Here is a 72,089-nt window from a genome sequence, read left to right on the forward strand (position 1 = left end):
GGCTACAACTTCCCCTCCCTCAAAGAAAAATCCTAGTTCCAGCCCTGAATATTATTGGATCGATAAGAAAAAAAAAAATGAAAGAAAGGACCCCTAATGACTTCCTTTCTTAATTAATCTAAATGACCTATAGACCCTATTTACTTATTCATAGTGTTGTACTAAGAAAAAGATAATTATTTGGAGCGATTAAGAATCCAGAAAAACAGATACAACATACCCCTAATTACATTTTACACACGTTCCAGGTGCCGTCACATCGAAATCTAGTGAGAAGGGATCCTATTTGGACCCTTCACTCTCACTTGAAGGCAAAACCCTTTCCTTCCACTCCAAAAAACCTGTTGCATTCACGGCTATGAACTCTGAGCAAACCTCTCCTGGAACAAGAGTACTCTTTAACAAGACCCTCACGCATATTAATAGGGGATGGAACAAGCGACTCTCTGTATTTCGCGTAGAAAGCCCTGGTCTATATTTCTTTACTTTTTCTGCAGTGGGGGATTCGGATGATTGGAAGTAAGTGCAAATTAGTTTTTATGAGGCCCATGTCACAAATATTGCTATCCTATTAAACATGGGGGGTGGAATAATCAGAGTTAGTAGTAATAGTTGCTATTGTCTAGTATCCATTTACCTACTCATAATTCAATGTTCATACTTAATGGTTCCTTGCAATATTAATGAATTCAATTATAATGCAATAAACATATTAGTGGTCCCAGACGTGATAGTCTATTATCAAATAATGTGAAAAATACTTATCTTATGAATTATGATTGATTTAGTACATATGTTTATTAGACTGGTTCTTAAATTGGTCCAAAATGGGGAAAAATATATATAATTTTAGCCATAGTCAGAATTGTAGCAAATATGACCTGTCGGTATCTAAAAAAAAAGAAGATAAAACGACGTAATTCAATGGATAACACGCTCAGGAAAAATTATTTACTTGAACTCAATATGTGTAGGTTCACGTCTTGGTGATTCCTAGAGAAAGGCTATTCAGATGGTATAAATGTAATGCTAGAATGTTTCTTATCCTTTATCAGTGCAATTCTATCTGACCAATTAAAGGAACATTAAAAAATATATAAACGAAAATGAACGTGGTAATTTTGACAATTTGGTAAATGTTTGAGAGATGAGCAAATGAACTTTCATGACGTTTTATTCAATTAGCTATGAGAGGAAGGAAATTAAAGAAAAATACCAATCTGTACCTTGCAAAGGAATAGGAATTACTACTTTGTCGATCCACAAGTCTATTCGAGGTACAAAAAGGATCATTTATAACGCCCAAATAAATCCTGAGAGTTTCTCTCCGTAATTCATGATACACACACACGCAATGATTCATTTATATATAGAGGCTTCTCTCTCAAGAATGAAATCATAGTGATAACAGCCTATAAAAAAACCGATTGCTGACTTTTTTTTATACAACGTGCGTTTTTTCACTCAAAAATTTAAAAATAAATAAAAAAAATGCGCGCTATACGCAGTACATCGATACTTAATTAATTTTTTATAGTTACAAATAATCATTTTGGGGGAAAACTTTATTTGAACTTTTAAAAAGACTCTTTATTCCTTTGTCATGGAGTTATATGGAGTTTTTTTTTTCACGGGCGATTCACAGGTTATAAGCCAAGGAGGACCAGTTTTACAACAGACATTTATTGGTAGCCTCCCGTAGCCCCAGTAGGAGCCACTTCTTATTTCTTCATTTATTACCAAAAGGACACTATTTTTACACTATGTTTTTTAAAATAGTAAAAAAAAAACAAATTTAAACAATGATATATTATTTGTCATTATTTTGATAATAATCATGGACAAGGTAGTGTCCATGTTACGATCCACACCGGACGAGATAAAGTTGAGATTACACACTGAAAAAGAAAACAAAAAAAAAACACATTGCACTGGTTGTCAGAATATTTTTTTTTTACTCCTTGCTGTACCAAGTGCTTGCCCTCTAGGCCCACCGGAGCTCAACCCCATGGACTTATTTTGTGTGGGGGATAGTTGAATGACACACCAACAGATCCTCTTGCAACTCAAAATCCAAGCTGATGTCTCGGATACGGTAGGAATTTCGTAATCTGCCAAAAGAGTCCTTCATCAGGACCTTCTCCTGCTTCTGAGCTCAATACGAGGCCTTTATTGACGACAAAGGCGATTATATTGAATAATATTTCTTTTGATTCAGCTTTCATTTGGCATTGCATAAGTTTTTATTAAAATCAGAAGATTAGTTTATGAGAATATCCATTTAAAATAATAATTGTGGGTTAGTTGTTAAATAGAGATCGCACAATGTGTGTCCCTCCATTTTGAAAAAATATCAAATTTAGGAACCAGTTTAATGTAGCTGAAGTTAGGTCACAATCTATTTGAAAGGAAAGTTTTTTTGTGGTGCATTTTTATACAATAAAAACAAAAACCATTTTAGAGTATGCAGGAAAATGAATGTACAAAGAGTTCCTTCATGTGTAACAAGCCATTAGCCTTAATTTTGTTTTGTTTTTCTGAGATATACTCAATTATTTAGCCATGGATCTATATGTATAGAATTATTCACTATTTTAGAGATTGAATTAATCCACTAAAAATGATTATTATTGAGGAGAGTAAAAGAAAATCGATTGTAAGGCGTATTATTTCCATTAAGAGAACTACTTAGAAGATATCTATATAAAAGTTACTTCAAGTGAATTTTATTTGGAACTCCTAATCCACTATTATAATACGTAGATACTTTCTGATCTTGATGAACTCATTGATTTTTCATCATTATTTACAAGAAATTAGAAAGTGCATGAAATACGTAGACAAGGAGAAAAAAATTATTTGATCCCTTAGTAATTTTTGTAAGTGGGTACACTTACAAAGAAAAGAAAGGTCTATCACTATAATGGTAGGTTTATTTTAACAGTAACAGACATTATATGAACAAAAAAAAAAGTGTATGCAGGAAAAAAAAATGCTGATTATAGCCCAAAGAGATAAAATACAAAGAGTACTTTTGCTGAGCAAAAGCAACTACACTTTTTAAATCCGAACATTAATTTACCAAGACATTGAAACACATAATTACTTTTACATCAATCACTCCAGATCTTGTATCAAATCATTCTTTACTTCTATATTATCTAAAGAATTTCATAGTATAAATATAATCAAATGAAAAATACAGTAAGATTCGAACATATAAATATTTGAAGCACCCTTTTTATAGTTAATATACGTACTTATTTATTCAGCTGTAAGGTTTTGGTAAGCTGAATACTTTTTTTTTTGACGATGTCAACTTCATCTTTACATCATCAAGTAGGGTATTTTTTATCTCCATGGTATAACCCCAAGAACCGCAACCCCACCGTCAATCATGTGTGTGAAGGGGGCATTACGTCTCCTTGCCCTCAGGCTGGGTACTAAAAATGGGCTGTGTAATGTGTCTTACACCCCGACAATGACCTAAAAAATAAGGGCAACAAAGGATTGGCTGAAGAAGAAGCACATTAATGCCATTGAGGGCCCACACAGTCTTTGGACCTGGATTCCATATAAGATCTTTATCAGTGGATACACCTAGGAAATCGGCAAGGGATCAAATTCTTACATTCTCCACTCTATATAGATATATAAGCACTCGGTGGCCACCCGGGATCCCCTTTCATTTCGTTGATTTCAGGATATGTACATGCTGTTATCAACAAGTTTTACATTTGAGCGAATTGGTAAGAGAATCCCAAAACATGAGGCGTTTGATGTACCCTACTAGACATTTATCCTTTTATTGACTTTCAGTCAATATTGTTTTTGTGTCGACGTACCACCTATCTAAGATGTCATTTAGTATTCTTAGCAATTAAAGACCCACCCCACTGTTTGCTCAATGATCATAAATAAAATGTAATTAAAGAAAAATAAAATTTGTTTATTTGTGGGTCCTTTCCATACTCATTCTATCATAATGTAAAGTTTATAATTTCATTTTTTTAATTCATCCCTTGAGATATGTACAATATTCTACACTGGAATACCAAGATGGTTCTACTGGGAGGTGAAAATGAAAGGAGTGATTAAGAGATCTATTCATACTTGACTTTTTCATTCCGTCTACCACTCTATCTAAGTCTATTTACTCCAGTTGGATATCCTCATAATGATATCTCATAATGAAAATTGTGTGTATAATGGTCATATTAAAAAAAAAACAGAAACCAAAAATGAACGTGGTATCCCTGACAATTTGAATAATGTTTTGAAGGGGATCAGTTACAATCAGCTGTGAGAAGGGATGAGGGGAGAATTGAATCAATAAGGATATTGTCAATAATTACTCCGATGTCAATTCTAATCTGAGTCCAACAAGGACTTGGAGCTATAATTCTGAAACAAATCCTTCGGGTTACTCTCTCTTACACCGTTACACACACGAATGCTGAATCTGGTTTGGAATATAACTTACTTTAGTAAGAAAATAAGTTTATTACTTAGGAGTTAAATAAAAATGACAAGAGCTGAGGAAAAGAAAAATCATTCTTCAGATTACCTTTTACAGAAAATAAAAACCGATTTACTTCACTAATGATATCCACTAAACTTAATAAATTCACAAATATCAGGGGCCGCGGTGCAATAAGGGAATCATGGCCACCCTCCTTTTGAGAATTTAAAATTATTTATCAAATACAATTTTCCTCACCCCTATAACAAACTTTTAACTTATAGCCCCCTAATGTAAATTCCAAACTCTGCCCATGATGGTGCCCCTGAGAATTGGAAGAGTGTTTGGCAAGAAAGTAAATAATGTGTATTTTCAGAGCGACTGAGTAATGCATATACACACATTGAATTCAAGAGAATAATTTATCCAGAGTACGTTGTCCATTGAGCTACGTCGCTCCCCTCTTACTAGATTAGCTACAAGCGAGAAAGGAAATGAACAGAAATCCCCACTCCTTAACTAGTAATTACTTAGATAGACGTGGGGTCGCTAGCCCCTTTATGAACGGCCTTTACCTTCCCTAAAGATTTTGGCTTAATATATTTTTATCTATGACTAAGCACTGCTAAAAGATAAAAGCTAGTAACGCCCTTGATAGACAGGAATAACTCAGATGTCAATCCTCAATTCTACTCCGAGTCCAACAAGGACTTACTCATAAAACTCCCAACAAATACTCTGTTTTTCTAGAGCGCACGCACTGGAGTTTACTGATTACTTAGATGCCCCTCCCAGAGGCTACACCACAAGGGTCAAGTTGTTTCATTATATTAGTTTGTAAAACAAACGACAGAATACCATTTTGAGTCAAAATAATACAACACTCTGAATGGTAATATTATTTAATATAAAATATAGGTTTATGCTACATACATAGAGTGTACTGTGAATTTTTTTATCGGGATGCGCTATTAAAAAAACTATATTCTAAGGAACAAGCTACAAACTGTCAAATTGCACCACCTTGTGGATAATATATACAGAGTGTGGACTCAAAACTTGCAGTATCATGATTAAATTACGAAAAACGTGATTTATATAGAATCAATAGAACATATCGGATGACCAATTTCTGATATGTTTATATACTATATTTAGCTACATTTTTTAATCAATAATTCCTCCTTTACAACCAATAACAGCATCAACACGGCGGTGAACATATTGGCAACTCATGACGAGGAAGGTCGTGTCCATGGCGTACCCCACTGTCATGATGGCAGCTCGGAGTAAATCCAAATTTGGTTGAGAGGTGCGGAAGACATTCTTCTCCAAGACAGTGCAAAGTCAAGGGGTTGAGGTCAGGGCTGGGAGAGGGCGGGACGGAGGCAGGGCAGAAGTCAGCCATATTATTGCTGCATAAGTTTTGGCTCTTCTTGGCTGTATGGGGCTGCAATGGAGTTCCTGTTATTAAAGGCATTCTGAATGAAGACGGTCTATGGTGTGCCTTGCATGTGTTGCCTGTTTTGCTGTTGCTCCGGTATTTTCTCACTTAGAGACATGGAATAAAAACAAAACTTGTTTATTTTTGTTGCAAATATCGTTTGGTTGCCCAACGAAACCTTTTGATTAAAAATAACGTAGATATAATCTTAATTAAACGCTAATATAAGTTTTGAGTCCACACTTTGCACTTTTTAGTTTTACTCATGTTCATGTACTCATGTTAGGGAGCGGGGATCAAATTGTCGCCTACTTTAAACCTTTATAACTTGAAGACGACATTATCAAATAAAAAACCGATTATCAAATAGGAAAGCTATTCTCGTGAGCTGACGATACGTAGTTCAGTTAGCATCATGCCGTCATCATATGAGGAGATAAAGAGCTATAAGTGGAACGAGGAGCTTTCGGGGTCCGCCGTAGTCATGGCATTGGTTAATAATGGAGGTGAAATCTCCAATTCAACGATTGCTTCAACCTTAGGAGTGAATTTACGGACTGTTCAGGGTATCCATAAGAAGCTACAGGGCACCTGGGATGTTGATGCCACCATAAAGAGGGCGCCGACAGGAAGGTCAGGGACACCGACTTTGTCGACAAGGTGAAGAAGATGGTTGATGAGGACCCTACCAGGTCCATGATGGCCGGAGACAGGCCCTGGGTGTGGCAACTGGACTCAACACCCTACCATGTGTCCAAAATCTCCATGCAGTGGTTAACCGAGAACTGTTAAGACGTCGTAACCAAGGATTTGTGGCTTCCTAACTCTCCCGACCTTAATCCTTTGGACTATTTTGTCCGGGCCTATGTCGAGAGACATACCAACAGACATCCCCATAGCACCAAGGCCAGCCTGATGGACTCCATCAAGGAGGTATTCGGCAACATGGACAACGAGATGGTCAAAAGAGCCTGCGGTCGGTTCAGAGGCCGTATTTAGGCCGTTATTGATGCCAACGGTGATTATATCGAATGAATGACTACTCTATACCTATATGCTCGTCATAGTTTTGATTTTCTATAAAAAAGTTAAAAAATGTATATTTTGTGGTTTTTTGTAGACAATTTGATCCCCGCTCCCTTTATTTAAGGCTTTTTAGTCCCCCCCCCTGACATATTGATCAGATGGAGTTGTGTCTTCAATTTGAGGGGTCCCTTTAGAACTGGTACTGAGTATTGTAATACAATTCGTATATGTGGTGCATTAACATAAAAACAATCTAAAACAAAAATCAAGATAAATAAAAGTTCTATATTCTTTCACATTTCTGGAATACATTGAGATTTCCAAAAAGGTATGCAAGGCTTTAAAACTTCCATTTGATTTATAACACTTAATTTCCCTCCAATATGGCCCTCTTAAATAAAATAAATATCAATTTTAAGTTATTTTATGTGATAATTAATGTTTACTTCTGGAAGTGTTATTTACAGAACCTCCAAAGGATTCATAAGAATAATTTTTTAGAACTCACAAAAGTAATGTTTTAACAATAGTGTGCAAGTCCAGATAAATAATGATTATTATTTGAACTGACCCGCCATTTTAAATTAAGTATTGACTATAGGTATGTGAGACGTTCAAACGACATTTGTTGACGTCTTTTTACCCCTCTAGCTTTTAAACTCTAAGTGACGTGTTTACATACATTGATGAAATGTATCATCTCATCATCGAAGACGAGCAAAATAAGTATTAAATAATAAACAAAATTACGTACATTGTTAGAGACACACTTGTTTGTAAGTCAAAAATTACTTTTTTTCTTCGGCAAACACATAATATTTATTATCTAATATACAAGGAGTGCTTATATCCTACATACATATTACTAGTGTTGTTCCATATATCCAGGATCGATACAGTGTGCGTAGGTAAATCAGTGACGTCTAAAGGATTATATTTTGGGAAGGCATCATTTTGTGAGAAATTTTTTTCATAAAATTCATACATATTTACAAAGAATTACATTTCCTGGAAACACTCCCAGCTGTTGACAAAAAATTATTTCTATTTGTTAAAAAGTTTCCAAAAATTAACTTTCAAATCTTTTGGAAACAAATTACAAAATTCAAAACTATTCATAGAAAATTAAATTCTTTGTAATAAAATTAAATTTCAAATATTAAATTTTATGCCCTGCTGCATAATTTGCCGCCCAAATGACTTTTTTTTAAGTCTGACCCCCAAAAAAATTACTTTATTTTCCTGTAAAGTATTTTTATCCAAGAAAAATTCTAGAAAAAAACCAAAAATCCTTAACTAGGGGTGGGGGCTACAGCCCCTCCCGTCCACCCCCTGCATACACCCCTGCAAATCATACCGTTTTTGATAGTCAGATTTAAATTCACTTCCTCCAGAAAAACTAGAACATAGTATCAAGATATTTTTAATATAATTATACCTTATAATATCAACAACTATTTCTCATTGGACAGATGAGCCCCCTCCTTCTCAATGGATGCTTTCAGGGCATCAATATAGCTTTGGGGACTTTGTAGGTCTTGTTCTCCACGAGGCCACATAGTCCAGTGGTGAGCAGTTCGGTGATGAGTGGAAGACAAGTTTGGACACCAGAAATCGGTGAAGACATAAAAATAGGCTCCCCTCTTTTTAACTGCATTCCTGATAACCCCTTTGCTGAAGTTGAGGTCCTTGGCCATCCTCCTCTTATTTCTTGTTGGCGAGGGTTCAATTTCAAAGAAAACATTAGGATGAAGTCTTCAACGACCATCTTTTTGTGTCCTCTACTTCTTGTCTTCGTGGCGAGGCTCTCGCCACTGTTATTGAGCCTCCTGACTGTTATGTATTATGTTATAAAGCTGAGATAAATGCTTTTAAATAAAATATGTACAGTACTTAGGATAAGGATAATAGTTGAAAAGTGAATGGACAGTTGAAATATACTAATCTATTAATTATTGACTATTTTAATAAAATTACTGAAATATAAATATTCTGAGGACAAAAAAAAAATATTTTGAAATGTTTGAAACTGTGGAGTTATGAAAGTTTTTTCCAAAAAAAAAAATTCTTTTAAACAGCTGTTAATTTTTGAAATTTTGTCCTAAAAATTTAATTTTCCTAATTTTTTTCTTAAAAATTTTATATTTCAAATTTTTCCCAACAAATTTAATATGTCAAATTCAATTTTTGAAATTTTTTTTCCAATTTTTTAATCAAAAGCCAACAAAAAAAAACTTACAGAATTCCCTAGCCATAACTAAAAATCAATTGCACTTGACGACATTTTATATATATATTTAGTCGAAAATGTGGAAATATCGAGTCCTATTTTGGTACAGGAACCCGTCAAATATATATTTATCGTGACAACACTAATACATACACACATTCATAAGAGGGATCCACGACAACAACAGCTAATGCAATCATAAAGGAAAAAGTATCAAATGATATTTGTTTATATATTTTATATTTTCTTATTCTGTAGTATAGTGAGTGAGGTGTGTGTAATATTAGCTCAAGACACATATTATGTACATTGTATAGGTTTTAGAGAAAGCAAGTCTCTATTGGACTCTCCTTTAAATCCCTTTATCTTTTATATATATATATATATATATTTACTATAGAAAACGAGGAATTATGTCAACCCAATTAGTAACAAAATGACATTATTTATATACCTATATATGGTGCTTCGTAAATATATTCATAGTTATAATTTCATTCCTACTAAATTCATTCCCTGTAAAATTTGTCCCCCAACATTTCACTCCTATTTTGAAAAGGGATATTTCGGAATATCACAAAATTTATGTGTCTAAACTAGTTAATGGTTTTATGAAACGCTCTACAGGAAGGGGGCCCAGGAACTTGCTCATTGCTTACGTAGTTTTGAATTTTGACTTGAGAAAAGAAAGAGGAAAAGGGATGATGATTGTTGATTGATATTCAGGTGTAGGGTAGTGATACACGATTCCACTCCAAATTACTATTAAAGATGTATAATATATATAAAACATAATTCTTTAATATATGTCAACTATCCATCACTAGTCATCTCCAGTCCCGACTATCAACCCCTCCTTGTACAGCATTACATTACTAACTAGTTCAGAGAAACCGGCTTGACATTGTCTGTAAGGAAAACCAAAATATTACTCCGTCAGGATTCCTGGTTCTAATCTTGGGTTTGATGTTTGATACGAGGCTTGTTATGTAGGTTAAGACGACAGGAAGAGTAAATATATTTTAATCACTTAACAACAATACTATTGAGAAGCCTTGCTTTTGAGACAGTTGATATTCTTTTTGAGAAAACCGTACAGAAAAATATCCGTTTTTGGATTAAAAAAAGGAAAAACAGCTGATGGTATTGTTCTTTTTTCTATTTGTTTGTTCTTTAATAGATCGTCGCGGTTATGAACATACATATATCTCTGAATAATGAATTCTCGCCTGATTTTGGTGCATTTAAAAAAGAATATAATATATGTTAAAATATGATTAATCAATTCCTGCACTAATTCATTATATTTGCAGGATTACATTATATCTCAACAATGGACCTCTTACTTATACAAGTGGCCATAGTCGTGGAAACTCTGGAACAAACTCCCTCGTCGTCCCTCTAAATGTAGAGGATCGTGTTTGGTTGGAGCTAACGAATGGGCGAATAGAGGAGGGGTCCGTATCCTTTTCAGGATTTCGTATTGGGGATATAACTCGTGGGGATATGAGTAGGCATCAGGGTCACGAAGAAGTTTCCCCCATAAAGTCCACTCGACGGAATGATGAAGTGACTCCAAGGATACCGTGGAGAAGGAATCCGTATTATTACTATATGTATCATGGTAGAAATTAGGTTTTCTCATTTCCCGGGATATTTATCCTGGAAAAAATTGTTCTGGATTCCGTTAGTCTTTAAATAATAAATACTGTCAAATTGAAGAAGTATTTCTTTTTTTATATTTTAACAATAACTAATAAATTATAAACTAGTCTTACCCCATTTTCTTTATTATTATTATTGACAGTAATTAGCAGGAGTAGGTGCAAGACTTTGGCTTGATTTTTAGTCCTTATTTATTTTGTTTCAAGCGTCGAACGTGAAATATATGATGTACTAGTTAAAAAAAAAAAAAAAAAATAGAACTGTTGTTCTTGAAGTAATGTTCCACATTTGAAACATTTTGGTACTTCCTTGGACATCATATATTATCGATGCTTGCAAAGAAAAAATTAAACACACTTTAAACCAAGTGATTTCTATATATGTCTTTAACGCTTAATTTAATTAATTATATATTTATATATTATCACGGAGACGTTATTTTAAAGATAGTCAATGAAAAAATTAAAAAGATTTTATTTATATTAAAATTATAAAGTTAAACGATCTACTATAAACTCTAATTGCATTTTGGTAAATTTATATTATAAAACCTCCTTCTAACTCGGAAAAGTCCAGATGCTTCCGCTTCACTTCACATTGTCTCAGCCAATTATATTCTTCCCTACGCTTGACGTACCAAATTTATTTGCTTAATACTAAAAGGTTGCGATAGATGCTTTTCAACTATCCTCTGTCGCTGTTTCCAATTTATAAATAGAAAACGAAAGTAAGATGGCTTTGCCAACTTATACAGGACACCCCCTTCTTCAACTATCATGAAGATTGAAGATATTTAGTAAGATTCACTTGCTCATCCTTTTCCTAATTCCCTTTTTGAATTCGCTTGTAATACAAGTCTCCCTTTTTTTTTATTACGATCATTAGTTGTTTGGATTTTTAACTTTTTTGCTGCATTTTGGAATCGACACCATACCTTTAAAAAAAACTATGAGACACGGGGAATCGATCTTTTTTTATGAAAAAAAAAATCAACTCATTATGAAAAATCAGACTTGCTCTCCAGAGCCCAGGAATCTGGTCTGATCACAATTAAACATAGCCTTACATAAGTAACTCAAAACTCTGAACAACTTTTATTTTGATGTCAAAGTTCTGTATTTGTTTTTCTTTTTTAAATAGATGTACTTTTATCACACATACCTACACAAATACATTTGAGCCAAATAGTGTTCGTACCCTTGCAATATTTTCCATATCCATATCGGAAATCTTTAACAATTGTTTTTATTATTCTTTTTAGTAATGTTTTTGATAATAATTACTATTTATTGACTACAAATATCAACTTTTTGCATAACATTTTTTGCTTGTTTCAAAAGTATTCATGCATCTCCAAAAAGGTCAAAATAGCAATCACATTTTCTGTTGTTGTTTTTTTTTATCATGGTAAAGTTTGGAAAGATTATGAGACTTCTATAAAGTACTAGAGAGATCAATAATTTCCTTGAACTATCTCCTGAGGTATAAAAGTTTGATGAACCAATTTCTTGATTCAGACTTATTCAATACTCAACATGACCCATGCCAAGGAATACAGAGAGGGCTGTAGTCAATTGCCATAATCAGCGTGACATCTACAAAGACATTTCCATCAAGTTGTACATCCCAAAATCCTCTGTTCAAAGCATCATCAACAAATTCAAAAGAAAGTCAAGAATCTTACTGGACATGGTAGGAAGTCCAAGCTGAGCTCAATACAAGTGAGATATGCTGTCTGAGAGGTAGCCAAGAATCCAACAACAACTTTCAAATCCATCCACCAGGGGTTGAAAGCAACATGAACTTTGGTTGGACGATCAACTGTACAGAGGGTTTTGCACAAGAATGGGTTGCGGGGTATGTTTGCCAAGAAAGACTCCACTCCTCAAGATTAGGCACTTAAAGGCCAGATTGAAGGGAGCCAATGACCACAAAGATGAAGAATTCAACTTCTGGCGCACTGTGTTGGGGTCACATAAGATAAAGGGGGAGTTGTTTGGCCACAACCAGCATCTGCACATTTGGTGACTGAAGGGCCAAGTCTACACCAAAGACACTATTCCAACAGTGAAATATGGTAGTGGAATCATCATGATTTGGGCTTATTTTGCTGCCAATGGAACTGGAGAACTTCACAAAATTGATGGCACCATGAAAAAGGAAGACTACATCGAGATTCTTGAAATGCATCTACATCAACTTAAGCAAATATGCTTAAGATGGAAGGCCTTGGTTGTTCCAGCAAGACAATTAACCAGTGCACATATCCAAAAAAGTTCAAAAAGGAATCAATAGGCATAAGGTTAGGGTCCTATACTTACCAGTCAAAATCTTGACCTTAACCCTTTCAAGAATCTATGGACTACATTGAAAAAACTAGTATGGAAAAGACATCCAACAAATGTCGATGACCTTTTGAGATTCTGATCAAGAATAGTGGTCCAAAAACGATCCCAATGTTTGTCTCAATTTGTTGGGACTTATCCATAACGTATTCAATACTAGAAGAAAACCAGAGAACATTTTACAAATTATTAAGTTATTTTGCTCTTTGAGTATAAATAATTATGAAACGCCAAAAATAATATTTTGTTAATTTACTCCGAATAATGGATAAATTATCATAATTTTTTAAGTTAAGAGTAGTTTTTGATTGACTAGGGATATTCTAAATGAGTTTGTAGGTCCAACATGTAAATCTAATTATGCTTTCTTGGAATTTTTGTGAGAGTACGAATAGTTTTGGGCCCAACTGTCAATTATTTTGATACTCATTGTAGGATATATATTCAATTCAAGCTTATTATTCTTGAGACACAGTCCGACCCCAATTTTTTTATTTATTTAACCCTAAAAACATTTTTATTTTTGTAAAAATTGGTTTGTTTCGTTTGCATCAAGATTTCATCATTGTTGAATTATATTTTAGTTGATTTAAAAGACTGACTCTTGAGAGTGACAGATAAGTCCGCATAATTTCTTTATTCTTACTAGAAAATGTAATATTTGAACAATTCCACCCCCCCTAATATATATGTATATATATATAATCTTGCAGATTCATCAATTTGATCTCGGTTTAGTAATTTGAAGAAGATGATCGTTTAAAAAAAGAGGGATTTTTTTGGAAAACAAACTTGACAAGCCTTGGTAGTGAATCAACTTTATCTTGGATTTTTACCTAACCAGGGAGGCAAACTTTGTAGCACACTCTTTTTAAGAAGTACATAAGTCATAACAGAGACATTCATTTATTCGTCTAAGTGTGAGTACCCTGTGTATGAAGCATCCCCTGGCTACAAAAAATTAACAACATTTATATTCTCAGTTCCCTCTCTTTTTTTCTGAATGTATCATATAAAATATCGATATTAATAGAATACAAGGTTATACCATAACGCGTGCATGACTGATGTTTGACTTCCACCACGCTTTTAATATTGACGTCATAGTAGATTAGTGGTAGTGTGTTTTGTCTAAATCTGTTTTTCTTCCCCTGCAGTTGGTACTATATATCAAAATGAAAATTCTAGCAATCGTGACGTCATATACTATGAGTGGTTGTGTGTTTTGTCAAAATCTGCCTATCTTGCCCAGCGGTCGGTACAATACATCAGATTGAAAATTATAGCAAGTCCGATTACATGATGGTCTAACCTTATATTCCTATTAACCTTTATCAGACCCAAATCCAACACTTAAGATTGTTATGAAATAGTTTAATTTATATTTACTCTAAAACCCTGAAACTTGGATTTCGGGAAGAAACCTTTGCAAATTCATAAGGAAATAAATTATTTCCTTGTTAAGAAAAATAGTAAAACGTCATACTTTTGGTGGCCGAATTTATCTACATGACCCATTCAGACCAAATTTGCAAGGACTTAGTTAAAGTTAAAATGGTCAGTTTCGGGTACTCGAACTTTTTAAGGGTTACTTAAAAAATATCTAAGGGATTTTTGGATCTTAAAAAGCTAATAATTCTAATTAATCCTAGTTTAAAAAAATATGTTATCTACTATATAATGACATTGGGTTGCTCTTTGTTTCAGAATCAGTAATTGGATCCTATATTATTTATGTCCGGACTTTGGGTAAAATTCGAGAGAAGAATCTGTATTTCTTTTTTTTTGTTCCGGATCTGGATCTGAAAGTTTAGGTACCCGATATTTATTTAAAAAGTTTAAGTCTAAAGATATGAACCGACCCGAATCACAGGAAATGTAGATCCGTCCCACCATCACCTAAGTATAAACTAATAAGGATTTCAATTATTAATATTCTATCGATCCATTACTAAGAAAGGAGTCGGAAATTATAATTTGTTTGTGATACTCTGTGAGTCGTAATTTATGTAACGTAGACAAATAACTAATGATTATGGAAGAAAGACTAATAAAATATTCAAACCCTCGCATTTCCTTATGTACACTTACATATATATATAATAATAATATTCATGTTGGTTAAATACATCTTTTCATCAGGAAATACATACTTTTGTATACTATAAGAAACTTTTGATAATAACTACATTAAATCCTATAAACATTATTTATATCAAAGTAATTTGTATTTATTAATAGAAAAGGAAAAAAACTTTTTCTAATTTTTTTCTTTTGTGGTTATTTCTTATCCTCAAACCCTTGAAACTAAAAGCCTTAGTTCGTTTTGATAACATGCAATGATATATGTATTTATAAGAATTATTATGTTGATAAGAAAATCCAAATATGGGCAATGTCTTTCTACATTGGAGGGAGTTGTTTCATGATATATGTATCATAGGTAGAAGTGTATAAAATATGAAAAAGAACCCGCACTTTTTGTAGTTGCAACCATTTTAAATCCAGACAACTTTTACCCCTGTTGCTCTGCTTTGCTCATTTCTTCCGTCTTATTTGTAGTATAATAGAACTCGAAACTTCTCCAACCTGATCTCAATTCTAGGAGTGTCAAATCTTTTGTGAGCTTCTTTAGATTCAGATCAATGTTGTCTTTAGGATGTTCCACTTCTTGGACTAAAGGGGGTTTATAACAATAGGTTTTTTGAACGTTTTGGACAGAATTAGGGTTAATAGCCGTAATTTTTCAAATTGGTTTGGAGATCTCTTACAGTTTTGCCCTTCTAACCTTTTCATTCTACCACGGAGTTGACTCCTTTCTTCATTTTTTAGAAGACATCTTCGACTTTCTACATAACAAACTGGACATTATTCATTATGCTCTCTTTTCTTACCTCCAACATCAAGGACACAACTCTTTCCATAAAAATCTTACATGCCGTAATTTGACGAATACATTCGAATTTATTTGCAGATAGGTTTTTAGCTACCGACTGCTCCATGTAAGGTTGTCCCTCCTTTATATGTTACATTTATACAAGTTATTGATCTCTCATACACAATTACCTTTGTTTTTTATTTACAAGCCCTGTTATCACTACTGTTTTATTCTTGAATAGATAATATCAAAGTATAAATTAGTCATTAGTGATAAAAGACGGAGAGGAACAGTCAGGGGTTGAGTTGATCGGGAGTTGTGAGTCGGAGTAGAATTGACATTGGAGTAATTCCTGCCCAAGTAGTGGTTGAATACAGAGTGGGATTTGTGTTTATTTCTCTTGATGTATGTAAATAATATTATCCACGGTTATATTAAAAGAAAATACATAATATTAAAGTAATCACTCTGAGAATTTGAAGAATATTTTATAGGAGACCACCTTAGCTGTCATGACGATATATTCGATCAACTGTGAGTATCTATGACATGAAGGATATAAACAAAACCAAAACTCTTTATTTTGCAATGATATCAAGGGTGATTCAAGACGAGGGGTTTTTGGATTGTAGAAATAAAACACATAAAATATTATATTTTGGTCAAAACTTTATTATGAACCGAAAAAACAATCCTTTACAATTATTTCTAGAAAATAATCCCCTTCATATGTTTGGCACAACTGGTCTTTAAATGGTCCATTCTTTCGCGCCAATTTTCGATGACGCGTTCGAGCATTGTGACCAGAATCTCACAAATAACTCGCTCAATATTTGCTTCCAATGCTTCAATCGTCGCTGGTTTATCCACATAGACTTTTACTTTTACGTAGCCCTAAAGAAAAAAGTCCAAAGGTGTGATATCAGACGATCTTGGTGGCCAATTCACCAGGCCAAAACGTGAAATTAATTGCTCCCCAAAATGATGTCCCAATAAGTCCATTATTACGCGTGCTGTGTGACAAGTGCTACCGTCTTGTTGGAACCAAATATCGTGAAGCCCATGTGCTTCAATTTGAGGTACCAAAAAGTATGTTACCATGGCGCGATAACGTTCGTCGTTGACGGTAACGTGTTGGCCGTCAGCGTTACGTACGTGCTGTATGTAGTCTATAAGTTGCTGCCCCTTCAAATTTTTCGATTATTCTGCAAATTGTGGATTCTGAAGGTCGATTATGTGGACCATAAGTTGGGCGTAATTTGCGAAAAACTTCTTTCACAGAACGCTGATTTTCATAGTACAATTGAAAAATTTGTACACTTTGTTGGTGCGTATATCTTTCCATGAAGAATTGTAAAACAATACTGAGTAAAAATGACCTATGAATTTGACAGAACTCGCGCGCGCCTGTCAAAAAATCCCTACTGGAAAAAACCGCTTGTTTTGAATAACCCTTTATATAAGAATGACTCCGATGTCGACCCTTGATTTTACTCCGAGTTCAACAAGGTTATTCCAACACTGAATATGAGAATAATAATAGCAGCTTTAGAAAATAAGAATAAAACATATATTTAAGTGGCAACTTCACAAAGCTAATTTATTTTCATCTATGTTGATTTCTTTCTTCTCCCAACTGCTTCCAGTAGATCTAATAAAACGTATTGACAGCCACAATGCTACACAAGCTCATAAAAAAAATCTATGTCAGCTGATTTGTCGTCTCTCAATATTACAAACATGTATTTCTTCTTTTATTAGAGTATGAGCCACAAATATCCATCACGGGCCTGAGAGTGGCATTTCAGGCCACTTAATGTCTAAGTGCGGTCCCCTACTCATTCTTACTTTAAGTAGTATTTTCTTTAAAAAAAATCGCTATGGGGAAAAAAAAGTTTTAGAACAAAAGAGTGAAAAACATTTCTTTTAAGGACTTATTTTCTAAAAAAAGAAGGTAATTCGATCAAATTTTGCAGCAGATGAATTTTTTTTTATTTTATGAAAGATAAAAATTATGCGTACGGTCTTGTATATTTTTGCCAGAGCGGCCTTATTTTTAAGTAGTTTACCTTTGAAAAATTAGATTTCCCTAAATTTGAAATAAATATGTATTTAATAGTTTTGTTTTATAAAACTATTTTTATGAAATTTAATATAATAGGTTCCGTGGCACATTAATATATTCCAAATGGAAATGCCACTCAATATATTAAAAGGTTGGACATCCTTGCTCTAAGCTTAGGGCTGATTGGATCAAAGAAATCAAAACGTAAAAAATGGCCAGACTGTTCATATTTGTGTATTTATTTATCAGTTAATTAACTGATAACAATTAAGCAACTTTTTTTTATAGGCACAATTGTTGAACTCAGGATGAGTTCTGTCTAAATTGGATTGATTTTCTTTGATAAATATAATATCTGTAACAATAATTGGCAACTTTAGTCCATTAATTAAAATAATACAAATTTATTTATGTCAATGTACAATACATATAATTTACAAATGAACAAACACTTTGATAGGAAAATGATTGGATAATACATAGCATACAACATAACTTAGAAAAACAAAGCAGTTGATGTCATTTAGTTTCCCTCACTTCTATTGTAAGGATATTTCATTCAATTATAGGTATACAGGGTTTGGCAGTAAAACGTGGACTCGAGAGGTAACTTTAGAAATACTTTTTCATTTTCAGAATTTAAAATTATCACTTTAACAAATCTTGTACGCAAGGCCTTTGCAAACGTGCTCACTCAAACTTGCCCCCTTTGAATTCATCCTTGATCTTCCAGAGTGGGTTTATCTCCCTATTTTGCAAGACTTATTATTTAATAATGATATCATTTATCGGGGTGCGCAATCAAAAATTATTTCATAAAGCAAAGTTTGTTTGTCTGAATATACGATAAAAAGTCACGGGGTGCACTGTATATAGTGCTTCCTGATGTATATCATAAAAGAAATTATAATATAGTTGTATTAATGAAATATTGTAGACGTGTGCATTTATAACAAAAGCATTGTTTCTATTTTTTTTTTTTCTTATTGGTCACTTATGATTTATGTGCATTTTCAGTATGTATTTAGATTTTTATGAACCCTGCTATGTTAAAATAAATTTTATTTGCTTTTATTAGCGCTCTTAAGAATAAAGCACTCATCGGCCACTCCAACATATTTAAAAAATCAAACTCAAATTATAATTCATCCATTCTTGAGAACAGAACACGTCAAATGAATTGATGTAAGCATTGAATAGTTACATGTGAGTGTTCTCATGAAAAACGGAGAGTAACGTTGAATGATTTCTTGTGGATTTATCTTCTATATTATTAAATAAAAATTTGACTTTTAGTCGTGGCCTAATTACTTCAGGCAATGCCTGTAATATGGCTTATAATAAACAAAGAAACAAAAACAGTGATAGAGAATAATGAACTTTTGGCCTGAGTTCGTAGAAAGGAAAAGAAAAAAGGAAGAACACTGTACTCCATATAGATTTTCTTGGATTATTCTACTTTTCTCGCCACCAATAGATCCCCCACCCCCAAAAAAAGAAGTACAAATCTAGCCATATTATAGTGTTTTCAATAACTACTATTTTGATTTAATTCAAATATCACTTTTTATCATTTGGCATTCGCATCAAGTAGTATTCGATATGTCTAACGTCTTTTTTAAATTTAAAGTCATTTAACAATTTTTAATCAAGAACTAAGAGCATTATCTCCTTCGGTAATGTAAAAAATGCTATATTTTTAAATATACGTGTTTAATTTAGAAAGAAGATACAATTATAATCTTTAAAAATATAATTATATTAATCAGTTCTAAGTATCCCATGAATAATTATAAGCACTTATTTATTAGCCAAAAGTTTTTTCAACTTTTTGATCCTTAGCCGGTATTATACATATTTATAAATAGCATCCTTAAATGTCATTGATTCGATTAATTATAGATATCCCTGACCTTTTTACAAAGTATACGTCCCGGGTGTTCCATTGACATCGGAATACTTACAAATTCAATAATTAAGGAAAGTTGAGTAACTGAAATTTATTAAAAATTTGATATATTAAAGCATAAGCAATTAGTTATAAAACAAAACAAACTTGAGTTCTCTAGCTTACGTACAAGTCCAGAAAAGGTCCTTGAAAGTGATCGACGAATTTTCATTTGCGCACTCCATGCAGTTGGGCGTCTCCAGGACCAACGACTACCCAGTCAGCAAGTCTGAAACGTTGGAGAGGAAGAAGTGCTCTGTCAAAAAGGTCAAACTGGATTCGGAGGAGTTAAATAAAATAACACAGGCAAATCTCCTCAAGTGCATGAGGGCTCTCATTGAGATCTCGGGATTTCAAACCAGACTCACCAGAGATCTAACAAAAAGTGGATGAAAAGAGCCCTGTATAGGTGGAGAGGCCAAATTTGACACAGCAAAAAAATAACCCCATTTCCTCTGTAGCAAGACTATTTCTTGTTCTTTTTTTTTTAATCACACTTTTGGCCCCCTACAGCTCAAGGTCCTCGACTACACCTACTGGGGAAAAGGCCTGGACTATCTGTCCTCCTAACAACGAGGCCCTCAATGCCACCGCCAGCAAGCACTGGGACGCCATGACACATTACTACATCAGCAGCGGTTGCCAGACATTACACCGCGGACTGGAAGCCATCATTGCCCCTTGGGGTGACTACATGAATGATTAAAGGAGCTCAAATATACATATATTTTTAGTATCAATTTGGTGACATTCTATTGTTAACTAATAAATTATATCTTGTTGTAGTAAAAATTCAAAGTGTTCAGATTTTAATAGACTACACGGTATAGTTATTAGTAAACTTAGTACTTTTACATAGATTACATTCCTGTAGTAATCCAAAACTCACATTTGCATTCTTGGATAATTATCCTCAGTGTTGATATTTGCATCTGTATAATTGCATTATTACACAATTTTGGTACGTCAACATAAAAAAAAATCTTTAAAAAATAATCTAAAAAAGGAAAAATCCCAAAAAAATAAATATCCTCAGGCCAATATTTTATAGAAATTTTTGAGTCCTTTATAGGCTTTGTATTCAAATTTGTGGGATGAGTTAAGATACTCTAGTTTTTAGCTGTAGTTAAGGACCTTTATTTGATTTAAAATACTTATACTAGCCCTGAAATGGCCTTTTTTAATCAAATCTATCAATTTCTCATTCTTGTGGTTACTTAATGTGTAATTTACGGGTTTCTCCAAAGGGTTAACAAGAACAATGATTTTTATTTGGGGGTGGGGAGGCAGCCCTGTTGGATTTTTATACAATTTCTATAGGATGTTTTTGTTTTTATATTAATGATAAGTTTTACGAATATTACCATTTTTGTAAAGGGACTAAATTTGAACGAATTACTTTATTTTAAATAAAAGAGGAAATATTTTAATCCCTATAACTATAAAAACTCTTCAACAGTGGGGAAGCAATGGCCCTTGGCCCCTATGGTTCCAGGGCCACTGAGTCTTGGACCGGAGTCCATATTCTGAATATTTGCAACTTCTCTATATCTTTAATCAAAGATTCAAAAGCTATTTTTACTGATCGCAAGGAAAGCATTAACCTATGGATTTGAAATGAGCTCAAAAGAAATATGAAGATTAAAAACTGAATCAATGAAAATATTAAAGAGCTTGAACTAGTGAGCATTGACTTGGAGTATAAGCAGGGTCATAAAATCTGGGGAGGGGCATCTAACATCCATTTTTTTGTTCGAGGATTGTTCATAGTCATGAATAGAGTCAAAGTAAATTTTTGAAGAAAAGGAACACAGTTTAGTTATTAGATAAGGATCAATGGTAGGGGGCATGTGCTCTTTTTGTATTTATGCTTTAATAGGTCGAATGGAGTTAACATCTCCCTCTAAAGAAAAATCCCGCTGCCCCCAAAAACACAAACGCCCCTGGAATGTTGTTGATTTTTTTCATACTAAGCTCTATCATTAATAAAACAATTTTGTTGACGCTTTACATTTTGCAACTGTCCTTGGACTCCCCTATGTAAATCTACTTTCATATGAGTAACTCATTTTCATAAGCAAATATTAGACATCCATTAAAATACATTTTATTCCAACGATTACTAAGATGAAGTCTAAAAGTAATACGTAAAAACGTGTTACTTTTTAGTATTTTGAATATTCTGTTTCTATTGGTGTTGGATTCGAGTATTACTCGAAATCGAAAAAAAACTCAATCATACTTTTTTTGAAGATTACTTGATTAGTTAAATTTTTAGTTTGACTCAAAGAAAATAAAAATAATAAGTAAGGCATGAACCATTCCAGTTTCCATTAGTTTGGTGGTCACCTACCTGTCGATGACAAAAAATTTGCATATGCTCAGCGTGAGCCTTCAATGTATTTCTATCTCTATGGCTGCTACGTTCTTTATTTTAATGTTTTTATGATTGGGAAAATTCATATTATATATAAATACAGAGAAATAGAGATGAAGTCATAACGGAGTGAGTTTCATATATATATCGATTTCCTGCATATATTCTACATACAAAAATAATTACATGATATTTGTTGCGTCTGCAAGAAGACATGAAGGGCCATCATTGAACTACTACTACTACTGAAAGAAGAGAACTTACAAAGTAATCATCTTCAATTTATAAATCCCACTACATCCACTTGAGCAAAAGAGATCTTATTCCCATCAAACAAACAAGTGATTAATGAATAACTTTGAGACAATTGCCTCGAAGAAGATGAACAACTAACATTATAAGTTTGAGTCTTGAGGATATGTCACGGCCTTATCTCCCTAATAAAAGTATAATATACACTGTATTTTGTTGTCAACTGTCGATAATTCTGCCTTCTTTGATCCTAATCAGTTTTCTAAACGTTGATTGGTTGAATTTGAATAAGCTGTTAACTTTTATTGAATAATAATTATATAGATGGGAAGAAATGACATTAAAAACTTAATTATTCAAACGGCGATTACGAATTGAGCAGTAAACTTTTTTCCATCCTTTATTCCTTTCATAGAATTTAATATTCCCTTTCTTCAGTTTTCTGGGAGCCCTAAACAGCTTGATGTAATCATCACAAACTTTTTCCCTACATCTGATGAATTTAGATTGTTGTAAACTTTTTAATGACACTCTAAATGCCTTCGTGGATTGTTTTGATGTGGGTATTTTAAAGTCCTTGGTAAAGCTAAATACAGGGTGTCCACGATAAATTGGAACTATCTTAAAATTCAACCTGCTTGAAAAAGATGGAAGTGTATTTGTTAATATGAAAAAGTTAGAACTGATATTAAACAATAAATGCATTCAACATGTCCTCCCTCAGCAGCCACCATCTTCTCCATCCTGCCCCTAAAGGATTTGCATGCCCTGATGACTTCCGCGGAATCGACAGCATTCCACTTCCTCGTAATGGAGCCTGGGAACTTTGTGGTGAAGACCGCAGGGACCTCTTCTCTCTCCTTGGCAAGCCACCTGTCATTCTGGACGTTGTAGCTTCTGTCGACAGTCCAGTTCTTCTCGTCGGAGAAGAAGATGATTCTTCCTCCATGGCTCTTCAGGTCATTGGAGGAGACACTTAACATTGGTGAGCCTGGTGGCCTTCATGGATGCCGTGAGGATGTTGTGTTTGGCCATTCCGTATGACCTGTCCCCGAGGCCCTCATTCAGAGCCTTGGAGACCAGCTGCTTGCTCACTCCACGGTTCTTGGCCAACCTGGACAAGGAAGTCCCCGGGGAAGCCTTGATGGACTTCCGGAGGCCTTCAAGGAAGCGGGGAGTGCGGATTCGGTCACTTCTCATGTTATGGGCCTTACGGCAGACCTTCCCCTCAACCTCCTAGGCATTGAAGACCTGGTACACCGTGGTCTTGGGGTAGTTAAGAAGCTTGTAGATAGCAGAGGGCTTGTGTCCCGCACGAGCCAATTCGAGGATGGTGTCTCTCCTTGCTTGTTCCATGATGACTATTGTTTGTTGTCAAAACAATTGTGGTGGAAGTTATAGTGTATTGTTCACGCAACCTTTTATATTAGTAGGATTTAACTCCGAATATCCACATTATGCCTCTGAATGAAGTTTAAAGTAGTTCCAATTTATCGTGGACACCCAATACTAGCGTTGCCAAAGATATGGTTTTTGTTTGAAACTTCCAAAAGTAACAAAAGAGTCTCAGCGGAAACGAAGGCTTTAGAGTATGCTTTACTTAACTCTAAAGCTTTAATAGCAAACGTAATAACAAATAATAATGAGTTAGATCCTGTTAGCTGAGAGCAATTTTTATAGCAGCATGTACAATAATATATGCTGATCTTTCAACTAAAGTTTTGTCTCTGGGTAATAATGCGTGGACTTTGGCTGGAGAAGAATTTAAGTACCTTCCGTCAACTTCAAGACACTCTTTAAAGGCTTTCAAAATTATTTTAAGACAAACTTCTTTTTTTTTGTATTTTCATCAACTATCTTAGTTTTATTGTGAATCCCGTCTTTTTATATTTCCGATAGTTCCGATATTTTATTAGTTTAACATACATACTTTTTGTAAATGTTAGTAACATTGCGATGTAATCTTACACCAAAGCTTTAATTTTAAGCTAAAATGTTTATTAATGTATATATTTTATGTAACTGCTTCGGTATTTTAGTGTAAGAACGAAATAAATGACCCATTATTGCCATGCATTCAAAAATTTACATTCTGTTGACAACAATGAAACATAAGATACTAGAAAAATAATTTTTTAAACATATAGCCAGACCAAATTTTAAAAAGAGACTATTATAAAATATAAAAAGATCAGGAATTTTAAAAATAAATATCAATAATACCATTAATTGTAGGTGAAGTAAAAAAAATTAAATTTTCATTTGAGCATTCGTGTAAAGATTGACAATATGTGAATTTTGATCGAGGTTATTACCTTTTATAGACAATATATAGCGTTTTTGTAGTAATCCCATCAACTTTTTCATAATTCAAAGTAGAAAGGAAGTCCTTTTTGTCCAGTCGTTGATTGAATAAGTTACTAACCATTTTACAACGTCTCCGTAGGTTATAGATAAACATTGACACTCCCACAAAATGTGATCAGAAGTTTCTTTTAGACATTGACAGAAGATTTAAATTCCCCGTTCGTCATTAAAATAGTGGCAGCAACCTCGAGAGGCCCAGATAGTATTCTCGAAGATAATTCTATAGTTAAAAAGATACTAGGTAACTACACCTATTTTTGGACTTATTTCTGTTTCTTTTGAATGAAAGGTGTTGTGATACAATAAACCTTATGTAGAAAGGGACATATTCAATTTCTCCACTTTCCATTTACAAAGTGTTGAACTTTTGGTTTGAAAATCCTAGAACGGTCTTAAGACCATTATGATTTTTTAGCGGACTGAAATAATTCAGTACACAGAAGAAGTTAAATCTGGACTGGCCTCAAAGAAAAATTCGGTCCGTCTTATAACAAAATCAGCCTGGATCGATCTGATTTAAAATTGGGTTTAGACCGATTCTATAGATAAATTTTTGAATATGTTATGTGTCTTTCAAAATGTAAAAAATCGGTGTACAAACTTCATATGCAGTTAACTGTGTTGAATAAAACAAACTTGTACAACATCAGGCAGGAAGGGGGGGGGGAATCGGTTCATAGATTGAGACCAAATAAAATCGGTCTATTTATAGAGACTCTGAAACAACCAGTAAACAATTAAATTTCGTCCTACCGTCTGAGATTGTAGTCTGGACCGGTTAACAGATAATGTTCGGTCCTTGATGACGTCACGCAACTATATATATCAGTTCTACTAATGAAAGTCCAAAGGATTGGTCCCCAGATCTGATAGGACCGGTTCCACGACTGGATGGACTGAACCGAATAAATAAAGATGACTCAACACTAGTGAGAACTACTATCAATGATACCACATAACAAATATCCTCCAAATCCGTTTCCTTATGAAAAAGTCTAGATAAATGACCCATATACTGGTGTATATATTGTACATCTCGATAATTAGAATCCACGTCAACGACCTCTGACTTCCAATTGATTTCAATAAAAGCACCTTTCTCAATAAATACACACACACGTAGCTATAAGAGTTAGAAAAAGTGCCTGTCTAATGATTTATTGAAGAGATAATAACAAGAATTATAATATCTATAATATAAGTAACGAAGATGAACGAAAATATGATCAATATTTAAAAAAAAAACACTTGTGAGTTCTGCGTCCTACTTTAGGAGAGAGATTTTATTTTTTCCAATATTTTAAGATAAGAAAATTATGTGAGAGGCGTTTTTAAAACAAATTCTCTGAACTAACTAACTAGCTACCTATATAAAACGGATATGATGATTTAATATATTTAGAGTTGTCTAAAATATCACCTACCAGTATTGTTTAATAAACAGAAACTGAGAAAAAATACAGTTACCCATACAATTTCATTACATTAACTGCGAGTACCTATAAAAGGAAGGAAATAAACACTAATCTCACTACGTATCTAGCAAGGCAGGGATGTCGGGTGGGCTGGAGGGGCTGTAGTCCTGCCACACTAAGAAATTTTTGCTTTTTTTTTTAAATTCAATATTAAAAATATAATTTTTACATTTTTTTTACAAAAAATTTAATTTTTGTGAATAGTTTTGGATTTTTGAACTCTTTTCGAAAAAATATAATATTTAGAATTTCTTTCAAAATATGAAATTACATTTGTAAATTTTTTTTCCAATTTTTTGTGAATAACTTTAGAATTGTGAAATTTTTTCCACAAAAATTTAATATTTGAAATTTAATTTTTAAATTCTTTTTTCAAAAATTTAACTTTTTGCGAATAGCTATTGATTTTTGAATTTTTTTTTTAAAAAGTATATAATATTTGAAATTTATTTTTAAAAAGTTTAATTTTGAAATTTTTTTCCAAAAAATTTAATACTTGAACATAAATTTTTGAATTTTTTAGTGAATAACTATGGAATTTTGAAAAAAATTTACAGAAAATTTAATATCTGGAATTAAATTTTTAAATTCTTTTTCAAAATTAAATTTTTTGTGTAGCTATGGATTTTTGAAAAAAAATATTACTTGATATTTTTTTCGTAAAAATTGTTATTTTTGGATTTTTTTTTCAAAAAGTGTCGTCACACTTACAAATATCTTTTTTAAATTGTATTTTCATTATCAATTTCGTACCAACATACCTTAAACATCTAAAATGTCTTACCAACCAAATGTTAGAAATTGAAAAAATAGGCGTAAAAATAATTATATTCCCTATTGTGTGATATTTGACTTCATCAATTAGTTACTACATTCTGATGCTTTATATATATTTATATCTCATTTGTAAACCCGACAGCTCGTAGCCCGATCCACCTATACTTAATAAGAATTATGTAATAATAAAATTAAAAAAACCTAAATAATTACAAGAGACTCAACGTTATTAAATATTTATTTCGAAAAAAAAAAAAACACCTTTCTAAGGGTATGAAACATCACACTAAAAAAACATGCAAAATATATAAGCGAATTAAAAAGAAGGTAAAATTGTAGGGGGGAGGGAGGGGGGAGGCTTAGAGGTATAATTAAATCTATTTAAATGGAGGGAGATAAATATATAATAAGAGAGAGATATTGAAATAGAAAGAACGAGAAATTAAACCTTCTTTAATAAACTTCATAAAAATTAAAAAAAAAAAAAAAAGTCTCAATATATATAAATATATGCTACACATCCTCTCACATATATATTATATATCTTTTTGAAAACTTGGGTGTGCAAATCTTTGGTGAACAACCAGAAGCAACTTCTTTCATTTACATAAACTTTGGAATAACAATATCAGTTAAATAATAATATAGGTATATATATCAATAATTAATATATGTACAATTTTACTATAATACAAGAGGGATTATTATATATATATATAATAATAATAAGTAAGATATCTTCTAAATAGTATTAATTACTTAGGGGGGAAGGGTGTCGAACTAAGAAGAGAAACATTTAAAAAAAAATGAGAATAAAGGCACTAGAAAAATAATATTAATGTTCATAATTAAAGATTTTCTTTCTTAACAAAATAGTTCCCTTTGTTTTTTGGTAGTATTTTTTTCTTTAAAAAGTATATAAAATTTACCGGGATATATAGGTATATATAAAAAACCAATGGTTCCTCTTCAAACACGCAAAATATTTAGAGTGATCAACTACACAAAGGACATCATCACGTGACGCGGGCGGGCATATATATAATCTTCTTTTCTTATTTTACTAGGGGTTGTAATAATAAAGGAAAGACGATTAAGCTCATTCGGAAGGTATCTTTCGGATTCGGATTTGAGTGTGTATATGTAATATATATATCTACACACACAGAGATATTATAAGTAACAAACAAACATAACAAGGGTTGGAGAAGGAGGGATTCGAATAGGTTGGGTGCAATTCTTTATTCTATTATTCCAATTGCTTAAGGAATTCATGGGTTTTGAAATATTCTGGAATGGGTTCATCGTAGCGAGCTATGATTTTGTAAATTTGTTTTTTCCAACTGGGCTCAACGTCTTTTCCTATGGATATGGAATTGAAAAATTCTCTGAGAGTCACTTCAATTGCGGGTAAAAAGTGTCCAGGGACCTATAAGTGAAAAACAATGGTTTAGTACGATGAATGAATGCTATTGGTTCTTTTAAATAATACTTGTAAACATAATATATAATAACTTAAGGATGGGGGAACAGAAAGTAGGAGAATACTAATGGATATTGTAGTTGTTCATAGAGGGAGACGCATGCGGGTGTTTTTTAAAGTGATTTTTGTGATATAATATTAATAATGTAGGCTACATAAGTAAGTATGAGTGAAAAGGGTGTCGTCCAATGGACTTTTTTAAAGGATATCATCATCATGCAAGTTAATTAATTAGAATTACCATCAAAAATAAAAGAGAAATCAAAATAACCAAAAAATGTACATATATTCAAAAAAAAAAAAAAAAGAACTAACGTTATTCATTCTAGTTGATCAAGAAATGTTTGAGATTTGAAGTATTCTGGAACATAATCATCTAATCTAGCGATAACTTTGTAGATTTGTTTTTTCCAAGATGGGTCCGAATCTTTGCCAATTTGAATGGCTTTGAAAAATTCGCATAGAGTTTGCTCCACAACCCAGCGAAACCGAGCTGGTACCTGCGAAAAAACACCCCTTTTCATTTTCTATAATTTATATGGATATAAAAATGCAATGAAAGAGAGGAAGAGAGAGAGACATTTTTAGATTCATCTCCTCTCATAAGTAGTACATTTATGTAGATATATATATATAACTATTTCAACATCAGATATTTATTTAGGGAGGTGGTTGTTGAGAGGGGGGTCTGAGGAACTGGGAGATTTCACATCTTTATTATATCAATAAGTATAATAATAGCAACACAAGATCTGAATAGATAATAGTGAGAGATTAATCCGTCATTCAACTCTACTTTTTTATGCGTTTATCTATTTTTGGAGCTATTCTCCATCATATATAGATTTATACATACATATTTATATAGAGATGACATAATATGTGGCGAGCACAACACAAAAACAAAAATGTGCAAGTGATTTATTTACATCACAGAGTCAAACCTAATCTAACGGGCATCTCTTTTAAGCGTGTCACTAAGCACCCATATCCAATTTACAAATTTAGAATTCTTACAAAATAAGAAACTTGGTTTGTGGGGTCACAAAGGAGACACTTTTTCGGTTTCCAGGGTCTGACACTTACTACAGGGTTGAGTTTATATATATACAGCCAAATATTCTTATACATATAACATCCGGTCAATTAGAGGGCTTTGTATTCAAATTTAAGAGGGATGAGTTGAGATAATATATCAAATAATGTTAAATATACTTATGAAACCTTATTTGATCAATAAAGCCTTTTATCTAGATAAAATCTATCAATTTGCAATTTACGGCATCTCCAAAGGATTAATGGTCATAAAAATTAAGCAAATTTAGATAAAATTTTGAGTCTAATTTATTGATAGGATTGGACGATAATAATTTGTCATAGAATAATAAATATGTACTCAATTTTGAGTCTATATCATACTAGATTTTTTTTGTTTTAACGGGTCACATATATATTAGAATTACGTAGGTTCACAAAAGAAAAAAAAAGAGGATATATGCCTTACCTCAATATGATTATTTCGATTATAGTGCAAATTAATAACACGATATAATTCGGACTCTATCGTCACATGGAGGTCTTCAGAGTTCTTTATGCCTTCACTAAGGGCTTGGCGCGCGTACTTCTCCATTTGAATATAAAAAAATTCCCTTAAGAAAGAAAAAAAAAAAAAACTTTATTAGCTAACAATAATTGCAGGTGTAAAAGATAAAGAGGTAAATAAAGAAAGGACATCTGTTAAGAAAAGTAAGCATATGAAGAAGTAATCTTTATCTTTCGGCTATGTACATTGTATTTTAGGGTGGATCGTCTTCTGGAGGGGATTCATCAAATTTTTTGAATTTCAATAACGGGTTATACGGAGGAGTTGTGTATTAGTATAAAGAGCATTCTTATAAAATATGAGCTCGAAGGAGTGGGGTTCAGAGGTTCTTTCCCTAACCATATAAATTATAAAACGTGGATTTTTGCATATAATTAATTTTTATTATGAAGATGACCAATCCCATTCATTTGATCGTCAAGACAAGATCACCGCCCCAACGATTTTTATGAGGAGTAAGTATTTATTAGATAATGTGATGATTAATAATTATCAACCTTGAAAAAATTAAATAAATGATTGTTTAGCACTATTTTTTAAATGTTCCTTTAATTGCTCAGAGTGAGTTACTCTGATTAAGTAACAGTATACATTAGAGTATTACAATCACTCCATCGACCTAAGAATGGTCTTTGAAGTTCATATACATTTCCTTCCCTAGGAACAACGGAGACGCGAACCTACGCACATTGAATTCAAGAGAATAATTTCTCCAGAGCAAGTTGTCCACTGAGCCATCATTTTTTTCCTCTTGATTAGTGTTGTGTCAGTCCTTGTCACGTCCAATCCTAAAACTTATAAAGTTCGAACCTTGATGACGTGACTAAACTTTATTTCTTCTTTTTTTAAATCAGTTCTAGTACCGACAGTCCAATTGATAGGGCCGGTTCTAAGACTGGACCAAATAAATAAGGACGGACACAACACTACTCTTGATCCATAAATATTTAACATAAAATTTGATTTGTTGGGGACCCACTTATTGACCCATTTGATCATTATTTTAGGGTTAAAATATCATTAGATATCCTTAAAAGAGGGCGTATAAATAAAGCTGAACTGGAGAACTTACAAAATATGTAAGTTCAATCCTTTTAAAATTTGGCATGTAATGGTCTTTTAGACTATTACACACATTTCTACATATACCCCTCTCGGATTGATAAAATGTTCATTTTCGACTCACTCTAATGTATTTTGTACACAATGTACCTATCCACCTAGGTATGTACATACATATATAAACAAGCAGCACATCACAAGAAAGAAAGGAACGAAAAAAAAACACACAACGTAATTTATCGATTACTTGTGGTCCATCTGCTTTAATTTCCTTTTAATGGTTGTAATATTGATCTAAGACACACACAAAATTATTTTTATTATTATCATTATTACAGGAGTCTCTCCAATTTTGTGTGTTGTGTATATACTATAATATAAAGGGCATCAAACATCTGCTTGTCTCTTCTTCTCCCTTGGAAAGAAAAGCATTTTTACAAGTGTCAAAATCATATTTCTTCTTCTACTTCTCTAGTCAAAGGGGGAATGTACATTTATAGTACACACATATAAACCCCCTTCTTATGTGCTTCTACTTATATATATATAAAGGCCAGCTGTCTATCCCTTGGTAACCGAACGGGGAGAGAGAGAACTATGGAAAAATACAACAAGAGAACAGGCAGATGGGAGGAGGAGAGCCTTTCATTATTTTTTAAGATGAAAGGGATGCAGCAGCACCTATGTGCACATAAAATAAGCAGAGTAGCTGCATCCCTAATGCAGTAACAGCTTGACTTACGAAATTTAATGCATTTCATCTCCTTTGTAAGTCAAAGCAATTTATAAAACATTTTAAGTTTAAAGCGCATATCGCGCCCACTTGCCAGCTCTCCCCAGCTCACATATCAATGGACATTTGTGCTCATTATCCAGCATGTATCTCAGACAACACTCGTACAAATTTTGGGGTATACCTGTATTTCAAGGCACACGGGTAGTAGGGCAACTTTACATATAACAGATCAGATAATGATCGAATATAGCAAATTAATTGCTCAAATATATTAGAATTTCAATATAATCCTTCCATCTCCTACGTTTATTTCTCTAGGTATTAATTATTCTATACATGGTTTTACCCACCCTTCACCCTAATTGTTCGTTCATATTTTCTTACCTAAAGTTGGAGAACCATTTGACTAGTTGTGCAGTGTTATTCTTGTTGAATTTGATGTCTGGGAAGTACATTTTAAGAATAGCGGATGAGGGATAGCGAACCCAGAAAAACATTAATTTGGCTTTGCGTAAATGCATGGGAGTTAGTGTGGCGCTGTGTCCTCCGTCCAGAGAGAACCCTATACGTACATATAAAGAAAATAAATAATTACACATTGTTTTTTGTATGAGTAGTAAAGCATTTTCTTTGTTTCATAAAGACGGTTTTACGAGTCTCATTATCATTAGTTGGCGTTTCATAGAGAGCAATTCCTTCGTTTTATTAATTATAGAGGCACCACGATATGAAGGTGTATTTATAATATATGAACAAACAGTAATGATCATAAAGAAGCAATATTTTAACCTTTCTTTTCAAGAATATAATATACATACATTTTGAATGAATGAATTGAGAATGTGCCTTTAAGAAATCAACAAACTTTTCCTGCCTTTGAGGGGATCTTTTGTAATTGGTTATTTATGAACAATTGTAGCAGGGGATTTTGACATGTCTTACAAAGTAAAGACATGTTACAAAGACACAAGTCTTTGTTGTTCACAGCTGCTTATTAAGGACTTGCATATATAGGTATATATTTTCTTTAAAAAATAAATATATAAGTATACAACAACCTTCAATGATTTCTCAATTTCAAGGAAAAGAAGGAGAAATAATAATAAAAATAAAATAAATGTTATAGTCAACCACCATAGAAAATCAAATGACCGTGGAGATTTTTTTTTTTTTTTTTTTTTTGAAAAATCATAGAGCATAAAAGGAGTCTTCGTATAATATGATAAAGAAAATAAATAGCTAAAAAGAAAGTGAAACTGCTGAAGTGTCTTCTTACCCGAAAGAAATGGAAGTGATGAAGGAACTCTATCAAATTCATCAGAGTCAACATCAAAGTGCCGTAGGTCTGGAGAGGATCCATTGCCGCCCATAGTATTGACTATAGATGAGGGTGAGTCCCGATCATGACGCTTGCTGGAATCCGGGCTCCCAGGAGAGGAAGAGTCACGAAGGAGTGTATTGTGAAAACGATGAAAATCTGTCAAACTAGGATTGGGGATAGCAACAGATGTGGGAAGTCCTGGGAAAATTGGAGTGTCGCTCATGGGTGTTGGAGGAAAGAGTGGAGGAGTATTGTTCGAGGCAGAGGAATTGTGATGAGGATGATTATTACTAGCAGTTGTTCCTTCTCCATTGTTGTTAAGTACTCGTGACACTGTTCTTGGGGTGATGCGTGTATCCGTCACTTTGTGCCTTTTGGGCTTCTTTGGAGTCACTACGAGGCTGAGTGCCTCGTCTTGTTCAGGAAGATTCTCAATATCATTGTCATTGCTGCAACTGCTGTTGTTACTACTGATATTGTTATTGCTCTTGGAACTATTGGATCGACTACTTTTATTGCTATTATCCACAAGGGAAGGGGCTGGTCGAAGAGAGGGTGGAAGGGGTAGTCCAGAGAGGGATGATGTAGTAATTGTAGTATTGATAAGAGGCATGCTAGCAATACTCATGGGATTTCCATTGTTCCGTGATACAGCTCGATCTCTCACTTGAGGAGCTCTTCCAGAGGGTGTAGAGCTCTTGGTTGTTACAGGAATGTTATTATTAATAGCATGAATAATTGGAGGAGGTGGTAATGATGGTGGAATTAAAGGTAGATCCGTTGATGGGAAATTAAACTTTGAAGGGCCGTCATCCAAAGAAATAGGGGGATGAGGTAAGCCCAGTGGAGGAGGAGGTGGAAATATCTTAGGCCCAAGAGGTGTTCTCCGAGCATGCAGAAAACGACCAACGATAGACTCGATGATAACTGCCAAACTAGCAGTGATCTCTGATTTGAGAATTTCAGCTAGTCCCTGGAGTTCAGGAGATATTTCCGCTAATTTGTTGGCAATATTGTTATTTTTGTGGATGGTTTCATTCAGAATGTCTTTGGTAATTGTTTCTTTGGTGATTTTATCTTGTTGCTCTTGAATGAAGCGTCGAGCCATTTCCATATATTGAAATTGAAGAGCAGGAGGTCCAAAAGGAGTACTTGGATGGGAAGGAATGGGCGGAGGTGGGGGAGGAATGGATGTTGATGTGTTGGGAAGAGTTGGATAGCCAGAAGAGGGACGATCAATAGGATCTGCATTTTCATCATTATTTTTGCTTAATTTCTCTCTAACTCGTGATAGATGCTCCACTAGGGGATTCCGCTCCATTTTCTCCTTTTTCGACTCGGGAGGAGATACCTCTTCCTCTTCTTCAACGTTCATTTGAGTGGATTCATCGGGCTGCTGATCATGCAAGTCTCCTTTTGTGGAGAAATCCACTTGCACGGGTTGATAGAGCTTTCTTTTGTTTGAACCCGGAGTGAATCGCATAGAGGAAACAATGTTTTCAAGGCGTGCAGATTTTTCTTTCCCAGCAGATGAGCTGGATAGTCCAGCATCTGAGGATGTGGATCTTGGAGATGCACCGGAGTCTTCTTCATTACGAACAAGATCCATGGGTTGATCCATAGTCTCTTCCTCATCCGAAACGGGCTTTGACACCCGCATGGCACTCATTTCTTGCCTTACTTTGAGGAAGTGGGAGACGAGGGCATCCTTGAGATGATCTGTGTTGTTGTTGTTGTTGTTATTATTGGTTGTGGCATTAGAGCGAAAGTCATGATGACCAAGGAGACTAAGACCAGGCTCCATGTTGCTCTTGCTGTGTTGTTGTTGATGTCGGAGTAAAAGTGTTTTTGTGGTATAGGCAGCGGCCGCTAAGGCTAATTTTCCGTGAAGTAAATCTCTTAGTCCGAAGAAGCTGTCGTGTGCATGACCCAAGTTTTTGAAATACACTAACTTTGCCGCAGAAGAGGACTGATGATGATGTGAAGACCAACTATTTTGTCTATTAAATTTATCTTGGATGTCTGATTCACGAGGAAGAAGATTCCCTATTGATGATTCTTCCTCCGTCTTAGAAGAACAATTTCCCGTCCTGCGCTCCTCCGCGGATGATATTGTATTTTCTTTAGCGCGCTCTTTTTCCACGACGTTCTCTTCCTCTTTCCCCTCTATGTCTTCTTTTTCTTCTTGTGCTGCCCCTGCCTCTACTCCAGCTTCGTCTTCGTGTTCTTCATCATCTCCCCCTACTATTTCCCCCCTACATCTTCTTCCATTCCCGTCGACGCCATTTTCTTTTAACCCGCTATTATCTCTTCCGTTCAACCTCCTCTCTTCTTCCTCACTTATTATTACATCTTCTCCCCCTTGTTGTACTTGTAATAATTCCTCCTCTTCTTTGAGAGGCGTCGACGACCTGGGGTGATGAGCATGATGTGGTCGCATCATCAGTGCACTCTTCACTACGTCTGCCTGAGGGAATCGAGGAAAGGGAAAACTACTGCTACTTGAGCATGGGGGGCCTGAGTGAGGTGGGCCCATAAGTCTTGGGGGTTGCGGAAGATTACTCAGGGGACGACCAGGATGGATAGAACCTATAAATATAAATAATAGAGTATTAAGAATTATATATAATATCATAATTTTCTCGTCAAATACTCATACATTAATCTATATTATGGATATCAAATCTCCTGTAGAGTACTTCTAAAGTCATCATAATTCACATATTATATATTAATATATGTATACTCATATTTGACATAAGTGCATAGTTTAATTATTGCTATCGTTTGAAATGGGTCTCCCCCCCCCCCTTCCTTCTCCTTTTCGTGACCCATCAACAGGTTCTCTTTCTATACAAACGATTATGTGTAGAGCAGTATTGTTTAATTATATATAATATATGTATGTAATTTTTGCCTTTGAATGACCTTGGAATGAGCGTTTGTTGCTGATACTTGTATTGTATCTATGAGATATAATAAATCAACCTACATATTTGATAATTTGGCCTATTTTTAAGACTTTAAATGATGACTCCGAAAATCAACAATCACTTGGGATTTGGATATTTGGGTGGGAAAATTGCCGGATTTTTGACTAATCATTATAATAGACATCTTTTCCCTATTTTTACCATTTTAAATGACCCTAAAAAGTTACTCGTAACAGTAGAAAATCCCTTAGGATTGAGATATAAAAATATATGCTCATATATTATGATTTTTTTGATAGATCAATTCGGTGGCCAAAGAGCCGGATCATTCAACTACTTATAGATCTATATTTCCTATATGTAGGACTTTAAATACAACATAAAGGCTACTCTTAACAGTCAACAATCATTTGGGATTGAGATATAAAAAGATAACATTTCCTAATGTTTGATTTGGTAGAAAAGAGCCGGATAATTGCACTACTTATTTTAATAATTATCTTTGTCGTATTTGTAAGACTTTAAATTAACCTAAAAGGCTAATCCAGCAGCCAAACATCACTTAGGATTGAGATATAAAAATATGTAATGCTTTCCCTGAGAGATCAATTCGGGGGCAAAATAGCCGGGTGATTGCTCTACGTATGATTATGCTATTTTTAAGACTTTAAATGAATCTAAAAGGCTACTCCCAATTACAGTCAACAATTTAATTGGGATTGAGATATTTAAAAATAGATGTTAATATATATGTAATGCTTTCCTGGAGATCGATTGGGTGGCAAAAGAGCCGGATTGAAGAATCCTCTTGGTCCTCCCGGAACTGATGGAGCAGAGGAAATTGGAAGATTGAGTTTGTCTTTGAGACTATTGAGTCCGAAATGAATGGGCCTATAGAAAGGATTTCCTAGAGGGAAGTGACTGGGTGTGGATGAATTATGATGGTTATGAAGATTATTCCCTCCAGATGCTCCAAAAGGAGCAAAAGGAAAATGACCATTTCCATGAAAGAGATGATGGGGATGTGGATTATTATGGTTGGAGGAGTTGGATCCTCCGTGATTTAGATTATGATGATGGTTTAGATTTGAGTGATTTCCTTGATGACTATTGTGATGATGTCGAAAATGTGGAGTCGAGCGGAAGCTAAAGCCTGGTATGGATGAATAAGAGTTTCTAGGCTCTCCTGCATCTACTCTTTGACGAACTCTTCTTCTTGCACGGAGATATGGCCTTGGAGGGGCCTCGTTACTCATCCTAATTAATATTTCTTTGTTTGATTTAGGGAAGTAAGAAGGAAAAGTTAGGCTCATTTATTTATGAAGTAAAAGAAGAAATTATTCTATAGAAGTCTAACATTTTTGAAGAAAGAAGGGAGGCCTTACTCTACTCCTTCTCTTTTTCCTTTTTAAGAGGGGGACTTCAGCCACTCTGCTTCAAGAATTTTCAAGGAGCGACTTCTTTTCTTTCTTGAAACAAATCTTTATGACCTTCCTTTCTTCTTCTCTCGTCAGCGCCGACAAGAAGGAGGAGCTAGCTATACAACTACTTGAAATTATCAAGAAGAAGAAGAATAACAATTTCTTCTTCTTTTCTTAAGAAATATTATTTTCACGCACAGAACCTATCACTCACACATTTTCACAAGTTTTAAATTCTATTAATTTATCAACTACACTTTTCATTGTTTGTTTTTGAGCTATTCCTTGATAAATATATATATATATATATTTATAAATATCTAAGAAGATCTTCTTATGTTATGGAATGTAGGTATTAGATCAAGTCCACGACGCTCTCACTGGTAAAAGACGAATGACTCTAGTTGTTGTTTTTCAGTGGTATCTTTCTCAAATATATGTATATTTCATTTTAATATTAGTTAGAAAGGGGGCAGCAAGTAATTTTTTTTTTTTTTGTTTTTTTGGGCTATATACCATGTAAGAGCAAAAACAAAAAGCAAAAAAGAAAAAATAAGAGAGCTCTCCGACGGCATTCAACAACTGACCGGAATCTCTCGAGAAAGAAAGAGAGAGCCGCAATTTTAATATAACTAAAAATACTTAGGAGAAAGTCTTTATATATTATATAATAACTACTCTCAAACCCAGGGCTTTTCTTATGTACATACTTATTTATTAATGAATTAGTTATTTTCCCGAATCTTAATTATATATTTATTTCATAACTTAACAAACTTTATATATATATATATATATGTTACAGATCCCCTCTGATTAATGTCAAAAGGCCATCTTTATAAGGTGAGGATGATGAAGAGGTGATAAGGATGAAGGAAGGGTGTTGTGCCTCCTTATTCCTGCTAACGTTCTCTCTTTCTCTCTTGGTTTCTTTCTCCCTAAGGATCTTCATCATATTACAAAGAAGAAGGAGCGGAGTTTAAAGAAAGATTCTCTCCGTTCATGCTCTCTTTCTTTTCTCCTCTTTTTGGTAGTCTCAGACAACCGATTAAATTATTTTTGTTCTTCTTATAGTCAGTTCGAGTTGAGGAATGGGTCACAAAACAACCCCATTTATTGCTGTCTATATGTAATTGTTGTATACTTTGTACCATTTGTACGGTTCTAGGGAAATTGCTCTTGGGGAAAAATTGCATTGGGAAAATTTCCCGTATTTAACTAACAAAACTTTTTTTATTTAATGGTATGACTAACGAACAGGTTAAGTCAGTCCCCTCCAAATACTTCAAAATGAACCCAGGGCAAACGTTTTTAGCCGGCTTGGTGTCATTGCCATAGCCTGAATCAACCCATGTGTCCAGGGTTCATTTTGAAGTATTTGGAGGGGCCGAAATGTATTGTGTAGTGTTGGAAGAGGTTTTTAACGGCCCTACTGTAGTCTTAATCAATCCATGGGCTCGAGGTTATTTTGGAGTTGGAGTATTTTGAAGGGGCCTATATTGTTTGTGGTACATCGGATGTGGTATTTAATCTTCTTGGTGTCTTTGACGGAGTCTTAAAAGACCCATGAGCTCGGGGTTCATTTTTAAGTATTTGGAAGGCCCCTTACATGCTTTGTGAAGTAGGAGTGGTGTTTTTTTTTAACTACCTTGGTGGCCCTGCTATTGTAAAAAACAAGTTTGGGGATGATGTATTCTGAGTTTGTTCGTAAATGATTGGAAATTTTCCCAATAGAAATGTTAAACTCTGACAATTTTCTCTAGGGAGATTTTCTCAAATGGCAATTTTATCAAGAGTAATTTTCCACTGTCAATTTTTACTTCTCATAAAAAGTGTTTCCTAGAAAGAAAACATTAAAATGGTTCTAAAATGATTTAATTTTTATTAAATAAAGATTCAACATTTTATATAGTATATAATAGTATTTTTACCATTTGTGTACAAGTTGTAATTTATGAAGGCTGTGACACCATATCCTTTTTCCCCCAAATGGCAATAAAACAAATTTTTTAAATAAAAAAAAAAGTTTTATTTTTGTTTCATAATGATGGTAGACATTTAAAGTCTTGTTTTGCACAGTTTTGCATATCACATTAGATAGGCGACGTTCCCCATCGTCCATACCCTGAACTTTTGCATTTTAATACCGAATGATTATTTCCTTTTATATTTTTTCGCCTCCAAAAATTACATTTTTTCTGAGTAGCTGTAGATTTTTGAAATTTTTTCTGCCAAAATCTATTGATTTTGAAAAAAAAATCCAAAAATTTAATATTTGAAATTTAATTCTAAAAAAAAATTTTTTTTCCTAAAAAAGGAGTTTTTTTTAATAGCTATGGATTTTTGAAATTTTTAAATACTTTTTTATAAAAAAAAAAAATCAAGACCCCCCAAAAAAAATAACAATAATAATAATATTTTCCTGCGGACGCCCCTGATTAATAGTTGATAATTGAAATAACTGACATTGTAGTTGAATAGGGGATTTTAAGATGTGTATATTTGTAAATCCTTTGTGCAAGTTGTAACGTGTATAATGAGATTGTACAAGTTACAATTTCTACTCCTTTGATTATAACATGAGTTATTTTAATTACTCACTATTAACCAATTACTATTAATCATTTCATTTTCATCGATTAAAATTACTTATTTATTTTGAATTTAGGTGTAATATAACTGTGGACATTTGACCTTCATTCTTTGCCGCAGAATATGTCTTTTCAATTAGTATTTTTCACAAAAAAATACATCATTAATAAATCGAACGTCAAAGGAATATTCGATTATTGAATTAAAGCATTGTCCATGACTTCACCTTCAATTTGTAAAAGTTAACTTGTACGGGTCCTAATAAATGGACTTTTCTTTTCTTATTAGATCAATTCAAAAAGGAGCTATATCTTTGAAATATTGTAGTGGCCTTATCTCAAACTGATAAATCGTATTTGAAGGGAGTCTTTACTTTAAATTAATGTTCAGTATTGTTTTAATCATTTGATATATTTCATACTTTTTTGGCAATGAGCCTATGAAAAAAAACACACATATTTTTAAATTTAAACAAGAATGTCTCGAGTTTTAAATGTCATACAGACAATATAAAAATTGGGGATGGAATTTTTTGACATTAGGCTTTGTATTCATATTATTCATCCCTATTTTTAGTACTAACTGCTTAAAAAAGCTTTGAATCTTACAAATAGTGTAAAATACCAAAAACTTTATGACATTTTTATGAAAAAATATAGTCATAGTTGGATTCTGGATGTCAAATTCTATTGAGTTCAACTCATTTCGATCTAGGTATATTTTGAACAGTGTGCTAGATAAATAATTGATTGAGGGAGAAGTACCCATCATCTCTTGCTCATTATTTTGTAGTTTAATACAAGCCTGCCTTTCTTCCTCTCCCTGTTGTTATAGACCTATGATGTTATATGCATTAGGTGTACAAGTTTCGATTTTGTACTAGTTGTAACTTGTATGAGTAAATTGTATAAGTTGTGATTTGAAATTTGGTTGAAATTGAAATTGGGGAAATTTTGAGGCAGTGGTTCCTCTGAGGAATTCCCCCACTGGTTAAAAACCGCTACTGTACATAATATGAATACCATATTTGCTTGAAAAAATAAGGTATGAACACATTTATTTTAGTGAGGGACTTTTTTCAATAAAATTTTCCATAATATTCATGAAATTATTTTTTTTTTTTAAAGAAAATAAAGCTTTATTTTTGAATGACCTTTTACAGGAAAAGATCTAGTCTTTTTTAATAATCAGTGTAGATATATCATTTAATTTTTTTAAAGTAATATTGCTTTCTATTTCTAAGAAGCAATTAACTGATTCTCATAAATTGCACTATTAAAACTTTTGGCTAAATGGTAATTAGTTTAATTGTATAAATTATTCAGTCACCCCATTTTTGACAACATTTATTGTCAACGGAAAACGCACATCCGTAACCTTAAATTTTCTAAAACTGGTATAATTATTCTTTCAAACTTGAGGAGAGAAAATTGAAGTATAAAGTATAGACCCAAGTTTTTTTGCCCCTGATTGACAGAGGATTTATTGGGAGTTATGAATATTGATTTAAATCGTGTGTATATTTTAGCTGGCCCGTTTTTTGGAATTGGTAATCTTAAGAAATCTTTTGCTTAGCAGTTGTCATTATTATATATTTTTTGAGTAGTGAACTTCCTTTCCTAATAGATTTAATTAAATTCAAAACGTCATGACAACTAAATGTTCTCTTCTTTTCTTTTTAAATTTTTTGACGCAAATTTATTCCCGTAAAATGCACAATATAAATTAAAAGAAATACTTGAATCATCCATGCTTCAACTAATAAAAATTGAATTTGTAATTTTTTTAGGAAAAATCCAGAAATTTGTAATTTTTTTAAAAATCCAAAAATTGAAATTTTCAAAAAAAATTTGAAAAATTAAATATTTTGGAATTTTTTTCTCCAAAATTTGCGCCTATTAACAATAAAAAAAATTCAATTATTAAATTTTTGGGGAAAAATTTTAAATATAAAATTTTGGGGAAATATAAAATTTTTGGTAAAAAATTTTAAATATTAATTTTTTGGTAAAAAATTCAAAAATCCTTTGATATTCACAGAAAATAAAAAATTTTGAAAAAAAGTTTTAAAAATTAAATTTCAAATCTAGAAATTTTTTAAATTTCTAATATTAAATTTTCTAATAAATAGCAAAAATTCTTTATGGGGGGGGGCTATAGCTTACTCCCTACGGACGGCCCTGTTGTATCAATGGATGTTATGTTGCTACACCTGATATCATTATTCAACAGTTGATTTGATATCTGCATGAGTAAGTAAGAAATAAATGTACTCCTTTCCAGTAGAATGGAGAGAGATCCTTTTTCATCAGGGAGGAACAAACAAATAAGTAGAGAGTTGGTACTACTTAAAAAACTGTCCCTAATTTTTTGTTAATTTAACGCATTTTTCCGTGGTGTGTAGCCGTAGCAAAATGTTGGCATAATCGTCCCCTTCTTTCCTTCTCTCCTCATCTAATATTCATTAAGTCCATTCACTCGTTGTACGTGTCTCCTGTGAATTACAAAGTAAACATTAAGATCTAAAATAATGATTATTTTGTAGAGTATTAAACATAAATATTAAAACAACTTTTCCTAGAAACGAACTATATTTTTTTAAACATATTATTCAAAACTTAGAAGTTGTACATAAATATCATAAATATGAATAAGCAAGTTCGTGGAGCTATATATTGAAACAAAAAAAAACATTTACATATGTATACAACATAGTCATGCATACGTAATAGGTAGAAAATATATCAGTCATCTGTAGGATTGTAAATCCTAAGCTTTTGTTAGCGTGCAATTTATGTTGTTATTGGCAACCAAAAAAATGTTTTATTTTTAATTTGTAAAGCTGTTATCATAAATCTTTCAAAGTTGAGCAAAGAAAATTTGAGTATAACGTGTAGCCACAAGTGTTTTGCTCTGTAGTCATTATTATTTAACTTCGGAGTAGTGAACTTCCTTTTCAATTATATTCAAAATCTGATTGAGCATTTGCGTGTGCTCATAAAATGCTGAGAGTAACCCTGCTAATTTTTTTCGCAGATTTAATTATAAAGTCCTTGTTGGACTCAGAGTAATCCTTGCCAATCACCTAGTTTATTTCCCTTGTGACAGCTGGGACGAGCTGATCTAATGAAATGTCATGACAGCTAAGCTGGCCTTTTTTTCAATTGTCAGGGTTATCATATTGATTTTCTGGTCTGGAAGGCTGTAGCCCCCCCCACAATTTATTTTAACTAGAAAATTTAATATTTCAAATTTTTTTTTCAAAAATAATTAAATTTTTGGTGAATAGCTATGGTTTTTTTCTCTGCGGACGCCCCTGGTATTTGGCCTCCAAACTCACCAGACCTCACCCCCATGGACTTCTTTGTGCTCGGTACATTTAGCCAGACACCAACAGATCATCTTCCAACACAAAATCCGATCTCATATCCAGGATCTGGGAGGAATTCCAGATTCTAGCAAAGGAGGCTGTTTACGAGATCGAGTCGAGGAAGTTATTGCCTCCAAAGGATTTTGTATTGAATAATATGAAATTTCTTTTGATTCAACTTTCTTTTAGTATTGGTTTTATTTAAAATTGAATGGATTAGTTTAGTAGAAAATTCATTAAGAAATAATTGTTGGTTGTTAAATAGAGGCCGCACCCTGTTTATTATTACTCTTCTTGTTAACTCATCACATATAGAACCATATTTTTCTTTTTACTCTTTTAATTAGACTATAGACTATATAATAATCTCCTTTTGTTTCTCTGTTTCAACATCCATAAAAAGAACATAATTTAGAAGGAGGCTTAATGGAGGACAAATCCCTCTATACTTATCAATTATTCCTTATACTTATGTTGTAAAAGGCCCACTTGAGACAGATTAATTATCATTCAAGTTCGTTATCTTTAGTTTTTTTGTTTTTTTTTTGTATCTAGAAGTGATCCCTTCCTCATTTCTTGACTTTATTGATTGGAAAGTATTTATAGTAGAGAAAGGTTGTTCTTGAATAATGAAAATAAACTAGGGATGAAACACTCTTTGTTGACTCCGATAAACCCATATTCATTAAATATAATGTGATTTATAGCTGTTAAAAGGTGGCAGATTAAATCTTTATCCGACCCGCTTACTAATTGAGCATCTGTCACGTCTTGTAGAGGGAATAAAAAGCTTAGAAATGAGTCCATATTTAGAAGACTTGCTACTCCGACTTGATCTTATATGTAAAGACTTGAGAATACACTTGGACTCGATAGCTAAAACCCACGATTCTTTAGGTATTTTTTAACAAACTCACGAAATAGTCACACTGTGGACCCTACATAAGGAACTGAGTAAAAAAAATTGATTATTTTTAATGGATTTATTATTTTAAATCTATTTTCCATTCATGGTTATATCCTTATCAATGAAAACAGTGCTTACATGACGGTAGGACTTTACGATTTCTATTATTTTATCCACATTTTCGACAAATGGCCTACCAGAGCATAGTGCATCTTTAACACCAAAATGACCGGAACGGAATCAACGAGCCCATATTTTCCCGTAATTACCTGTTACAGTATCAGAACCATAAATACTATACACATTTTCAGCGCCCTGGCTAACGTTTTTGCCCTGTTTGTATAAAAAATGTAAAATATCGTGAATTTTCTCTTTCCTGGTGTCCATCTTTGACACACACTCAAACAATACTGAGTAAAATAGTCTCAGAAGTTTTATAGTATGAAATCTTATTTTCTAACACCATTGTTTAACTAAAATATCTGTGATTTTCTGAATAATTTATCAATTTTTTTTCATCAAAAGTTCATATTCAATTTTTTTAAAGAGAAATGCCACAAAAAGATTCATCTTGGACAGAAAATTTTAAAGTCGACAAAATATTGTATTTTCAATTTCCAGAACGTTTTATTACGCAATTTCTACATTATTTGCAAAAATGAACAGGTTATCGAGGTTTATTTTTTCGACGAGATTATTATCTTTAACTTTTTAGGTTTTGCAAGTACGAAAAAATCTTGGTAGTTTTGTGTTCCTCTTTGCAATTCCACTAAATTTTATAAACTACATTTTTGCAACATTATTGAAAAAAAATAAAATTCCAATTTTCTTTGCGAATTTCGATTTGGGAATTTCATAACATAAATAAAACCTGGATTTCTCATCTCGACAATTTTTTTCATGCAAATATATTGGTATGTTAGTAGAAGCTTATAACATATTTTTTATTTATAATTATAGTACTATGGTTACAAAAGCCAATTATAAGAGTATTTGGGGTGTTACTGGGATGAGACTTTGTGGATGACCTTACTTAACCTGATTGATATAGTGTGATTAGAATATGTAGTAAAAAGTATAGTCAATTTCCCACTCCATCGTTGTTATCATAACTTAAGAGAATTAAAAATAGGATTATCAGGATCTTTCTCGACAACAGCGAAACATTCATATTATAATTATTAGTAGGTATATTAATTATGTAGAATATAGAAGTATTTTCTGTATAATTATACTAGTTTTTCAACTATTATGACTATTGTCAATGTGATTTCCTGCTTCCTCCTTGGCCTGAGTAACGCCAGGTAATCCCTTGGTAGTTACCCTTAAAAAAGGATGAAACATTAAGACAATCATGAACAAAAATAAAGTGAGTGATTAATGCCTTTTTTTTTGCAAATTTAAGTAATTAAATTAGTGGCACCTCCAAAGGCTTAATCAGTGTAACTTACGATAATTAATTGACAACTACAAATCTAATTCGGTTTCAATTTTGAGTTACTTGTGTTTTGATGTGCGATATATTTCAAAGTCTTTAAATAGCTCGTCTTTAAGAGTTCAATTCTGCAGAACACTTTTGGTTAGAAACTGTGAAATTGGAGATATCTAATATTGCAAAAATGAAATAGAATCCTTGTTACTTGGTACTACAATATAGAATGAATTTTGCATATTAATGCTCTAATTATAATCAGTTAGCAAACAACTGACTGCAATTATTTCATCAGATTAATTTTCCGTTAACGACTGGGAGGGGGGGGAGGGTAATAAACAATTGCCCAGGACAAGTCCAGAAATGAATCTATATATCAAAACCATTTCGGCGAAAAGAAAAATAGGCCATGTTTAACTTACCCTAAATTTTTAGGTAAAAAAATGAAAAAAACCAATAAGTATTCTTCAAAAAATAAAAATTTTTTGGGAAAAAAATATAAATATTATTTTTTGGGGGGAAAAACTTATAATATAAAATTTTGAAGAAAAAAAAATCAAAAATCTAAAGCTATACAGAGATTTCAATTATAAAATTTTTGAACAAAAATTTCAAATATTATTTTTTTAGTAAAAACCAAAAATTCCTTAGCTAGAGGGGGGCTACAGCCCCTCCAGTCCACCCCCTGCGGAGCCCTCTGAGTATTCCGAAGTTATATGGACTAAATTTAAAGTGCTTCTTAATATTTGTACAAACTGTATAACTTGAAAAGTGTGAAAATTGTTCCACGATTTGAAAATAAATTAAATTCGGTCCCGATCACTATAGATTAAAGACCTAAGCAAAAAATAATGTTGGCAACACTACATTGTCATTAAGGTCTGTAAACTTGCTTAATGAGATCCACTCTATAAAGAGGCCTATCTTTAAGTATATCGTTAATTAAAAAGAGCCTAATTTAGAAAGGCTATTTCCTAATTTAATTTACAACTAACTGAATGATTTGGTATTCATATATATATATATTTGCAATCTATAAAAGGGTTCTTTTTTCTTTTTGTTTTTTTACTCCCCAATCTCATTAATATTCAATGAGCCTTTCCTTTTTATGAACATATTTCATTGTCCATAATCTCGTTATTATATCTTAATGAATATATGTTATGAACATTCTTTTTTATTTTAGCCTTAAAAATTATCTTTTCAGTGGTTGTAGAGTATACGTAGAGATAGTTCACAATGTATGATTAAGGCAGAGAAAGCCATGTCACTCATGGAGAAGAAGAAAGAGTCCGGCAACAAAATTAGTGCGAAATTTAACCCATAATACCTTTTTGATAACTAAAAGTATAAATCAAGTGGATATGCTGTTAAATGCTATAGGTTCTACATATGTACTGTCAGGGTACCAATATTTTTGTAACGGTACCAAAGTCAGGGTCGGTATTCGGATATCAATATTTCGTTAATATATAAACCATAAATGTATTAAAGGGCAATTAATAAGCACTTACCGGGGCGTATAGAGGACTTTTATTTTGGGTAGGGAGAGGAGACTATCACTGAAATTTGAAGACGTTATCATCGAAAAGACAAACTTAAAAAATATAAAATCCCTAGTGTTAATCACCATTTTTCATGAGCACATCAACACGTAGTTACTCAATACATAGATAATTGATGTTCTCTCCTCAAGAATGTAGGAACTTAAGCTAGTTAAGAAAAAAAAAATAAGAACATGCCGTACTCACTGACGAGCCAAGGAGTACTTTAGTCTCTAAAGCGCTCTCTTAACTACACACATTTGATGCTACATGCAAAACGCCTGCTTGATTTGATTAATATGACTACATTTTTATTTCTTGGATCAAAAATATGTATTTATGTATGATCAATTTTCAAATATCCATACATTATTTTTTGCTCCCTTGATGTCTCTTTAGTTGAATCAATATTACTTTTGAAAGACTTTTGCACGATAATTAGTAGTGTTGGGTTTCGGTCTCGACCGATTTTACAGATAATTTGTTTATAACATGACATCATATTTTTTTTCAAGTACAATGATGTTATACGAAGTTTAAACAGAGATAGCTCGGATTAATTTTGATCCCGCCGTCTCTTATATGTATACAGTATTTGTTTCATAAATTATAGTGTACTTTTAAGACTTTTTTGAAAAAAATCAACGAATGACAGTTGATCTAAAAAAAAAAGTATACATAATATATGAGACCGAAAAAAATCTGTCTATAGTCTGGACCGAAAAATAGGTCTAGAAAAATAACATAAGACCGAACCGAAAAACAAATTCGGGTCTGGACCAAGTCTCAACACTAATAATTAGTAAGATTTTTTGCTAAAGAACAGATGTTTGTTCAATTTACTCAAATTGTATCAACTCACTCAAACTGTATCCCATGGTCACATAATGAAATGGCCGTATTCCCTTACTGGAATATCCTTTTAGATTGAAAGAGTGTTGTTATAAATACCCTGGAGTGAAACTTTGTTGTATTAATTAATTAATTTAGAAGGTGACGTCATTGACTGAACAATTATCTGATTATCTTGTGATGACACTGAAAGAACACCAGTTGAAATAATAATTTAGGACGCTATTGTTTTTGAAATGATAGTAATCCGGCTCCACTAAAATGCCGGGTTAGCGAACACCACAACCGCTACCTATAAAAACCATCATAACACCGTCCACTAACAATAAAGTACTTTCATCTAGAATATTCCAACATTTAATATAAACAGATCACAATCGTTGTACAGGCTGGAGCGTATCTCACTTCTACATAAGTTTCTTTTATTATTTTTTTCTTAAGTATTATATTTTGCCTGACGGTATTATGACAGTTTTTGACAGGTAATGGTAATTGAGCATTTACCTTCGAGATATTTAGTTGGTCAAGATGGCATGGGAATTTTTTTTTTTAAGAAGCATAATAGACATTTTTATTCTTAACGATGACAAAAACAATAACTTAAATACAATCACTAACCATATCTGACATGGATAAATAACAAAATGGAAAAACAGGACCAAACGACCCCAAAAATCCCTTCTTTTTTTCCCCCACCTTTAATAATTTTATTTAATGTTTATCCATACATAATTGAAATTATAAACAAAAATAAATAAGGTGGATTTTGCTACATTTCTCTGTCCAGTAACACCTGCTAAATAAATACAATTACAATGTTTAAAAGTCCGATTTTTCGACCGTTGTCAGATAAATTTACCAAAACGTCGAGTACTTTATCAACTACGCATTCTAAATTTATTAGAGTAAATTTCCTGTTGCATCTCCTTAAATTAGTTATTACATGTAATTTTGCTGATAATAACATCTACCTTAAGATCCTTAGATCTGTGGCCACAACCCAAATTTTTTTTGTAGTCCTGGCTTATACATTGTATTTTTTTGTTCACACATTCGTATGAAACCATATGGAATGACGTGGGTATTTGAAGAACCTTAAAATGTAAATTGAATTAAATGAAATAAAACGTATATCTACTGTGATCATGATTTTGGTAATCAAGAAAGGCAAAATATCTAAGAAGGAGGTAGCTGAGTTAACCATATTGTGGCTGAGAAAAGTCTTAAAGAGCACAAATGATCCTAAAAGATTACTCCAATGTCTTAAACAGAACAATATGGTTGGGAATAAGATATGACTGCCTAATAGTTCAAATCTTAATCCTATGGTCCAAGATATGAAAACATTTAAATATCAGCTCAGAACAGTATAGAAAAGTCCCTCTTTAGATAGAAACGAAAACAATCGGTTTCAGACCCAGTCTCAGCAAGAAAAGGGAGAATAAGGAGGTAAATACATAGTTGGCCAGGAGATAATACCGCCTTGTAGTCCAGATCATAATTATATGGCTTATTTTGAATCTAATATCAAGGGACGTGTTCATAGTACAAATGTCTCTTTGGTTAACTATTTCAAGGAGGAAATGGCCAAAATGTAAACGTTACAAAAATCAGAACTTTCTTTAAAAGCCGGATTGCCGCAAAATTCGTGGCTCTAACCTTTATATTCATATCTATATAGGCTGTACAATGCCCACGCATACTTTACGATATTTGGCAAAGAAATCATCACATTAAAAAATATGTTCATATTACAGAGTGGGTACCAAAAGTTGCAATATCCTGACTGAATTAGAGAAAGTGGGATTTTTATGGAATCAAGAAAAAACAACTCAAACCTAATTCGTGATATTTTTACATACTATATTTTTTATCCAATATGTCCTCTTTTAACCAATAACAATCTGGACAACCCGGGAAACAGTTAGGCAGCTCTTAAAAATGAAAAACGTGTCCTTGGCGTACCACACTGTCACAATGGCAGCTCGGAGTGAATCCAAATTTGGATGAGAGGTGCTTCAGACCTTCTTCTATAAAATGCCTCAAACTTTAACATTCAGGGGGTTGAGCTCATGGGTGGAGGAGGGCCACATGAAAGCAGGTCAGAGATTAGCCCTTTTGTTACTATAGACGTGTTGGTTGTTCATAGATGTATGGGGCAGTAATAGACACCTAGATGTTGTATATGTTGTCCAGAAGGAGATACACACGGTTTCTGCGCCCATCTCGTCACCGACACCGCCGTTGAGGAAATCGCCTTTTTTGTTGCTGCTACGACTTTTTTACACTTAGAGATACAGAATAAAAAATCAAGTTGTTTATTTTTGTTTCAGCTGTCGTATGGTTGTGAAATTATTTCCTTATTATTTAAAGGTTTGTATGAGGTACGGACAAGCTTATACAATGGACCTTTTATATGCCTAAGATATAAATATCTTTATAATCAATTAAATTCTGTTAAATTCCCTTTCAATAAAAGGTTTTGCTGTATTTTTTACTCGACTTATTTTAAACGTATTACTTCTATCTGAATGATTTTTTTGTTTAGGGCTCAAAGCCATTCCAGACTTTTATTTTTGTTATTTTTTTTTCTTCTTTTAAGAAAAAGAAGATGGAGGCAGAGCACAGACGAAGTTTGACGCATCTGCTCATTTCTTCCATTGTATATACATATACCTCTTTACTATGTACTAATAACAATGTAATTTGAGCTTTGAGCCTTTAAATCCCTTCTCACTGCAAATGGGCTTGTTGGACAAATAATTACGTTGATGTTTGGATATGGATGACATAGATACGTAGGTATAAACGGGCTCTAGCCTCTCTTTCATCATTTCAATTTAGAAAAGGGATATAATGTGACAAATTATTACTTATTTGAGAAGGTTTTGATAGGAAAGTAATTGGTCCTTTATCTTCTTTGTAATGCGCTGGGAAGCAACTACTTTGCTTCTTCTATAGCAGCCACAAGGGCTAGATTTACCCTGAGTGGATCTAAGGGGCAAAGATAACTTTGCAGGGACTACATTAAAAGTCCCTTAAACAGCAGTTACAATGCACCAGACTCTGACTATACTTTTGAGTCTAAGCATGGGATTCGTCAACTGGCAGTAGGGAAAACAGAGGTCGTTGGAGACTCTATGGCTTTTGAAATTTTTCTCCAAAAAATTTCATAATATTTGAAATGTTTTTTTCAAAATATTTTATATATGAAATTTAATTTAAAATATATAAATGACGTAGTTAATGACTACGTCATTTCAGTGATGGAAGTTTCATCATAGCCTATTTCAAAAAGGCAAGATGCCCGAAGCTTAAAAGGACCAGAAAGTATCATTACACGTTCTAGCTATCATTCATTATTGTCTTCATTTTTATATTATTCAATCCTAGCTAGGAGTGAAGAAAATAAAAAAATAGCTAGGACCATAGGGTCGTTGAAGGGTAAAACAGGTCGGACCTATAAAAAAAGACTGCAAGGAAGACTGATTAAGAAATTAGCCCTAAGACCGATCCAACAATAATACCAACTAGTTTTCTTTAATCCTTGTCTAAGATAACTAACAATAAACCTACTTTATTTTATATATTTTCCCCCATAAGACGAGATATCACGTCTCCCGTAAAAAATTGTATAGGAGATATCCTGTGTAAAATCTATTAAGTGTTGAAAGCATACTAAAAATATAACCTAATTAAAAAATAAACGTCAATGTCATCTCAGCTAATAAGAAAGGGCCTGAATTTGGTCTTTGATGAAGGTAAAACTGGCTGTTTCTCGGTCCATCGCTTATTTTCTATAAATAAAAAAAAACAGGAATGGAAATTATTTTCTTATAAATAAGTTTTTTTTTTCTTTAAACAGAAAAAATCGAAATTAAAGTCAAATTTTCGCAAATAAAAAAAAGGAGCTCTGTACATTTATGTAAAATCCGTTTAGAGGTTAAACACATTAAAAATAAAAAAACCCGATTCAAAAATAAATGTAAATATCATTTCGAGAATAGGGCATGAGCAAACTGAAATATATATATTATCCGCAAGGTGGTCTGACTTTCTGTAGCCTGGGCTAACATAAGTATCGATTGCTTGAGGGCACTGATATCTCTTCTATGTCATAATATTAATTATCACAAAGTGAGGCTCCTTATTTACAAACTAATGTACGTAAACAACGCTCATACCCTATTCAAAAAGAGGCCTATATTTTGTCTTTTCCAAAGGTAAAACAAGGTCACCCTTGGTCCCACAATTATTTTCTAAAATAGTATTCGAAATTATTTTCTTAAAAATAAGATTTGAAATTAAATTTAAATTTAATTATAGAAAGAAAATATTTATAACTGTCTTTGGCCTCACTTATGTTAAAGCCTACCCTGCTTAGCAGTGTTGTATAACTATACAAATATTCCGTTTGATTTAAAAGTCGTTACTTCTACTCTCTTCTTGAACTGCTTCTTTTCCCCCTCCCCAACAGATGTCTATAAATATATGTATACAATATACACATAAGAAAACAGAATAAAGACAAACAAATCCTGCAAGAACACACAAAACATATGTATGCGTGTAGTATGTCCATAGAGGTCACGAGCCTATTCATTCAGAGAAAAAAGAATGTAATATTATAGCTACAGAGAAAAAATCATTCCTTTAATTCACTCAAGTAAATAATAATCGATTTTCTGTGTTGTTGTCCTGCATTTCTGTCTTTCTTGGTCCATGTTCTATTATATATTAGACTGTTCCGTTTTTGGGCTCATATTTCATTCGTACTGCTCAAAGACCTTTTCTTCTGGGACCAGTCTAAAAACACACTTTGATAAGGTTTGCAACCTCTGACGCCATTTTTAGTGGGGTACAGGCAGATGGTGCCGAAACCATAGGTTCAAGGGGCTATTATCCCCACCCTCCGCTCACTTTTGCAGATTTTTTTATAGTTATCAAAAAAAAAAAAATTAAATGTCACAAAAAATTTTTATTCAAATTTGGCATTTATAAAAAAGAAAAACATTCTGTCGACATTCTATAAAAAGCCCAACAACGGCCCAGTTCCCCCCTCCATTCCCTGAAAATAATCTAGTGGGCTCCCCTGATTACGCCAATATTATTTAATTTTGCCCCACCACTTCCAAATACATTCCACCGCCTGTGCCCGGGTAAATATTCATGTACGAGACTTTTTTGATTAGTTACTTCTTTTTTAATATTTCAGTGTCCCCCCCCCCCTAAAACCCTACATGTATTTTTTATTTTTTTATTGGGGTTTGCGTTCCACATAGACCATTTTTAACCCTTCAATACAGGGCAAGACGCCCGTTTTAATTTGGCACTAGACAACAGGGCTACTCAATTATTTTTACTATCTTACGAAAAATTTACGAGCCCAGAATACCAGAAGTGACATATTACGAAATTTGTTTAATAAAAATATATATTACTTAAAAATCACCAATAATATTTGTTTATTTGACGTATGAGATGTTGACACAAGGTATTTTATATAACCCAGAACAAAAAATTGCCTTTGTATGTATGTTGTATTTCAGATAAGGCATTATGTAGCCAAAAGGTTTAAAATAAGGCAACCATGCACTAACCCGATTATTTTTTCTAGCCAAGGTCTAGCTTGGGTGTAGAGCAGGAAAGGCAATAAAAAGGCATGGTATTTTATTGAAAAATATTGGTAACATTTTTATTAAAAAGGGCGTTCAAAAATATATTTAAAATATATATAAAAAAACATGTCTTCCAGAATTTTTTTTTTAAATGCCAGTCACAAATATTGAGGCAAAACATAAATCCCCGCCTTAAAATTATACTCCTTTGCATCCATGGATATCCTCAATCCATTATATGTGACTAAAAAGAGAGAAGCCCCAAATTGTGACCTATAGCCCCACGTATGGAACGGTACAATAAAAATCAATTTTTTCCATTTTTAAATGGCTTAAGAGTCGTCAAACTTGTTTTAAGTCAGTTTTTCGATTTCTATATGCAGAAAAGGTATTCCCAGTGTTTAAACAAACATTAAGTTTTAAAAAAACCAGTCTGATAATATTGTATATTTGCTGATGGACCGTTGTGACTGTATATATTATGTACATTAGAACGCATTATTTTGTCAAAACTTTATTTTTTTTTGCAAATATTTATGCATAAATAAATAAGACGACGTTGAATTTGTCATACTTTTTATTTCTTAAAAGTTTTGTGGAAAAAAGTATACAATTCGGGGAAAAGTTGGATTAATTAATTCAAAAAAAAAAAGAGGGAAATTTCTTCCATGTTTTTTATTCTTTCTTTTCCCGGGGAAAAAAAGGGAAAGGAAGTGTACAAGGGAAAAATAAAAATAACAAGAAGGGGGGATTGCAGGTGACAGAAGGGATATAATATCAAGGGTTTAGGATGCTCCTCTCACATTATGCGATGTTTTATTAGTATGTTAGAACCCTGAGAAAAAGATTATTTCTATAGCATAAATGTTCATACACAGCCAAATTGTTGAACTCCTCATCATCATTTGCTATATTTATCTCTCCATTATGGACTGCAAGTGTGTGTTCATCCACATTTTAGAAAATAATATATACCTTTGTATATAATTAGACTATAAAAAGGCCTAATTATAATGTTTGACGAGGAAAAAAAAGGACGTTATTATTGGACGTATACAAAAATCCAAGTCTTTCTCATATATTTCCTTATTTGAAAGAAGAATCAAGAACGGATCAAGAGGGTTTTACATATATCAAAAATAACCATTTTTGTCTGTTAAATTACATCATTTCCGTTCGTTAAGAGTTTGCTACTCACTAATAGGAGGGTGTAAAAGAAAGATACTATTGAATACAACGGGGTTTTTTGTTTTATAAACGTTAACACTGTTGATGTCGGCCATCTTATGGGCCTAAGCCAACGGTTTGCAACCTTTTCTGATGCTGTAACACGATGATAACATATACAAAGTTAAAATCACCTTAGGTTAACAAAATTAGGTGACGTGATCATCCTTTACTGGATTTTTGGAGCTAACAAATGCTGGTGCTATTGGATATTGTATTTTAGCATATTCAGCTCCAAACATAAGATAAAAAATATCTTTGGTTGGTGGCAGAATCAACCTTTCAGCAATGGTGTGATATCTCTTGGCTTTGGCCATTCTGAGAGGCACTAAATGTGAAGTTTCAATGGCTGTCATATTTAAAAAATCTTTCTCATTACAATTTGGAAAAGAAAACGGTAAAAAACAGCCGTGTATTTGGATGTGTTAAATGGATCTTACACATAAAAGGATTAATCATTACATTCAAGTAAAATCCATATCTCTGGTGTCTATATTTATAATAAGTATCAGTACATACAATGTATCAAAACATCTTTTTTATGTAGGAATGATTATAAACTAGCTATTCCATTTGCAAATATCAAATTACCATCCTACTTTAATCCTGTCTAATCGATCCGAAACAAAAGGAATCTTAAAAATGGAACCATTTTATGAGGGTTTTCCGTAACTATTAATTGAATGTAATTTAAATGTTATTAATTTTCTTTGACATCAAAAAGTAGTCAATGCAGGTGTGAAGACTTTTACATTTTAAAAGCCGTTTGTTGAAATAATCTTTGCTTCTCCCTGAGAGTCGTTTTGAGCGTAATTAGGTATTATAAACACAAAATATGTAATCCAGAGTCAATTGTTACGTCAGCATTGTTGATGTCCCGTCATCTTTAGGCCCAAAATTTACAAGAATAAAAACTCTTTTTTCATTTACATTAAGGAAACTATTGCCGAATATTTGGGTGTCAAAATGGGACCAAGACATAGAAGAACTTAGACCTTACCGTCCATCACAAATCTATATCTCTAACGTTTAACTTATATAATATATATTGAAAATATGTTATTACATCTTTTTATAATGTTATTTCCATAGTATGAACAATAGATTGACAATTAAGTAATAATTAAAAGAAAAAAATATGATAACTATAACAATAATTATGCAAATTTAAATATTAATAAAAATAAAAGTTGTTTTAAGATTTTTTCATTTTTAGCTGTCATTATATATATATACTCGTAGAGCATCATTAAATCATCTTTAAAGCCATTTAATGACGTTTCAACTAGATTAATTAGAAATTTGTTTATTTGACATAGTTAAAATATCAACTACGATTCCTTACAGATACAGATATCTAATACAGGCTCCATTTCTGAGTACGTGTTGCGAGCATTGCTGATGTTAGGCATTTTGGGGGCCTAAACAACCCAATTTTATAGGAATAAAAACTTTTCATTTATGAATAGTAGGGGAAATAGTGAAACATTGGAGGTCAAAATGGGACCCACAAATTAAAAAAAAAACTTAAAACTCATTGTCTATCGAAAATCCATCACTCTTTTTTTCCTAGTTGTAATATATATCTGACCCGAAGGTGTATTAAAAATAGATTATTACATCGCTGCATAATCTTATTTGAATATTCTAGATAAAAGTTACCTATTAGAATAAAATGTTTTCTATAATAACTACCCTACTTTTTCTCATACCTCATCGATAAACAACAAAAAATTGTACAAATCTAAATCACTTTTAGGGATTTTCAGTGTACCTATTACTTTGATTTAATTCAAATATCACTATTATCATAAGGATCAACAGAGGCATCCGCAAGGGGATGACCTGAAAGGGCTTTAGCTAGAATTTTTTTGGCCAAGATGAAAACTTTTTATGCAAAAATAAGTGTAAAAATAATTATTTTGTAAGATTTATTTTCTTTAACAAAAGGTCATTCGGGCAAATAATGCGGCAGAGCAAAAAAATTGAGATTTCAAAAGAAAAAATCCAAAAACCAAGCCCCCCAAAATTGATAATCCTTCGGACGCCCCTCATCAAGTAGTTATTCAATGCAGATGTCAAGTCTTTTTATAATTCTTAAAGCCATTTAAAAATGGAAATTTGAACATTGATGTAGTAAAAATATCAACTTTGAGCCTCCAAAATGGTGTATCCTTTAAGTATGATGCAATTTATGACACTTTAAAGAATCCCTATCAAAAATAAGTATATTTTGACCTTGAACATTTGACCCCCCATACTTGCAAAAAGAATTCCATCATGATGCAAAGGAATATCCGTTTTTTCTCTCTCTCTCTATCTTTCTTTTCGGTCTACGTATCCAAGTATTTAATAGTCATTTTTCTTATTACTCGATCTACATGGATGATGATGATGTTGGTGGGGCGAGCCTCTTGCAGATGCCTTTTTTTTCGCTCTTTCTTTCTTTCTTTCTTGTTATTTTTCTTCTCTTTTTTTTTGACTGCATCTGCTCTCCTTTTCTTTTCTTTTCTCCTCTTGCTCAGCTAGCTAGCTACTATGTATGTCTCTTTCCACATCTCATGGACCAATCTACAATATATATATGTATACGTACATAGACTTGAAACCCTAATAAAAAAAGTCCGTTAGGAGCAGCTGGATCCATCCTCCTACTTTTCTTCTTCTCCTACATCTTATATCATGATGATCTTCTTTTATTCCTCCGTTTGAATAAGGCTTCACCTCGGGTCCTCTCAACCCCCCTCCTCTTTCTCCCACTTTGAGCCGCCCCAACATACATTAGGAAAGTCAAATATATTACTAATCTTGAAGCTGTGCATTCATAAGATGATCAACGGTTTCTTTTACTCCATCAGCTGCTCACTACTTCCACTCAATTCCTTTCATTGTTAAGGCCTTTTAAATTAAGGTAGAAAGGTATTTAAGAGTCAAGGACGAGAACGATACGGTTAAATGTCACACATGCTAATGGAAAACATAAATTTATCTCTTTGCTAATTAAGATACATTGCAATCTTAAAGGTCACATGTGTGTATAAGTGTGATCATATCGATATGATGCTGTTTGTTCCTGCAATTTTGACTTATGACTAGATGAGTGTCAAAATGAAGATAATGAGCTCAGTTCTAATTCATTTGTTAATGCACTATACACTGACACATTGAACTATGAGAAAGAACATCCCTGCTAGTCACAAATTTAACATTTTAACCCCATTATGCCCACTAGGCACTTTTGTGATCATAATTTTCTGATTATTACCTCAGCTACGAAATTGTTTTACTCACTAAGACTACGGAAAAAGTTACAAGTCGATTTTGATCAAACTTAGTACGAAAGTTATATATTGTTAGAGTAAGAAACCATTAAATTTTTGAAAAATCAAGGTCAAAGTTCAAGGTAACACAAGACTTAAACTTGAATGGGCACTCGGTATGATGAAAAACCTGCCCCCAAAATCAATATGAGTGATGTATCTCAATTGTTTCGAAAGTTATGATCCATGATGCATTTGTACGTTTGGTGATACTTTGACCTCTCCAAAAATAAATCAAGATTTTTTTTTTTTTTTTTTAAATGAATTCATTTTTATTTATTTAAATTAACTGACTGCTCTAATGTTTTTTTAAATGAATTATTATATCTATAATCCCAGCTGGCAGGCAAAATTGAACTACAATATTTGGAATGGCTACTGGGATCCTACAAATAGGTCCCAACAAATTGTCAATGATTTCGTCAAAGTTCTTGAGAAGTTAGCTACATTTATAAATATCAAATAAGCGAGGAAGTTGAATGATCCAGCGTCTAATATCAGAGTATACCTCATTTTCTATGCCCATTTAGCAAAGTTTTCCCAGCCATTAGAACATCGTCCATAGATGAAGAATCTTAATTTCCAAGTTTTGATATTTATTCTCTTCTAAGTTATGCATTACTTCCTATAAATAGGCATATAGTATTCACAAAAGTCTTGATGAGTGCTTCAATTTTTTTTTAGAATCCTGTTCATATTTAAAAATACCAGTATTTGGGGTTTCTTTATAAATTGGTCAAACTCGAAGGTTTTCAAATTTGTTCAAATTGAAATCTGTGAGTTTTGGATTAAAAAAGGTGAATTTAAAAAAAAAAAAAATCAAAGCAATTAACTGAATGTCCTTCATATTGACGCCGGAACTATAGGGACATATTCCACTCCACCTTTAGCAGATTTTTTATAGTTATAACGATAAAAAAATTTGTTATTGTCTAATGAATTATATTTTAAATGCCATAATTTTAGAGAAGAAAATCAATTTTTCAATTTCATTAAATTTTTATTTGATTAAATTTACTCTCTCCTGTAAAATCTTCACTCTAAATAAATAAAAAAAGTTTGTTGTCTCTTGCAAAAAAAAAATTATTTGTAAAAATCCAAGCCCCCCTTTTTTTTTTAAACAGCTGGTTTTAGCACTTTTTTGATGAGCCAATACGTTTGGAACACTTAAAGGTCATCAGTAATAAATTATCATTTTTTTTATATTAAATGATCTATTGATTATATATTTGTAATTGCATCTGTACGCTTACCAATTCAATAAGCAATAAAGTTAGAGTGATTGAAATTCATTCATATTTGGAAATATTAAAGCATAAGCAATTAATTACAAAACCGAACCAATTTAAACTCTTTAGCTTACAGAAAGAAGTCGAGAAAATAACACTTGAACGTAATCAATAAATTTACATTCACGCACTCCACGCAGTTGGGCGTCTCCAGGACCGCCGTCTACGCCGTCAACAAGTACAAAACATTGAAGAGGAAGAAGGGCTCTGTCAAAAAGGCCAGGCAGGATCCGGAGGAGTCAAAGAAAATGGCCCAGGCCAATCTCTTCCTGTCCATGAGAGCGAAGTTTCACAGCATACTCTCCAGAGAGCTATCAAAAAAGTAGGTAGAAAGAACCTTGTGAGGGTAGAGATGCCACTTTTGACCCCAGCAATGAAAGGAACCCATTTCCTCCATTGCAAGACTCTTTTGAATTATTTTGGCCCCCATACAACGCTGATGCTGGGTTCCCTTCATATGCTGGGTTACTGGGTCATACAATGCCCTTTTGGTTTCATGTCGAGGGAAAGGCCTGCAGTGTCCGTCATCCAAACACTAAGGCCCTCAACGCCACTTTCCGGGAGCAATAAGACGCCATGATAGAGGACTATATCCCCAGTGGGACCAGGCCTTCCACTCCCGCCTGGCACACATATATTTATAGTGTTAATTGTGATGAAATTCTATTTTTAATTATCTTGCTGAAGTTTAAAATTCATAGTGTTCATATGTTAATGGACCATTCGCTATATCCGATCAAAATGTGAGAACCAAAATAAAGGAATGTTACAATAAAAATTGTTTTACTTAATAGATAATGGTAAAAAAGACATAAAAAATTATATTTCAGTAAAACAACACAACTTTCTTAAACATCTAGAAAATTAAATTAAATTTACAGAAATTACTGACTACAGTATTATGCAAAGGGTGATACTTTTAAATACCTACAATTGAATTGTATAATTTGAAATTCGAGTATTTGAATAACTTCCCACGCTCTACAGACAATAAATGATAATTATTGAAAAAGAAAACAAAGTACTTTCATATTGCACAGTAATAAAGATTGAAAGTGCAAATGTCGGGTTAAAATTTATGTACTTCGCATGCTCATATTAGTTGAAAACTTTACAAAATATTGGGTAAATAAATTTTTTAACGCCCATTATATCTTTTATTTGATTCATTACACTTTATTTGTAATTTTGAAGGCTATCTTAAAAAGGATATTTTTTCCAGCAATGATGCGATTAAACGAAACAGAAAATTGAATTTTTTTTTAAACTGGGTGAAAGATTAAGAACTTATTCACATTAAATATAAATGACGTCAAATTGATTTATCCCGTTTAACTAATGAAAATCCAGCATTTCTATGGAGAACCCCAAAACAGTTCTAGACTTCCGTGCAAAATTTTGTAACATACCTACAATATATCAGGCAAAAAATCCATTTTTATATGAGAAAATTCAAAGAAATTTTGATATTTTCTCCAATATTTCATAGGATTCAATCAGGATAAAAGTGGGAATGAAAAAAAAATGTTGTTCAATTACTTAATACACAAGAGTATAATAGATAGATGAATGAATACATCTGTTATGACTTATGTAGTTCTTAAAAAAATGCAAGACAATATATGCCTCACTAAACAAAAAAATCCTAAATAAGATTTATTCATTTGCAAGGCTTATCAAGTTTCCTCTTTTTTTTAAACCGTCATCTTTCTTCAATTACTTAACCGGGATTAAATTGATAGATCCGTACTTTATAACTCAAATATTTGTTATTCAAATAAATTTGTCTCTCACGGGTCAGCCTTTTTACTCAAGTAAAAAATTAACAACCAACAGAGTCTAATACAAGATGCAAACGTAATATTAATCATCTGTACCAAGGGAGGAATGCATGCCAGGGGTTGCTGTTATTCCCTTATTAATATTGCCATTTGATATTAAATATTGATTTGCCCCATCAATGTCCAGATATTACGGAACAAAGAAGGAAGACGTAACACTAAAATATAAGAGTTGTGATTTATTTGAAGAAATGACTGGAATACAGATGTAAAGAATTTCAATGTCCCTTTCTGAATATGAGGGATCAATTGAAAGAAAGGATTCTGAGACCTTTTATTCGAGCAATTTACAATATTTAATACTTTTAATCTTAAAATAATAGAGGCCGGAGGGCATATTCTTATATATAAATGTAGGATCTATACATTTGATCGCAATGAACCCTCTGCCCTTATAACATGCATTGAAAATGCATATAGGGATGTAAACAGTCAGTTTCAGTACATGTAAAAGATTCGAGAGGGATTTTTATTTGAACAATCTACAATTTTGCTCTTATAATTTTGAAAGTCCCTTACATTTAAACACAGGTCCAGGACACTTGATTGCAATGAATCGTTTCCCTATTAAAATATGCAATGAAGGAGTTGAACTAGAGATGTAACAGGTCAGTTCCGGCCTTAACTATTGCGAAGCTCAATGCAAAACGGACTAATAGGGGGAAATCCCAATCTGGGTAGGGATAAGTATAATAACTTAGTCCAGCGTCTATTTTGGCATAAGTGGACCCTAGCTCAAGGAAAATGTCCGGGTATCTTTTTTTTCTTTCCTGATTATTTTTTTTTTCAATTACCTTTTTTGAAGAAAAAAGAAAAAGAAAATTAGATTATGATTTATTTTTAGTGTGGGGGTTATTGGAAGTGCGGCTACATAGGTTACAGTGGCCTAATGACAGCCTGTAATTTGTTATTGAATGAAAATATGTACAACTTTATAATATATTACCTATTTACAAGGTTGTGCCCTTAGCGGTCTTGTGGTCCCGGTTCTTGAACTGCTAGAACCGGAAACGATAAATTCGAACTGAGACTGCAATATATTGGTTATCGGTCTGGGTTTTTGTGCTGATGTTCCTACATAAAATATATTAAAAAAATAAAATATATAGTATAAAAAATAAATTAGCTTTCATCAATAAGTCAATTTTCAGAGTTTTTTTTTTTTTTGCACAACTGCAAAAAGCCGTTTTCCAATGTTTTTTGTACGTTGCCAGGGTGATACAGTTATATCTGAGCTCCAAATACCTAAGGGCTTATTAGGGATCTGGAATAGGTGTTTTATGCTCCAGACAGTGTATATACAAGAGGGAAGGGTGGCATAGATTATGGATTCAGGGCCTTATAAAATGATAACTTTAATAATTCTTAAGTCAGGGTTTCCCAAACTTCACTATGCTAAGTTCCCCCCCCCACACTAATACATTTTAAATTGAGGCCTCTTTATACGAGTTTTCAGGGCCCCTGTTGGAACTTGGGGGGGGGTACTAGGCACTCTACGTAGAAGGTAACTGCGGCCCTGTTTGTATGGAAGATCATTTCCTGGGCCCAAATTTTCCACTGACGCCCTTTGTTTTAAGTGCCTGTTACCAAACTGAGCCCTTATAAGAACTAAAGATCCGACCCGAGACCAATAAAGCTGAACCGAGACCAAAACCGTTGAAATGAAAGAACCGAGACCGGTACCGATAGAACCACTGAACCTGAACCGAGCACAACCTTGCTTATGTATATAATCAGTGCTGAATAAAATATGCTTGGTGGCATGTAAAAATATAAGAAACCGAATATGACGTCAGTAATCCTGTCAATTTGAAGAATATTTGGAAAGGGTGAGCAGTTTAGCTGTCATGACGTTGTATTACTTCAGCTGCAAGCAGTCGTGAGAACTAGGAAATGAATACAAATCTCGGCAGGTATATAACATGGAAATATATACTGGAATTACTCCGATCTCGATACTCAATTCTACTCCAATTCAAACAAGGACATTCAATTTATAACTGTCGAAAAAGCCCTCATTATTACTGTTATGTTACTGGATTCGTTTTAACCATAGTCAATGTAAGTATATTTTATTATCATAGTTAATGAACATTCTTTTAAATAGTAATACTCCCTGTAAAATATAACTTATTGTATAATTGAACCCCTGATCCAATCCTCTATTTCAATCTTTTTTAGAACACTACACTTACTCCTTGTCTTTCGTAAGCACACACAATAGACATTACTTTATTCTAAGACACGTTCTATCGTCAATAATTAAATAACAATGATAACAGTTTGGATCATTTAAAAGTACAAAAAGTCGCTCTCTCTTTCTAGGACATATTTTATGCACCTCTTTTTATAACATACAACGTATGTACATATATTGGCTAGACCTTTGAGATGTAAGTACAATATAAATACATACATAGAAGGTATAAGAAAAATACGCGGGAAACATAAGGTGGTGGTCCATTGATTTCCGTGAGAATTCCACTCAATAGATACTACAAAGCTAACAATAACAATCAAGTTAATTCAACAACAACTACAACAAAGGAATATATACTACGGGGGGGAGAAAAAAAAGACCCATAAAGAAACGAAATAAGCCACATGTCAGTCAGTCATCAGCTCCTTCGACTCTTTTTTTCTTCTTTAGTCTGTGACTTAATTACTGTACAAACAAGCCATTGTCCTTCATGTAGTCTAATTATTATGCCAAAGAAAAGGAGAAATAACTAATATTTTTCTTATGTGGGCGTCAACATAAAACAATCTCTAACGAAAATCAAGAATAGAAGTACATTTATCCCAATTATTTTTTTTTACTTTCAAATAGGACAGTTAGAAACTATCAATTTACGCATAAATCATAAGTATTATTGCAGAATTCATTTTAGGAAAAAATATATGTATATCTATATATGGGCTAGTGGACTTGTGGCCTCAGAGAACATTCCCCTCCTCTGAAATTTGTAGACATACATGTTGAGGTCAAATTTGACGAGCCTCCGCATGGTCCTTGGTCATCTGACGCATGCTGCGGTTGGGGTTTTATTGATTTTCTCCCTGTTTAACTTGAAGATCCTTGTTTTATGGCTTTTGGGATTGTCCTCCCTATAACACTTGAAGAGCCTCGTGACGGTTTATTCATGTTTTAGCAGCCACTTGCTGTTTTCCCATATTGAGAGTCCCTGATTTGAGAGATGTACAATCGTCTCCCTTGTTCGAATTTTGTCTGCCATTTCCCGATTAGTTGTCATAGAGACTTGAAATTTTCAAAATGCACGTGTGAATGTATTCAAAATTAGCTGATGTAAACGAAAAACAAGCTGTTTTATTTCAAAGGAGTTAGCCTGCATACACAACCTTATAATTTTAATACATATTTGCGTCAATTATAGGGTTTGTATTCAAATTACTCTGATGAGTTAAAGTACCCAAAAATTTTAGCATCAGAATAAAAACTTTAATTGATTTAAGAAACCTTCTTTAAGATATGCCCTTTCAAATAATTCTATTTATTTATTCAAACGATGAATTTTGACCACTTTAAGGTCAATGTAAGCCGCTTCCAATGGGGCAACAAGAATAATTTGTTGATATAAATGGACGATAATTAGTTGAAGAATTCATATTTAATCTCTACTCAATTTGAGAATAATCATTCTAGCTTGTGTTTGTGCTGACGGGGCACATATGTATATTATTATTATATATATGTAAAGACAGCTGAATATTTCATAAACATACGCGTATTTCCTTCCATTGTAGGATGCCATTCAAATTTATTTGATTTCTTGAGATTAGCTGCAGATCCCACGAAACCCATCCAAGTAAAAATGACATTCTGCTTTTTGGTAGATAAACATATAGGATACCTTAGCGTATGGTCAATACGTTCACTCTTTTCTAAAAAAAAATTTAAAAAACACTCAAATATATACACTAAAAAGAAGACATTTTAATAAAAGTTTTAAAAAATAGAAAAAGGATTATGGACCTTTCATTAAAGAAAGATTATTTTAATAAAAAGATATTTTCTAAGAAAGTAAAACTATTTCTTATAAAGGAAAGAAAGAAAATGCCCGCTCATTTATCAGTGCCTTAGACCCCACTCACGCTACAATATCCCTTGCTCCTACCCACAAAAGCCCCATATATTCAAATGACAGATTCCCAAATCCCTTGTTTCTGTTCTCCTTGCACTAAGAGAAACAAAAGGATAAAAAAAAAAGAATTTTAAATGTTAACTTTTCCTTTCATTGCAAGAGATCGAGGTCTTTTAAGGCCGTACACATACTTATATACTTAATACAATCACTATGTAAGTTGTATCTGTAACAAGTCATAATAATGATAAATAAAAGTAATAATTTTCATTTTTTCGCTCCATTTGTTCCATTCCAATGCAGCCTAGCACGTAGTAGCTACATATGAACTTGATCGAGGTCCTTCATCTCTCTTCCTCTCTATTTATATATTATATCCCTTGCTTACCTCCTACTCCTAGAAGAAAATTCGATTCCACACTGACTCTAAAGGAGAAGTCGTGATGACATTACAAATTAATGTACATACTTTTAAATGTATCACTTTTATTATGTATTTATTTGTATCGCTTTTTTTTTTTTCAAAGTCACGGATCTGTAGAAAGTTCTCCTCATCTTAAAGATTCGCTTGACTAAGCATTATGTATCCTTACGCATACTTTTGTGATATATCGGTATGTATACAAAGTCCTTTGTGCCACAAGGAAGTTAACTCTTTTAGTCAAATCATACTATGATTTTTGAATATAAAATGTAATCTACATTAATAGAGGAAAGTTTGTCTGTATGAATGTCTGAATATTTGAAAACGAGTCAGGTGATGAACTATATATAATACCCCCTGATATATATCACAAAAATATTATTGGTCTAAGAAATAACATTGTATTAATGAAATATTGCAGGCGTGTGCATATAGCATCAAATGTGTTACAAAGTGTACTTTATATAACTTGGATTTTTTATTGAGCGTTCTAAAGACTAAAGTACTCACACGTACACGTTCCAGCATATTATTATTTTTTTAACTCATATTATTATTCTTTCATTCTTGAGGAGAAAATATACGTCACGTATTTGTATTTTAGCCGACCCCTAATTACTCCGGGATATCCCGGGTACTACAGCTATTTTGTAAATAAATTAGAAAGATAAAACATCCCTCAAAGGGAATACTAATCCAAAGTCACTTGAGTGCCTCCGTCTCGGAAAAAATGGAATGAGGTCAAGGGACTTTGGGCTAGGGGGTCTGGAGGGGATGTAGCCCTTCCCTTGTATATAAATGAATGTTTTTCTAAGTTAAAAAAAAACAATTCGTTTTTAAGAAAAAGAATGAATTGATTAAACAGAGGTAACATTTTTTTAAAAGGATTTCTCTTCTAAAATAAAAGGTCCTTCGATTAAACTCTGGATCTGAGAAAAAAATGAAGCCCCCTCCCCAAAATATGATCATGTGGACGTCCCTGGAGATGTCATCAATACAATAGATTCTTCCACTCCTGGTGTTAAGGGGGAAATTTGCCACAGAGCCTGGGTTTCAATTTTTTATTTAAAAAGGTCATTTGAGAAATTGTTTCAAATAAGGCAATGAGAAAAATTAGACCTATTGTATATATCGATATGTGATCATACTCACACAGGTCGTGACTAGGGGGAGGAGGAGGGACTCCCCTTAATTAAAATGATGTCATCAAAATGATACTATTTTTTTTGTATTAAAACTATTTTATGTCAAGAAATGAAATTATGTTGGTAAAATTTGATGAACATTACATGTGTGTCTGCATAAAAATAATCTTAAACAAAATACTTGTATTTTAATTTACTTAAATTCTTGAAAGAAACGGAGAAAATGACCATATAATTTTTTATTTCATTTATTCATATAGCCTAATGATTCATTGTCATATTTGATTCAATTATAGACTTTCTTTTCTAATTCGTGGGATAAGATAAGAAATACAAGAGTTTTAGTTATATTTTATCACCTATGTTTGAGATGCGAAACTTATATTGACCCTCCCACATAGTCTTTTTCAAATAAAATATACTCATTTTGTCATGATTAATATATTGTAATATTAATATACTGGGTACTTTTGAGTGTAATGTGCGGTTAATACGAATAATTTGTTGATAAAAAGTGAAGACAACTCGGATAAGAATACAAATTTAATCTACAGTCAATTTTGAGAAAAATCATTCTATCTTGCTTTTGTATTGACGCCCTACATATTTATTAATTTTCTTTTCGGTCAAAAATAGAGCTACATTTATAGGAAATTGATAGAAGTGAAATTAATTTTGTCAGATTAAATTTTTTCTTTATTTTTTTAAAGTATGTAAACATAAAGTTATCAAAAAGAAATTAAAACATTAACTTAATTTGACTTAAGAAAACTGCATTTTTGTGATTGTGCTTTTAATTTTTGTGCTAAATAATCTTTTATTTTTATTATTTTTAAATGTGACCCCCCTCCCTTGCACCCAACCTATTTGTTGAATAAACTATATTGTATATATAGGTATAAAAAAAATCTAGGTCCATAATTAAGAATTTCAAGAGTATTGAATTTTGAAATTGTTGTCACTGTCCGAACGGCTCTTAAAATTAGGAATACATATTTTTTTTTAGTAATTGAGATGCTATTATTAAACTGTTTTATAAATTTATGATTTTGGCTTCCGTTCTTTTCACATAAATAAAAAACTTTTTAACAAAGATTTTTGTCTTCTTAAAAGAACAAAATCAATTTGACAGCATAATCCTTTATGTTAATACCATAATTTCGCACATTTGCTAACAAAGTTATGCAGGACCGTTGTTATTACTTTTGTTTTGACGTATTTTTTATTTTATTTTAGAAAAGCCAAATTTGACAATAACCTCTTTCTTCAAAATTTGATAAATAACCTTTTCTAGAAAAGAAAAATTGACGACAAATAACATGTCATAGTTTTAACAAAAAAACATTGTCTTTTAGACACATTTGACATAGTTTTAGTTATATATTTATAAATATCTCGTAGTCACGGGCCTGAACAAAGTACATAGAATATGAAAAAGCCTCTAATATAATAATAATAACCAAGGACGCCCATAAGAGGTCACTAATACGTAGCCTAAAGGCATCTTCTTTAAGACTACATCATATCTTATACAATGTATATAAAAAAATTGTTAAATGATGTCTTACATAGTAGATATACACATATATATTATACTATAATAGAAGCCATTTTTTTATATATAATTATATCCTGATGATGACTTTTTAACAGTTTTTATTTTTTAATTTTCTTATTATTACATAGTACATTCATAAGGAACAGATCACAACATCTGCTCCGCACATCTTTGCTTCTTAGACAACAGCAACGACCAAGAAGCCCTTCTTCTTCTTAGAAGAAGAAGGAGCACGTACTGGTCCATACGTATATAAGTGTAGCAGCTGCTACAATAGCAATGATTTCTATGGATCTTTTTACTTTAGATAATACCTGACAACGACTCTAATAATGTTGATAATAACAAGAATGAAAAAAATAAAAGAACTTCTGTTAAGGACTTTTTCCTTCTTCCTCCTCTTTCGCTTCTTCTTCTTCTTCCACATCCATCTGCCTTAGTTATCATAGTATGTGTACATAATGTCTCGATGTTTGGTGTTGTTCTTGATGATGGCTGATAAAAACTTTGTATCTCCCCCCCTCCCCACCTTTCCTCTTTTTCTAAGCAAACGTAATTATTATCATCAAAGATAAGTTATATGCTGCTATAAAATAAGTAAGGAGAGGAAGAGGCTTCCCGCCAAAAGGAGGTAGGTTCATAACAGGGAAATAATGCTACCAAATGGAGGATATTAAGTTAAAAGGATTAGAATATTAAAAAAGGGACTATGAAGTGGTTTTAAATATAATATGCATTACATCGCAATGGGCTTGGATGAAGGGCGGTTTTGGAGGGAGGCATTTCTTTAGCTCCCATCTTTGGTTATGGAAAATAGGGAACTTTTTTGACAATTACTTATAAAAAATACATAGTTTGACAAGTAATAATTAAAGATACCTTTTTTATTTTTATTTTGGGATGCGACTAAATTTGAGCAAATAACTAAACTTTTTGAAATAATTTTAGAGTTATAAAATTTTTGTAGGATAACATTTGAACAAATAATAGGATTTTTGTTTTCTAAAATTATATTCCTCTTAAATTACATCGTTGCCTTTTTCCTCCACGCCCCTTCTCTCCTCATTTCTCTGGATCCTCTTGGATTCTTCTATTTAATAGTTTGTGTATCTTTAACCTCGTCAAGACACAACAGTTCCACTTACAGTAAACACAAGCTTGGTCCTAATAATATTCGTATCCAGAACATCAATGTTAAAATATGTGTATATTAATCGCAGAAACGGGTTATTTGGATATTATATGCTATAATAATAATTTGCAATTAGAGATTGGTTTGGATCAAGGCCGGTTTTATGGGATAATAACGGGGATTTGGACATAGGTAGAGTTCCAAATATATATTAGAAGGGTTGCAAGAGTATGCAACTTATTACATTGGGGATGGGTTAATTTATAATTTTTTTACATACAAAGTATATGAAGTCCACAACGTTCATATATTCCTTATGCATATCCTATCGTACGGATTAATTATTTTTACTCTTTTTTTTAACAAAAAAAATAAATTTTAATTTATAATATGGTTACAAATAGTCCGTGATCTTACACAGGTGATGGAAATTTAATCGTTTTCAAAATTGTAGAGTAATATTTTCGGTTTCAATATATAGATCAATTTTTGCTCACAATATATCGACCAATTTTCTGCTCTATCCCGATTTATGAGTTGTACAAATATGATTTGCTAGTCATATTTAACTTCATATACCGTTTATGGCCAATATTCAGCATCTTGAAACCCACATTACATATTCAACAATCCAGTTAAAGAATTGGTCTAGACTGAATTCTAAATGAGAGTTATCCAGACTGATTTTTGTAAGACAAATCCAGACCGAATTTTATTTTGTGACCGATCTAGACCGACTTTTTTGTGGACCAACCTAATTGAGTTTGCTAAAAATCACAACGGTCTCTGACTGGTTAGGATTGTCATTGGAAAAAATAGACTGATGTCACTATGTATATTTCACTGTTAACTATAATATATGACGTAACCTTTTATCCAAATGAAAATAGAAAAAAAAATATACCCAAAATCAGCCAGTTTTTCTCCGATTATGACGCTATTGTTGGTGAATGTTCGCCATTTTGAAACACACATTACTTATTAAACAGTTCAACCATAGAATCCGTCTGGAGAATTTTAAATGAGATGGGATCCAGACCGAATGTTTCTTTAAGATCAGTCCAATCCAAACATCTTTATCTTTGGACTTTCGGACCGAAACACAACACTAATAATTATGTATCTGTAAAGAACCAAGTTTTCATGTGTGTTCCTTCTTGAATCAATGGAGAGTACTTAGTTCTAAAGCCATCATTACTCCATTTTATGTTAATGTGATTTTTCATTTAAACTTTTTTGAATGGACAAAAAAAAACAAAAAGGCAAAAGAAAAGTAAAAAAAAACGCGAAATGGGATTTATTTTTTCCCATAAGCTCAAGAAAAAGTTAATTATACACCACCTTCTGTCGTTGTTGTTGATTTTTTATTATTATTATGCCTCTGGCAAATTTTAATTTTCATTCAATGAATGTTGAGAAGGAAGGAACAAAAATAAAAAACACAACATTCATATACAAGAGAATTCCATAAAAAGGATCGACCGAAGATGAAATTATCGTTTCCTCTCGCTTGTTTGTTTAATGGGTTCTATAAGTGAACATATACATTAATGTTTATTTACAATTTTACTTATGGAGTTCTGGAGTCAGCCTCCCATCTCAAGTACAGAAGAATGTTATTTTTATAGGAGAGAGGAAAACGGATGGAAGTTGTTTTTTCTATATCCTTTTGGGAGGTCAGCCCGCCCTGACCATCTAGCTACATCCCTTTATATTTAATTTAAGGAAAATACTAGTGTTGCCTTTCAAACTCAAAATCCAAGACCGGTCTAATACCGTTATGATTTTTAGGGGACCAAACTAATTTGCTCTACCAAAGATTTTCGGTCTGGACAGGCCTCAAAGAAAAATTGAGTCTAGATTGG

At 32.7% G+C, this 72,089-nt stretch overlaps 2 protein-coding genes across 4 annotated transcripts in view; one reads left to right on the forward strand and one right to left on the reverse strand.

Annotated features, from left to right (window-relative positions):
• The window catches only part of LOC121115194 (uncharacterized), a 12,078-nt gene extending 1,139 nt beyond the window's left edge, over window positions 1-10,939 (forward strand). Inside the window, exons 2-3 of the mRNA XM_040709383.2 lie at window positions 249-519; window positions 10,476-10,939. Of these exons, the coding sequence (XP_040565317.1) occupies window positions 249-519; window positions 10,476-10,797 (593 nt within the window). The 3' untranslated portion in view covers window positions 10,798-10,939. The remainder of the gene's footprint in view (window positions 1-248; window positions 520-10,475) is intronic.
• Window positions 10,940-27,531: 16,592 nt separating this feature from the next.
• Window positions 27,532-36,120, reverse strand: pros (homeobox protein prospero). 3 transcript variants are annotated; one of them, XM_040709385.2, is made up of 5 exons: window positions 33,472-36,120; window positions 32,580-32,757; window positions 30,299-30,443; window positions 29,110-29,294; window positions 27,532-28,740 (listed from the first exon to the last, which is right to left on the reverse strand). In XM_040709385.2, exons 1-4 carry the CDS (start codon window positions 36,050-36,052, stop codon window positions 29,115-29,117), a joined length of 3,084 nt encoding a protein of 1,027 aa, XP_040565319.2. In that variant the 5' UTR covers window positions 36,053-36,120; the 3' UTR covers window positions 27,532-28,740; window positions 29,110-29,114. The 3 variants fall into 3 exon arrangements, with proteins under 3 accessions (XP_040565319.2, XP_040565318.2, XP_040565320.2); XM_040709384.2 differs by having other exon boundaries at window positions 29,110-29,321; XM_040709386.2 differs by lacking the exon at window positions 29,110-29,294 and having other exon boundaries at window positions 33,472-36,119.
• Window positions 36,121-72,089: the final 35,969 nt, after the last annotated feature.

This window comes from Lepeophtheirus salmonis, chromosome 3 (genome assembly GCF_016086655.4).
Source record: "Lepeophtheirus salmonis chromosome 3, UVic_Lsal_1.4, whole genome shotgun sequence".
NCBI lineage: Eukaryota > Metazoa > Arthropoda > Copepoda > Siphonostomatoida > Caligidae > Lepeophtheirus > Lepeophtheirus salmonis.

Excerpts from the sequence above, each read along its gene's own strand:
- pros (XM_040709384.2), bottom strand. The coding sequence starts at position 36,052 with ATGGGCCCACCTCACTCAGGCCCCCCATGCTCAAGTAGCAGTAGTTTT. Across the intron at positions 32,758-33,471 it reads ATCACTTCCATTTCTTTCGG|GGTTCTCTCTGGACGGAGGA; the intron begins GTAAGAAGACAC and ends ATGTACGTATAG. Across the intron at positions 29,322-30,298 it reads ATCGAAATAATCATATTGAG|AAAATGAAAAGGGGTGTTTT; the intron begins GTAAGGCATATA and ends TATAAATTATAG.